At 47.0% G+C, this 65,000-nt stretch overlaps 1 protein-coding gene across 1 annotated transcript; it reads right to left on the bottom strand.

The window, feature by feature from the left end:
* Positions 1-6,427: 6,427 nt before the first annotated feature.
* LOC106591621 (centrosomal protein of 89 kDa) lies at positions 6,428-61,128 on the bottom strand. Its single transcript, XM_045708324.2, has 8 exons — positions 60,985-61,128; positions 37,548-37,598; positions 36,519-36,602; positions 26,291-26,394; positions 17,780-17,935; positions 16,244-16,385; positions 10,126-10,581; positions 6,428-6,481 (listed from the first exon to the last, which is right to left on the bottom strand). Exons 1-8 carry the CDS (start codon positions 61,126-61,128, stop codon positions 6,428-6,430), a joined length of 1,191 nt encoding a protein of 396 aa, XP_045564280.2.
* Positions 61,129-65,000: the final 3,872 nt, after the last annotated feature.

The raw sequence follows: 65,000 nt of genomic DNA, 5'->3' as shown, positions 1-65,000 counted from the left end.
AGACCCAACGCTTCCCCGTCTGAAAGGGAGGAAGACCCAACGCTTCCCCGTCTGAAAGGGAGGCAGACCCAACGCTTCCCCGTCTGAAAGGGAGGAAGACCCAACGCTTCCCCGTCTGAGAGGGAGGCAGACCCAACGCTTCCTCGTCTGAAAGGGAGGAAGACCCACCGCTTCCCCGTCTGAAAGGGAGGAAGACCCACCGCTTCCCCGTCTGAGAGGGAGGAAGACCCAACGCTTCCCCGTCTGAAAGGGAGGAAGACCCAACGCTTCCCCGTCTGAAAGGGAGGAAGACCCACCGCTTCCCCGTCTGAAAGGGAGGAAGACCCACCGCTTCCCCGTCTGAAAGGGAGGCAGACCCACCGCTTCCCCGTCTGAGAGGGAGGAAGACCCGACGCTTCCCCGTCTGAAAGGGAGGCAGACCCACCGCTTCCCCGTTTGAAAGGGAGGAAGACCCGACGCTTCCCCGTCTGAAAGGGAGGAAGACCCACCGCTTCCCCGTCTGAAAGGGAGGAAGACCCAACGCTTCCCCGTCTGAGAGGGAGGAAGACCCAACGCTGCCCCGTCTGAAAGGGAGGAAGACCCAACGCTTCCCCGTCTGAAAGGGAGGCAGACCCAACGCTTCCCCGTCTGAAAGGGAGGAAGACCCAAAGCTTCCCCGTCTGAGAGGGAGGCAGACCCAACGCTTCCCTGTCTGAAAGGGAGGAAGACCCAACGCTTCCACGTCTGAGAGGGAGGAAGACCCAACGCTTCCCCGTCTGAAAGGGAGGACGACCCAACGCTGCCCCGTCTGAAAGGGAGGAAGACCCAACGCTTCCCCGTCTGAAAGGGAGGCAGACCCAACGCTTCCCCGTCTGAAAGGGAGGAAGACCCAACGCTTCCCCGTCTGAAAGGGAGGAAGACCCACCGCTTCCCCGTCTGAAAGGGAGGAAGACCCAACGCTTCCCCGTCTGAAAGGGAGGAAGACCCAACGCTTCCCCGTCTGAAAGGGAGGAAGACCCAACGCTTCCCCGTCTGAGAGGGAGGATGACCCAACGCTTCCCCGTCTGAAAGGGAGGAAGACCCAACGCTTCAACCGTCTGAAAGGGAGGAAGACCCAACGCTTCCCCGTCTGAAAGGGAGGAAGACCCACCGCTTCCCCGTCTGAAAGGGAGGCAGACCCACCGCTTCCCCGTCTGAGAGGGAGGAAGACCCGACGCTTCCCCGTCTGAAAGGGAGGCAGACCCACCGCTTCCCCGTCTGAAAGGGAGGAAGACCCAACGCTTCCCCGTCTGAAAGGGAGGAAGACCCACCGCTTCCCCGTCTGAGAGGGAGGAAGACCCAACGCTTCCCCGTCTGAAAGGGACGAAGACCCAACGCTTCCCCGTCTGAAAGGGAGGCAGACCCAACGCTTCCCCGTCTGAAAGGGAGGAAGACCCAACGCTTCCCCGTCTGAGAGGGAGGCAGACCCAACGCTTCCCCGTCTGAAAGGGAGGAAGACCCACCGCTTCCCCGTCTGAAAGGGAGGAAGACCCACCGCTTCCCCGTCTGAGAGGGAGGAAGACCCAACGCTTCCCCGTCTGAAAGGGAGGAAGACCCAACGCTTCCCCGTCTGAAAGGGAGGAAGACCCACCGCTTCCCCGTCTGAAAGGGATTAAGACCCACCGCTTCCCCGTCTGAAAGGGAGGCAGACCCACCGCTTCCCCGTCTGAGAGGGAGGAAGACCCGACGCTTCCCCGTCTGAAAGGGAGGCAGACCCACCGCTTCCCCGTTTGAAAGGGAGGAAGACCCGACGCTTCCCCGTCTGAAAGGGAGGAAGACCCACCGCTTCCCCGTCTGAAAGGGAGGAAGACCCAACGCTTCCCCGTCTGAGAGGGAGGAAGACCCAACGCTGCCCCGTCTGAAAGGGAGGAAGACCCAACGCTTCCCCGTCTGAAAGGGAGGCAGACCCAACGCTTCCCCGTCTGAAAGGGAGGAAGACCCAACGCTTCCCCGTCTGAGAGGGAGGCAGACCCAACGCTTCCCTGTCTGAAAGGGAGGAAGACCCAACGCTTCCACGTCTGAGAGGGAGGAAGACCCAACGCTTCCCCGTCTGAAAGGGAGGACGACCCAACGCTGCCCCGTCTGAAAGGGAGGAAGACCCAACGCTTCCCCGTCTGAAAGGGAGGCAGACCCAACGCTTCCCCGTCTGAAAGGGAGGAAGACCCAACGCTTCCCCGTCTGAGAGGGAGGCAGACCCAACGCTTCCCTGTCTGAAAGGGAGGAAGACCCAACGCTTCCCCATCTGAAAGGGAGGAAGACCCAACGCTTCCCCCTCTGAAAGGGAGGAAGACCCAACGCTTCCCCCTCTGAAAGGGAGGAAGACCCAACGCTTCCCCGTCTGAAAGGGAGGAAGACCCAACGCTTTCCCGTCTGAAAGGGAGGAAGACCCAACGCTTCCCCGTCTGAAAGGGAGGCAGACCCAACGCTTCCCCGTCTGAAAGGGAGGCATCGTGAGACCCAACGCTTCCCCGTCTGAAAGGGAGGAAGACCCAACGCTTCCCCGTCTGAAAGGGAGGCACCGTGAGACCCAACGCTTCCCCGTCTGAAAGGGAAGAAGACCCAACGCTTCCCCGTCTGAAAGGGAGGCACCGTGAGACCCAACGCTTCCCCGTCTGAGAGGGAGGAAGACCCAACGCTTCCCCCTCTGAAAGGGAGGAAGACCCAACGCTTCCCCGTCTGAAAGGGAGGAAGACCCAACGCTTCCCCGTCTGAAAGGGAGGAAGACCCAACGCTTCCCCGTCTGAAAGGGAGGCACCGTGAGACCCAACGCTTCCCCGTCTGAGAGGGAGGAAGACCCAACGCTTCCCCCTCTGAAAGGGAGGAAGACCCAACGCTTCCCCGTCTGAAAGGGAGGAAGACCCAACGCTTCCCCGTCTGAAAGGGAGGAAGACCCATCGCTTCCCCGTCTGAAAGGGAGGCACCGTGAGACCCAACGCTTCCCCGTCTGAAAGGGAGGCACCGTGAGACCCAACGCTTCCCCGTCTGAGAGGGAGGAAGACCCAACGCTTCCCCGTCTGAAAGGGAGGAAGACCCAACGCTTCCCCGTCTGAAAGGGAGGAAGACCCACCGCTTCCCCGTCTGAAAGGGAGGAAGACCCAACGCTTCCCCGTCTGAGAGGGAGGAAGACCCAACGCTGCCCCGTCTGAAAGGGAGGAAGACCCAACGCTTCCCCGTCTGAAAGGGAGGCAGACCCAACGCTTCCCCGTCTGAAAGGGAGGAAGACCCAACGCTTCCCCGTCTGAGAGGGAGGCAGACCCAACGCTTCCCTGTCTGAAAGGGAGGAAGACCCAACGCTTCCACGTCTGAGAGGGAGGAAGACCCAACGCTTCCCCGTCTGAAAGGGAGGACGACCCAACGCTGCCCCGTCTGAAAGGGAGGAAGACCCAACGCTTCCCCGTCTGAAAGGGAGGCAGACCCAACGCTTCCCCGTCTGAAAGGGAGGAAGACCCAACGCTTCCCCGTCTGAGAGGGAGGCAGACCCAACGCTTCCCTGTCTGAAAGGGAGGAAGACCCAACGCTTCCCCATCTGAAAGGGAGGAAGACCCAACGCTTCCCCCTCTGAAAGGGAGGAAGACCCAACGCTTCCCCCTCTGAAAGGGAGGAAGACCCAACGCTTCCCCGTCTGAAAGGGAGGAAGACCCAACGCTTTCCCGTCTGAAAGGGAGGACGACCCAACGCTTCCCCGTCTGAAAGGGAGGAAGACCCAACGCTTCCCCGTCTGAAAGGGAGGCAGACCCAACGCTTCCCCGTCTGAAAGGGAGGCATCGTGAGACCCAACGCTTCCCCGTCTGAAAGGGAGGAAGACCCAACGCTTCCCCGTCTGAAAGGGAGGCACCGTGAGACCCAACGCTTCCCCGTCTGAAAGGGAAGAAGACCCAACGCTTCCCCGTCTGAAAGGGAGGCACCGTGAGACCCAACGCTTCCCCGTCTGAGAGGGAGGAAGACCCAACGCTTCCCCCTCTGAAAGGGAGGAAGACCCAACGCTTCCCCCTCTGAAAGGGAGGAAGACCCAACGCTTCCCCGTCTGAAAGGGAGGAAGACCCAACGCTTCCCCGTCTGAAAGGGAGGCACCGTGAGACCCAACGCTTCCCCGTCTGAGAGGGAGGAAGACCCAACGCTTCCCCCTCTGAAAGGGAGGAAGACCCAACGCTTCCCCGTCTGAAAGGGAGGAAGACCCAACGCTTCCCCGTCTGAAAGGGAGGAAGACCCAACGCTTCCCCGTCTGAAAGGGAGGCACCGTGAGACCCAACGCTTCCCCGTCTGAAAGGGAGGCACCGTGAGACCCAACGCTTCCCCGTCTGAGAGGGAGGAAGACCCAACGCTTCCCCGTCTGAAAGGGAGGAAGACCCAACGCTTCCCCCTCTGAAAGGGAGGCACCGTGAGACCCAACGCTTCCCCGTCTGAAAGGGAGGAAGACCCAACGCTTCCCCGTCTGAAAGGGAGGAAGACCCAACACTTCCCCGTCTGAAAGGGAGGCACCGTGAGACCCAACGCTTCCCCGTCTGAAAGGGAGGAAGACCCAACGCTTCCCCCTCTGAAAGGGAGGCACCGTGAGACCCAACGCTTCCCCGTCTGAAAGGGAGGAAGACCCAACGCTTCCCCGTCTGAAAGGGAGGAAGACCCAACGCTTCCCCGTCTGAAAGGGAGGAAGACCCAACGCTTCCCCGACTGAAAGGGAGGCACCGTGAGACCCAACGCTTCCCCGTCTGAGAGGGAGGAAGACCTAACGCTTCCCCTTCTGAAAGGGAGGAAGACCCAACGCTTCCCCGTCTGAAAGGGAGGCACTGTGAGACCCAACGCTTCCCCGTGTGAAAGGGAGGCACCGTGAGACCCAAACCGTTGCTGGCAGCAGAACAGTTGCATTGTGAAATCACATGGAATTGAATTATTTTTTTTCCCTTATCGTTATAGCAAAAAAACGATAAAAAAATGTCAGTTAGGGATTTTTTTTTTTAAATGAATAAATGTAAAATTAACATCTTTACAGAAAGACTCACTAAAAGAGGAACTACTTGACGTATTTAAAGCCTTTAAAGTCTGGGGAAAACTCCGGGTCTGGATGGCATACCAGTTGAGGTATTCCAAACCTTTCTGATGTACAATCCTATAAAAAATTGCAGATTATCACATACTCAACAACTAGGACTGATTTCACGGGGTCTGAGGCCCCTTTACACCTCAGTAAGTGATGCTAAATGCATAGCGCATAGAATAAAAAAAAAGGTATTGTCAGATATTATTCACCCTAAATGAGACAGGGTTTTTTTTTTTACATTTACGTCATTTAGCAGACGCTCTTATCCAGAGGGACTTACAAACTGGTGCATTCACCTTATGATATCCAGTGGAACAACCACTTTACAACAGTACATCTATATCTTTATTTTTTTTTGGGGGGGGGGGTAGAAGGATTACTTTATCCTATCCCAGGTATTCCTTAAAGAGGTGGGGTTTCAGGTGTCTCCGGAAGGTGGTGATTGACTCCGCTGTCCTGGCGTCGTGAGGGAGCTTGTTCCACCATTGGGGTGCCAGGGCAGCGAACCGTTTTGACTGGGCTGAGCGGGAACTGTGCTTCCTCAGAGGTAGGGGGGCGAGCAGGCCAGAGGTGGATGAACGCAGTGCCCTTGTTTGGGTGTAGGGCCTGATCAGAGCCTGAAGGTACGGAGGTGCCGTTCCCCTCACAGCTCCATAGACGATACATAAGCGATAATATAAGGCATTATGGGAAAATCGGAGAAACCAGGCGTGGTATTCATAGCTAACTTTGAAAAGGCTTTTGATAAAGTACAACTGGAATGTATATATATATAAAAATGGAATATTTCAATTTTGAGAATCTCTTATATAATGAGTTAAAGTTATGTATAGTAACCCGAGGTGTAAAATAGTAAATAATGACTACTTCTCAGAAAGTTTTAAACTGTCAAGAGGAGTCAAACAAGGTTGTCCACTATCGGCATATCTATTTATTATTGACTGGGCAGAGATGGAAGAGAGAGAGAGACAGAGAGAGAGAGAGAGAGAGAGAGAGAGAGAGGAGAGAGAGAGAGAGAGAGAGAGAGAGAGAGAGAGAGAGAGAGAGAGAGAGAGAGAGAGAGATAGCGAAGGGAAGATAGAGGGGTGGATGAAAGGAGAGAGGAGAGAGAGAAGGGAAGATAGAGGGGTGGATGAGAGGAGAGAGCGAAGGGAAGATAGAGGGGTGGATGAGAGGAGAGAGGAGAGAGAGAAGGGAAGATAGAGGGGTGGATGAGAGGAGAGAGAGAAGGAAAGAGAGGAGAGAGAGAAGGGAAGATAGAGGGGTGGATGAGAGGAGAGAGAGAAGGGAAGATAGGGGGGTGGATGAGAGGAGACTGCTCTCCAGGCCCACTGCAGTCAGCAGACATCACAGCAGTAAACAGCATTGAGAATATCAATGAGAAGAGAACAGGCAGAGTGCAGCACACATATTGAGCTGTTTCACATCCTCAAATAAGAGACAAGGGAGACACAGAGAGTCAGATAGACACAGAGAAAGGTACTGGCCCCTGAGACAGAGACAGAGAGAGGTACTGGCCCCTGAGGCAGAGACAGAGAGAGGTACTGGCCCCTGAGGCAGAGACAGAGAGAGGTACTGGCCCCTGAGGCAGAGACAGAGAGAGGTACTGGCCCCTGAGGCAGAGACAGAGAGAGGTACTGGCCCCTGAGGCAGAGACAGAGAGAGGTACTGGCCCCTGAGACAGAGACAGAGAGAGGTACTGGCCCCTGAGGCAGAGACAGAGAGAGGTACTGGCCCCTGAGGCAGAGACAGAGAGAGGTACTGGCCCCTGAGGCAGAGACAGAGAGAGGTACTGGCCCCTGAGGCAGAGACAGAGAGAGGTACTGGCCCCTGAGGCAGAGACAGAGAGAGGTACTGGCCCCTGAGGCAGAGACAGAGAGAGGTACTGGCCCCTGAGGCAGAGAGAGGTACTGGCCCCTGAGGCAGAGAAAGGTACTGGCCCCTGAGGCAGAGACAGAGAGAGGTACTGGCCCCTGAGGCAGAGACAGAGAGAGGTACTGGCCCCTGAGGCAGAGACAGAGAGAGGTACTGGCCCCTGAGGCAGAGAGAGGTACTGGCCCCTGAGGCAGAGACAGAGAGAGGTACTGGCCCCTGAGGCAGAGAGAGGTACTGGCCCCTGAGGCAGAGACAGAGAGAGGTACTGGCCCCTGAGGCAGAGGCAGAGAGAGGTACTGGCCCCTGAGGCAGAGACAGAGAGAGATACTGGCCCCTGAGGCAGAGAGAGGTACTGGCCCCTGAGGCAGAGACAGAGAGAGGTACTGGCCCCTGAGGCAGAGACAGAGAGAGGTACTGGCCCCTGAGGCAGAGACAGAGAGAGGTACTGGCCCCTGAGACAGAGACAGAGAGAGGTACTGGCCCCTGAGGCAGAGACAGAGAGAGGTACTGGCCCCTGAGGCAGAGACAGAGAGAGATACTGGCCCCTGAGGCAGAGACAGAGAGAGGTACTGGCCCCTGAGGCAGAGACAGAGAGAGGTACTGGCCCCTGAGGCAGAGACAGAGAGAGGTACTGGCCCCTGAGACAGAGACAGAGAGAGGTACTGGCCCCTGAGGCAGAGACAGAGAGAGGTACTGGCCCCTGAGGCAGAGACAGAGAGAGGTACTGGCCCCTGAGGCAGAGACAGAGAGAGGTACTGGCCCCTGAGGCAGAGACAGAGAGAGGTACTGGCCCCTGAGGCAGAGACAGAGAGAGGTACTGGCCCCTGAGGCAGAGACAGAGAGAGGTACTGGCCCCTGAGGCAGAGAGAGGTACTGGCCCCTGAGGCAGAGAAAGGTACTGGCCCCTGAGGCAGAGACAGAGAGAGGTACTGGCCCCTGAGGCAGAGACAGAGAGAGGTACTGGCCCCTGAGGCAGAGACAGAGAGAGGTACTGGCCCCTGAGGCAGAGAGAGGTACTGGCCCCTGAGGCAGAGACAGAGAGAGGTACTGGCCCCTGAGGCAGAGAGAGGTACTGGCCCCTGAGGCAGAGACAGAGAGAGGTACTGGCCCCTGAGGCAGAGGCAGAGAGAGGTACTGGCCCCTGAGGCAGAGACAGAGAGAGATACTGGCCCCTGAGGCAGAGAGAGGTACTGGCCCCTGAGGCAGAGACAGAGAGAGGTACTGGCCCCTGAGGCAGAGACAGAGAGAGGTACTGGCCCCTGAGGCAGAGACAGAGAGAGGTACTGGCCCCTGAGACAGAGACAGAGAGAGGTACTGGCCCCTGAGGCAGAGACAGAGAGAGGTACTGGCCCCTGAGGCAGAGACAGAGAGAGGTACTGGCCCCTGAGGCAGAGACAGAGAAAGGTACTGGCCCCTGAGACAGAGAGAGGTACTGGCCCCTGAGACAGAGAGAGGTACTGGCCCCTGAGACAGAGAGAGGTACTGGCCCCTGAGGCAGAGAGAGGTACTGGCCCCTGAGGCAGAGAGAGGTACTGGCCCCTGAGGCAGAGACAGAGAGAGGTACTGGCCCCTGAGGCAGAGACAGAGAGAGGTACTGGCCCCTGAGGCAGAGACAGAGAGAGGTACTGGCCCCTGAGACAGAGACAGAGAGAGGTACTGGCCCCTGAGGCAGAGACAGAGAGAGGTACTGGCCCCTGAGGCAGAGACAGAGAGAGGTACTGGCCCCTGAGGCAGAGACTATAGTATATAGACTGTAGTTCCCACACAACAGTTAGCTCCACACAACAGTTAGCGACACACAACAGTTAGCTCCCACACAACAGTTAGCGCCCACACAACAGTTAGCTCCCACACAACAGCTAGCTCCCACACAACAGCTAGCTCCCACACGACAGTTAGCGCCACACGACAGTTAGCGCCACACAACAGTTAGCGCCCACACAACAGTTAGCGCCCACACAACAGTTGGCTCCACACAACAGTTAGCTCCCACACAACAGTTAGCTCCACACAACAGTTAGCGCCCACACAACAGTTAGCTCCCACACAACAGTTAGCGCCCACACAACAGTTAGCTCCACACAACAGCTAGCTCCCACACAACAGTTAGCGCCCACACAACAGTTAGCGCCCACACAACAGTTAGCGCCACACAACAGCTAGCTCCCACACAACAGTTAGCGCCCACACAACAGTTAGCGCCCACACAACAGTTAGCTCCACACAACAGTTAGCTCCACACAACAGTTAGCTCCCACACAACGGTTAGCGCCCACACAACAGTTAGCGCCACACAACAGCTAGCTCCCACACAACAGTTAGCTCCCACACAACAGTTAGCGCCACACAACAGTTAGTTCCCACACAACAGTTAGCTCCACACAACAGTTAGTTCCCACACAACAGTTAGCTCCACACAACAGTTAGCGCCACACAACAGTTAGCTCCCACACAACAGTTAGCGCCACACAACAGTTAGCTCCCACACAACAGTTAGCTCCACACAACAGTTAGCGCCCACACAACAGTTAGCTCCCACACAACAGTTAGCGCCCACACAACAGTTAGCTCCACACAACAGCTAGCTCCCACACAACAGTTAGCTCCCACACAACGGTTAGCGCCCACACAACAGTTAGCGCCACACAACAGCTAGCTCCCACACAACAGTTAGCTCCCACACAACAGTTAGCGCCACACAACAGTTAGTTCCCACACAACAGTTAGCTCCACACAACAGTTAGTTCCCACACAACAGTTAGCTCCACACAACAGTTAGCGCCACACAACAGTTAGCTCCCACACAACAGTTAGCTCCCACACAACAGTTAGCGCCACACAACAGTTAGCGCCACACAACAGTTAGCTCCACACATGACTACTACAGGCCAGGCCAGGCCAGGGGTGGAAGAAGGGGAGCTTCACAGACTGGTTTGATCTGTTTGTGAAATGGCAGCTACAATCGTACTTCATGTTTTATCGACCTGTGGTAAACGTTTCATCTGTGAAGCAGAGCGGCAGTCGCCGGTAACCTAGACTACGGTCTGAGGCCCGGAGGTCCGTTGAGAGAACTGACAGGATAATACCACACACACACACACACACACACACACACACACACACACACACACACACACACACACACACACACACACACACACACACACACACACACACACACACACACACACACGTACACCCTCTCCCCTGAGAGCTCTGACAAAAACACTGGACGTGTGGAGCCCTGAGGCGCCCCCCCCCAGCAGGGGCAGCCTGGGTAACGGGTCCCAAGAGCAGGGCTGGTAGTCAGAGATTAGAGTGTGTGAAGGTGGAGGGATGGTTGTCGGGGGGATCGGGGATGGTTGTCGGGCGCTCGGGGATGGTTGTCGGGGGATCGGGGATGGTTGTCGGGGGGATCGGGGATGGTTGTCGGGGGATCGGGGATGGTTGTCGGGGGCTCGGGGATGGTTGTCGGGGGCTCGGGGATGGTTGTCGGGGGCTCGGTGATGGTTGTCGGGGGGATCAGAGTCAGTGTGTCTGGGTGGGTGTTGCCGCTGCCTCACCTTGACCTTCTCCTGAAGCTTTCCGAGCCGCACCATGTCGTCCACAATCCTGCTGATCACACCCTGCTTGTCCTGCTCTAGGGACGAGGCCTGAGGAGGGAGAGAGGAGACAGGGAGGGTTATGGATCTGGGAGAGGAGTGGAGGAGGAGAGGAGAGATGGGGGGAGGGAGGGAGGGTGATGAGGAGGGAGGGAGGGAGAGGAATGAGGAGGGAGGGAGAGCGAGAGAGGGATGAGGAGGGAGGGAGGGAGGGAGGGAGGGAGGGAGGGAGGGAGGGAGGGAGGGAGGGAGGGAGGGGGAAGGGAGGGAGGGAGGTAGGGAGGGAGGGAGGGCGAGGGAGAGCGAGGGAGGGAGGGAGGGAGGGCGAGGGAGAGCGAGGGAGGGAGAGCGAGGGAGGGAGGGAGAGAAGGAGGGAGGGAGGGCGAGAGAGGGATGAGGAGGGAGAGAAGGAGGGAGGGCGAGAGAGGGATGAGGAGGGAGGGAGGGAGGGAGGGAGGGAGGGAGGGAGGGAGAGGGATGAGGAGGGAGAGAAGGAGGGAGGGAGGGCGAGAGAGGGATGAGGAGGGAGAGGGATGAGGATGGAGAGGGATGAGGAGGGAGAGAAGGAGGGAGGGAGGGAGGGAGAGGGATGAGGAGGGAGGGAGGTTCATTAAAGCAGTGGACCAGTAACAAGACAACCACATTATGCTAACCAGCTACCCCCCCCAGTCAGTCTAACAGCCCTTCACAGAGAAGTCAGTCTAACAGCCCTTCACAGAGTAGTCAGTCAGTCTAACAGCCCTTCACAGAGTAGTCAGTCTAACAGCCCTTCACAGAGTAGTCAGTCTAACAGCCCTTCACAGAGTAGTCAGTCTAACAGCCCTTCACAGAGTAGTCAGTCAGTCTAACAGCCCTCCACAGAGTAGTCAGTCTAACAGCCCTTCACAGAGTAGTCAGTCTAACAGCCCTTCACAGAGTAGTCAGTCTAACAGCCCTCCACAGAGTAGTCAGTCTAACAGCCCTTCACAGAGTAGTCAGTCAGTCTAACAGCCCTCCACAGAGTAGTCAGTCTAACAGCCCTTCACAGAGTAGTCAGTCTAACAGCCCTTCACAGAGTAGTCAGTCTAACAGCCCTTCACAGAGTAGTCAGTCTAACAGCCCTTCACAGAGTAGTCAGTCTAACAGCCCTTCACAGAGTAGTCAGTCTAACAGCCCTCCACAGAGTAGTCAGTCTAACAGCCCTTCACAGAGTAGTCAGTCTAACAGCCCTCCACAGAGTAGTCAGTCTAACAGCCCTTCACAGAGTAGTCAGTCAGTCTAACAGCCCTCCACAGAGTAGTCAGTCTAACAGCCCTTCACAGAGTAGTCAGTCTAACAGCCCTTCACAGAGTAGTCAGTCTAACAGCCCTTCACAGAGTAGTCAGTCTAACAGCCCTTCACAGAGTAGTCAGTCTAACAGCCCTTCACAGAGTAGTCAGTCTAACAGCCCTTCACAGAGTAATCAGTCTAACAGCCCTTCACAGAGTAGTCAGTCTAACAGCCCTCCACAGAGTAGTCAGTCTAACAGCCCTTCACAGAGTAGTCAGTCTAACTGCCCTCCACAGAGTAGTCAGTCTAACAGCCCTTCACAGAGTAGTCAGTCAGTCTAACAGCCCTCCACAGAGTAGTCAGTCTAACAGCCCTTCACAGAGTAGTCAGTCTAACAGCCCTCCACAGAGTAGTCAGTCTAACAGCCCTTCACAGAGTAGTCAGTCTAACAGCCCTCCACAGAGTAGTCAGTCTAACAGCCCTTCACAGAGTAGTCAGTCTAACAGCCCTCCACAGAGTAGTCAGTCTAACAGCCCTTCACAGAGTAGTCAGTCTAACAGCCCTCCACAGAGTAGTCAGTCTAACAGCCCTTCACAGAGTAGTCAGTCTAACAGCCCTTCACAGAGTAGTCAGTCTAACAGCCCTTCACAGAGTAGTCAGTCTAACAGCCCTCCACAGAGTAGTCAGTCTAACAGCCCTCCACAGAGTAGTCAGTCTAACAGCCCTTTACAGAGTAGTCAGTCTAACAGCCCTCCACAGAGTAGTCAGTCTAACAGCCCTTCACAGAGTAGTCAGTCTAACAGCCTCCACAGAGTAGTCAGTCTAACAGCCCTTCACAGAGTAGTCAGTCTAACAGCCCTTCACAGAGTAGTCAGTCTAACAGCCCTTCACAGAGTAGTCAGTCTAACAGCCCTTCACAGAGTAGTCAGTCAGTCTAACAGCCCTTCACAGAGTAGTCAGTCTAACAGCCCTTCACAGAGTAGTCAGTCTAACAGCCCTTCACAGAGTAGTCAGTCTAACAGCCCTTCACAGAGTAGTCAGTCTAACAGCCCTTCACAGAGTAGTCAGTCTAACAGCCCTCCACAGAGTAGTCAGTCAGTCTAACAGCCCTTCACAGAGTAGTCAGTCTAACAGCCCTCCACAGAGTAGTCAGTCAGTCTAACAGCCCTCCACAGAGTAGTCAGTCTAACAGCCCTCCACAGAGTAGTCAGTCAGTCTAACAGCCCTCCACAGAGTAGTCAGTCAGTCTAACAGCCCTCCACAGAGTAGTCAGTCTAACAGCCCTCCACAGAGTAGTCAGTCAGTCTAACAGCCCTCCACAGAGTAGTCAGTCAGTCTAACAGCCCTCCACAGAGTAGTCAGTCTAACAGCCCTCCACAGAGTAGTCAGTCAGTCTAACAGCCCTCCACAGAGTAGTCAGTCAGTCTAACAGCCCTCCACAGAGTAGTCAGTCAGTCTAACAGCCCTCCACAGAGTAGTCAGTCAGTCTGTAACAGCCCTCCACAGAGTAGTCAGTCTAACAGCCCTCCACAGAGTAGTCAGTCAGTCATTGAGAGGAAATGGAATCGTGTCTGACTCACACCGTAACTGATGTTACTATCCCCCTATCTGACTACCTAACGCTCAATAACAACATGGACACAAAACCCTTTTTTACAAAGAGGAGCTTTTTGCATCGGAACAAATAATGGTGTTTGAAAGAGAGAGAGAGAGAGAGAGATGACTAACAGAGTCAGAGTAACTTACATCACAGGAACAAAGAGATTGTATTGTTCAGATGTTTCGAAGACACGTGTCGAGGACATGGGATCAATGAACCGTAATGTAACGACGTCGAGTAGAGACTACTACATTAGTTGGATAACACGATAATACAGCTCTTAGGGCCAGTCAGAGTTGGATAATACAGCTCTTAGGGCCAGTCAGAGTTGGATAATACAGCTCTTTGGGCCAGTCAGACCAGTTGGATAATACAGCTCTTAGGGCCAGTCAGAGTTGGATAATACAGCTCTTTGGGCCAGTCAGACCAGTTGGATAATACAGCTCTATGGGCCAGTCAGACCAGTTGGATAATACAGCTCTTTGGGCCAGTCGGACCATTTGGATAATACAGCTCTTTGGGCCAGTCAGACCAGTTGGATAATACAGCTCTTTGGGCCAGTCAGACCAGTTGGATAATACAGCTCTTTGGGCCAGTCAGACCAGTTGGATAATACAGCTCTTTGGGCCAGTCAGACCAGTTGGATAATACAGCTCTATGGGCCAGTCAGACCAGTTGGATAATACAGCTCTATGGGCCAGTCGGACCATTTGGATAATACAGCTCTTTGGGCCAGTCAGACCAGTTGGATAATACAGCTCTTTGGGCCAGTCAGACCAGTTGGATAATACAGCTCTATGGGCCAGTCGGACCAGTTGGATAATACAGCTCTATGGGCCAGTCAGACCAGTTGGATAATACAGCTCTTTGGGCCAGTCAGACCAGTTGGATAATACAGCTCTTTGGGCCAGTCAGACCAGTTGGATAATACAGCTCTTTGGGCCAGTCAGACCAGTTGGATAATACAGCTCTATGGGCCAGTCAGACCAGTTGGATAATACAGCTCTTTGGGCCAGTCAGACCAGTTGGATAATACAGCTCTTTGGGCCAGTCAGACCAGTTGGATAATACAGCTCTATGGGCCAGTCAGACCAGTTGGATAATACAGCTCTATGGGCCAGTCAGACCAGTTGGATAATACAGCTCTTTGGGCCAGTCAGACCAGTTGGATAATACAGCTCTTTGGGCCAGTCAGACCAGTTGGATAATACAGCTCTATGGGCCAGTCGGACCAGTTGGATAATACAGCTCTTTGGGCCAGTCAGACCAGTTGGATAATACAGCTCTTTGGGCCAGTCAGACCAGTTGGATAATACAGCTCTTTGGGCCAGTCAGACCAGTTGGATAATACAGCTCTATGGGCCAGTCAGACCAGTTGGATAATACAGCTCCATGGGCCAGTCAGACCAGTTGGATAATACAGCTCTTTGGGCCAGTCAGACCAGTTGGATAATACAGCTCTTTGGGCCAGTCAGACCAGTTGGATAATACAGCTCTTTGGGCCAGTCGGACCATTTGGATAATACAGCTCTTTGGGCCAGTCAGACCAGTTGGATAATACAGCTCTTTGGGCCAGTCAGACCAGTTGGATAATACAGCTCTTTGGGCCAGTCAGACCAGTTGGATAATACAGCTCTATGGGCCAGTCGGACCAGTTGGATAATACAGCTCTTTGGGCCAGTCAGACCAGTTGGATAATACAGCTCCATGGGCCAGTCAGACCAGTTGGATAATACAGCTCTTTGGGCCAGTCAGACCAGTTGGATAATACAGCTCTTTGGGCCAGTCAGACCAGTTTGGCGTCGAAATAAGGAAGCACAAGCTGAAAAGGGAAAGGGGGGATACCTAGTCAGTTGTTCAACTGCACTCTGCCCTGTCCCATCTGGACAAGAGGAATACCTTTGTGAGAATGCTGTTCATTGACTACAGCTCAGTCTTCAACATCATAGTACCCTCCAAGGTCATCATTAAGACCCCGCCCTGTGCAATTGGGTCCTGGACTTTCTGACGGGCCGCCCCCAGGTGGTGAAGGTAGGAAACAACAATCTCCACCTCGCTGACCCTCAACACTGGGTCCCCACAAGGGTGCGTTCTCAGCCCTCTCCTGTACTCCCTGTTCACCCACGACTGCGTGGCCACGCACGCCTCCAACTCAATCATCAAGTTTGCAGACGACACAACAGTGGTAGGCTTGATTACCAACAACGACGAGACGGCCTACAAGGAGGAGGTGAGGATTCTGGGAGTGTGGTGCCAGGAAAATAACTTCTAACTTCAACGTCAACAAAATAAAGGAGATGATCGTGGACTTCAGGAAACAGCAGAGGGAGCACCCCCTTATCCACATCGACGGGACAATAGTGGAGAACGTGGAAAGTTTTAAGTTCCTCGGCGTACAGATCACAGACAAACTGAAATGTTCCACCCACACAGACAGTGTGGTGAACCTCAGGAGGCTGAAGACATTTGGCTTGTCACCTAAAACCCTCACAAACTTTTACAGATGCACAATCAAGAGCATCCTGTCGGGCTGTATCACCGCCTGGTACGGCAACTGCACCTTCCTACAACAGCAAGACTCTCCAGAGGGTGCTGAGGTCTGCACAACGCATCACCGGGGGCAAACTACCTGCCCTCCAGGACACCTACACCACCCGATGTCACAGGAAGGCCAAAAAATATCATCAAGGACAACAACCACCCGAGCCACTTCCTGTTCACCCCGCTATCATCCAGAAGGCGAGGTCAGTACAGGTGCATCAAAGCTGGGACCGAGAGACTGAAAAACAGCTTCTAATCTCAAGGACAACAAACTGTTAAACAGCCATCACTAATTTGATGTGATGGGATGTGTGTTTATTATACCATGTATACTAGCTCGTCTCTCTCCTGTGTGGTCTTCTCAGCCAGAGCTACGATAGAGGACAGGTAGTGATGGGCTCTCATCTCCTTCTCTATAGAGTCATCAACTTGTCGCTTCAACAGGCCTATACGCCTCTGGGCCTTCCTGAGAGAGAGAGAGAGAGAGAGATACAGAGAGAGAGATACAGGGAGAGAGAGATACAGAGAGAGGAGGGAAGGGGGAGGTAGATACAGAGAGAGAGAGAGAGAGAGAGAGAGAGAGAGAGAGGAGGGAAGGGGGAGGTAGAGAGAGAGCGAGAGAGAGGAGGGAAGGGGTAGATAGAGAGAGAGATACAGAGAGAGATACAGAGAGAGAGAGAGAGAGAGCGGGAGAGAGGAGGGAAGGGAAGGGGGAGGTAGAGAGAGAGCGAGAGAGAGAGAGAGAGAGTGAGAGAGCGGGAGAGAGGAGGGAAGGGAAGGGGGAGGTAGAGAGAGAGCGAGAGAGAGAGAGAGAGAGAGAGAGAGAGAGAGAGAGAGAGAGCGAGAGAGAGAGAGGAGGGAAGGGAAGGGGGAGGTAGAGAGAGAGAGAGAGAGAGAGAGAGAGGCAGTGGGCATTGTGTTGATCACAGGAATACATTTCCAACACCTTGCAGAGAGATTCCCTCATTGAGATTGAGGGCTGTCAGTCCACTGTTCCATTCAGGGAGTTAACAGCTGTTCTCTCAGAGTCTCCAGATACATACAGCAACTACTGTCTGTTACCGCATCCCAACTGGCATCCTATTCCCTATATAGTGCACTACTTTAGACCAGAGCCCTATGGCACCCTATTCCCTATATAGTGCACTATTTTAGACCAGAGCCCTATGGCACCCTATTCCCTATATAGTGCACTACTTTAGACCAGACCCTATGGCATCCTATTCCCTATATAGTGCGCTACTTTAGACCAGACCCTATGGCATCCTATTCCCTAACAAGGTAAATGCCAAAATAAAGGAAACACTTGGGGAAAATGGGGGTTCTGGCTCCGAGGGCATGGTTCAGGGTTCAGGGCCACTCAACCCCTCAGAGGGCATGGTTCAGGGTTCAGGGCCACTCAACCCCTCAGAGGGCATGGTTCAGGGCCACTCAACCCCTCAGAGGGCATGGTTCAGGGCCACTCAACCCCTCAGAGGGCATGGTTCAGGGTTCAGGGCCACTCAACCCCTCAGAGGGCATGGTTTATGTTGGTGTTTCCTTTATTTGGGCAGTTTCCTGTTACCATAAGGGCATGTTACCATACCATTTTGTCAGTTACCATAGGGCTCTGGCCTAAAGTAGTGCACTATATAGAGAATAGGGTGCCATAGGGCTCTGGCCTAAAGTAGTGCACTATATAGAGAATAGGGTGCCATAGGGCTCTGGCCTAAAGTAGTGCACTATATAGAGAATAGGGTGCCATTTGAGACACACCCTCTGTCTATAGTTAGCTGTTAGCATGTCGAGACGCTTCCAGTTCAGCCTCCAGACTCTTGACGTCAGGTTAGGGTCAGGGTTCAAAGGTCAGGGTCTGTGTACCTGTTAGCACGTCGAGACGCCTCCAGATTCCTGATGTCGGCAGCGAGGTTGGTTTTGTCCAACAGCAGACTATTCTTCTCTGTCTGCAGACTAGTCACTTTCTGCTGCAGATCCTCCAGCTCAGCCTGCTGACGGCCTGAATCGGCCTCCAGTTGGCTACGGTCGAGAACACGCACGCACGCACGCACGCACGCACGCACGCACGCACGCACACACACACACACAGACACAGACACAGACACACGCACGCACGCACGCACGCACGCACGCACGCACGCACGCACACACACACACACACACAGACACAGACACAGACACAGACACACGCACGCACACAGACGCACGCACGCACGCACGCACGCACACACACACACACACACAGACACACACACACACAGACACACACACACACACACACAGACACACACTCAAACACACACACACACACACACACACACACACACACACACACAGACACACACACACACACACAGACACACACACACACACACACACACACACTTTATAATTGTAGCTAAAACATGATGCACATCTACAGCTGTTAAATCCCGTTCCTCATCATCTCTGTTAAGTCCCGTTCCTCATCATCTCTGTTAAGTCCCGTTCCTCATCATCTCTGTTAAGTCCTGTTCCTCATCATCTCTGTTAAGTCCCGGTCCTCATCATCTCTGTTAAGTCCCGGTCCTCATTATCTCTGTTAAGTCCCGGTCCTCATCATCTCTGTTAAGTCCCGTTCCTCATCAACAGCTGTTAAGTCCTGTTCCTCATCATCTCTGTTAAGTCCCGGTCCTCATTATCTCTGTTAAGTCCCGGTCCTCATCATCTCTGTTAAGTCCCGGTCCTCATTATCTCTGTTAAGTCCCGGTCCTCATCATCTCTGTTAAGTCCCGGTCCTCATCATCTCTGTTAAGTCCCGTTCCTCATCAACAGCTGTTAAGTCCCGTTCCTCATCATCTCTGTTAAGTCCTGTTCCTCATCATCTCTGTTAAGTCCCGGTCCTCATTATCTCTGTTAAGTCCCGGTCCTCATCATCTCTGTTAAGTCCCGGTCCTCATCATCTCTGTTAAGTCCCGGTCCTCATCATCTCTGTTAAGTCCTGTTCCTCATCATCTCTGTTAAGTCCCGTTCCTCATTATCTCTGTTAAGTCCCGTTCCTCATCAACAGCTGTTAAGTCCCGTTCCTCATCATCTCTGTTAAGTCCTGTTCCTCATCATCTCTGTTAAGTCCCGGTCCTCATTATCTCTGTTAAGTCCCGGTCCTCATCATCTCTGTTAAGTCCCGGTCCTCATCATCTCTGTTAAGTCCCGGTCCTCATCATCTCTGTTAAGTCCTGTTCCTCATTATCTCTGTTAAGTCCCGGTCCTCATCATCTCTGTTAAGTCCCGTTCCTCATCAACAGCTGTTAAGTCCCGTTCCTCATCATCTCTGTTAAGTCCTGTTCCTCATCATCTCTGTTAAGTCCCGGTCCTCATCATCTCTGTTAAGTCCCGGTCCTCATTATCTCTGTTAAGTCCCGGTCCTCATCATCTCTGTTAAGTCCCGGTCCTCATCATCTCTGTTAAGTCCCGGTCCTCATCATCTCTGTTAAGTCCTGTTCCTCATCTACAGCTGTCAAGTCCCGGTCCTCATCATCTCTGTTAAGTCCCGGTCCTCATTATCTCTGTTAAGTCCCGGTCCTCATCATCTCTGTTAAGTCCCGGTCCTCATCATCTCTGTTAAGTCCCGGTCCTCATCATCTCTGTTAAGTCCTGTTCCTCATCATCTCTGTTAAGTCCCGGTCCTCATCATCTCTGTTAAGTCCCGGTCCTCATCATCTCTGTTAAGTCCCGGTCCTCATCATCTCTGTTAAGTCCCGGTCCTCATCATCTCTGTTAAGTCCCGGTCCTCATCATCTCTGTTAAGTCCTGTTCCTCATCATCTCTGTTAAGTCCCGTTCCTCATCAACAGCTGTTAAGTCCTGTTCCTCATCATCTCTGTTACATGATGCTGATCAACAGTGGAAAGTGGTTTTGTTAAAACCTGATGACTGCAGCAGAGACACACGACAGGAGCGGACATTTTGAGGCCGCGTCTAAAGCTACGACCACGTCTGAAGTAAAGCTCTACGAACACTATGAGGGAAAACATACAGCCTGACTTAGAACACAGTTGGGAGTTGGAGATGATTTAAAGGTTTTGAAGGAGTCATTTTTCAAAGAGCAGAAACTAGGACAGGAGTTCTGTCGTCTGCCAGCATCCATCTGCTGTCTGAGTCTGTCAGTATCTATCTGCTGTCTGAGTCTGTCAGTATCTATCTGCTGTCTGAGTCTGTCAGTATCTATCTGCTGTCTGAGTCTGCCAGTATCTATCTGCTGTCTGAGTCGGTTTCTATCTGCTGTCCGAGTCTGTCAGTATCCATCTGCTGTCTGAGTCTGTCAGTATCCATCTGCTGTCTGAGTCTGTCAGTATCTATCTGCTGTCTGAGTCTGTCAGTATCTATCTGCTGTCTGAGTCTGTCAGTATCTATCTGCTGTCTGAGTCTGTCAGTATCTATCTGCTGTCTGAGTCTGTAAGTATCTATCTGCTGTCTGAGTCGGTTTCTATCTGCTGTCCGAGTCTGTCAGTATCCATCTGCTGTCTGAGTCTGCCAGTATCTATCTGCTGTCTGAGTCTGTCAGTATCTATCTGCTGTCTGAGTCTGTCAGTATCTATCTGCTGTCTGAGTCTGCCAGTATCTATCTGCTGTCTGAGTCAGCATCTATCTTCTGTCTGAGTCTGTAAGTATCTATCTGCTGTCTGAGTCTGTAAGTATCTATCTGCTGTCTGAGTCGGTTTCTATCTGCTGTCCGAGTCTGTCAGTATCCATCTGCTGTCTGAGTCTGCCAGTATCTATCTGCTGTCTGAGTCTGTCTGTATCTATCTGCTGTCTGAGTCTGTCAGTATCTATCTGCTGTCTGAGTCTGCCAGTATCTATCTGCTGTCTGAGTCAGCATCTATCTTCTGTCTGAGTCTGTAAGTATCTATCTGCTGTCTGAGTCGGTTTCTATCTGCTGTCCGAGTCTGTCAGTATCTATCTGCTGTCTGAGTCTGTCAGTATCTATCTTCTGTCTGAGTCTGTAAGTATCTATCTGCTGTCTGAGTCTGTCAGTATCTATCTGCTGTCTGAGTCTGTAAGTATCTATCTGCTGTCTGAGTCGGCCAGTATCTATCTGCTGTCTGAGTCAGTATCTATCTGTTGTCACAGTCTGTCAGTATCTATCTGCTGTCTGAGTCTGCCAGTATCTATCTGCTGTCTGAGTCTGTCAGTATCTATCTGCTGTCCGAGTCTGTCAGTATCTATCTGCTGTCCGAGTCTGTCAGTATCTATCTGCTGTCTGAGTCTGTCAGTATCTATCTGCTGTCTGAGTCAGTATCTATCTGCTGTCTGAGTCTGTCAGTATCTATCTGCTGTCTGAGTCTGCCAGTATCTATCTGCTGTCTGAGTCTGTCAGCATCTATCTGCTGTCCGAGTCTGTCAGTATCCATCTGCTGTCTGAGTCTGTCAGTATCTATCTTCTGTCTGAGTCTGTAAGTATCTATCTGCTGTCTGAGTCGGTTTCTATCTGCTGTCCGAGTCTGTCAGTATCTATCTTCTGTCTGAGTCTGTAAGTATCTATCTGCTGTCTGAGTCGGTTTCTATCTGCTGTCCGAGTCTGCCAGTATCTATCTGCTGTCTGAGTCTGTCAGTATCCATCTGCTGTCTGAGTCTGCCAGTATCTATCTGCTGTCTGAGTCTGCCAGTATCTATCTGCTGTCTGAGTCTGTCAGTATCAATCTGCTGTCTGAGTCTGTCAGTATCTATCTGCTGTCTGAGTCTGTCAGTATCTATCTGCTGTCTGAGTCGGTATCTATCTGCTGTCCGAGTCTGCCAGTATCTATCTGCTGTCTGAGTCTGTCAGTATCTATCTGCTGTCTGAGTCTGTCAGTATCTATCTGCTGTCTGAGTCTGTCAGTATCTATCTGCTGCCCGAGTCTGTCAGTATCTATCTTCTGTCTGAGTCTGTAAGTATCTATCTGCTGTCTGAGTCTGTAAGTATCTATCTGCTGTCTGAGTCTGTCAGTATCTATCTGCTGTCTGAGTCTGTCAGTATCTATCTGCTGTCTGAGTCTGTCAGTATCTATCTGCTGTCTGAGTCTGTATCTATCTGCTGTCTGAGTCTGTCAGTATCTATCTGCTGTCTGAGTCTGTCAGTATCTATCTGCTGTCTGAGTCGGTATCTATCTGCTGTCTGAGTCAGTATCTATCTGCTGTCTGAGTCTGTCAGTATCCATCTGCTGTCTGAGTCTGCCAGTATCTATCTGCTGTCTGAGTCTGCCAGTATCTACCTGCTGTCTGAGTCTGTCAGTATCTATCTGCTGTCTGAGTCGGTATCTATCTGCTGTCCGAGTCTGCCAGTATCTATCTGCTGTCTGAGTCTGTCAGTATCTATCTGCTGTCTGAGTCTGTCAGTATCTATCTGCTGTCTGAGTCTGTCAGTATCTATCTGCTGTCCGAGTCTGTCAGTATCTATCTTCTGTCTGAGTCTGTAAGTATCTATCTGCTGTCTGAGTCTGTAAGTATCTATCTGCTGTCTGAGTCTGTCAGTATCTATCTGCTGTCTGAGTCTGTCAGTATCTATCTGCTGTCTGAGTCTGCCAGTATCTATCTGCTGTCTGAGTCTGCCAGTATCTACCTGCTGTCTGAGTCTGTCAGTATCTATCTGCTGTCTGAGTCGGTATCTATCTGCTGTCTGAGTCGGTATCTATCTGCTGTCTGAGTCTGTCAGTATCTATCTGCTGTCTGAGTCTGTCAGTATCTATCTGCTGTCTGAGTCTGTCAGTATCTATCTGCTGTCTGAGTCTGTCAGTATCTATCTTCTGTCTGAGTCTGTAAGTATCTATCTGCTGTCTGAGTCTGTCAGTATCTATCTGCTGTCTGAGTCTGTCAGTATCTATCTGCTGTCTGAGTCTGTCAGTATCTATCTGCTGTCTGAGTCTGTCAGTATCTATCTGCTGTCTGAGTCGGTATCTATCTGCTGTCTGAGTCAGTATCTATCTGCTGTCTGACTCTGTCAGTATCTATCTGCTGTCTGAGTCTGTCAGTATCTATCTGCTGTCTGAGTCTGTCAGTATCTATCTGCTGTCTGAGTCTGTCAGCATCTATCTGCTGTCTGAGTCAGTATCTATCTGCTGTCCGAGTCTGTCAGTATCTATCTTCTGTCTGAGTCTGTAAGTATCTATCTGCTGTCTGAGTCTGTCAGTATCTATCTGCTGTCTGAGTCTGTCAGTATCTATCTGCTGTCTGAGTCTGTCAGTATCTATCTGCTGTCTGAGTCTGTCAGTATCTATCTGCTGTCTGAGTCTGTCAGTATCTATCTGCTGTCTGAGTCGGTATCTATCTGCTGTCTGAGTCAGTATCTATCTGCTGTCTGAGTCTGTCAGTATCTATCTGCTGTCTGAGTCTGTCAGTATCTATCTGCTGTCTGAGTCTGTCAGTATCTATCTGCTGTCTGAGTCTGTCAGCATCTATCTGCTGTCTGAGTCAGTATCTATCTGCTGTCTGAGTCTGTCAGTATCTATCTGCTGTCTGAGTCTGCCAGTATCTATCTGTCAGTATATTTATAACTAGCTACCGTTTGAGTTTGGTGGCGATGGCGTGGTGTTCGTCCCAGCTGACAGCGTGCCTGGAGGTGTTCTGTCTGCAGAGTGTGGAGCTCTCTCCTCGTTACCTCCAGCTCACCTTCCAGCTTCTGCTTCTCTGCCTCAAGCAACATCTGCTGCTTACACACCTTAGAGACTGGAGAGGGAGGGAGGAGAGGGGGGAAGGAGGGGAGAGGGAGGGGAGGTGAGGGAGAGGGAGGGAGGGAGGAGAGGGGGGAAGGAGGGGAGAGGAGGGACGAGAGGAGTGAGGGAGGAGGGGAGAGAGAGGGAGAGGAGGAAGAGAGAGTGAGGGGGGAGGAGGGGAGAGGAGAGGGGGGAAGGAGGGGAGAGAGGAGTGAGGGAGGAGGGAGAGGGAGGGTGGAGAGGGGGGAAGGAGGGGAGATGAGGGACGAGAGGGAGAGGGAGGGAGAGGAGGAAGAGAGAGGGAGGGAGGAGGCGAGAGGGAATGAGGGGAGAGAGGAGTGAGGGAGGAGGGGAGAGGGAGGGAGAGGAGGAAGAGAGAGGGAGGGGGGAGGAGAGGGGGGAAGGAGGGGAGAGAGGAGTGAGGGAGGGAGAGGAGGAAGAGAGAGGGAAGGGGGAGGAGGGGAGATGAGGGACGAGAGGAGAGAGAGGGAGAGGAGGAAGAGAGAGGAGTGAGGGAGGAGGGGAGAGGGAGGAGAGGGGGGAAGGAGGGGTGAGATGAGTGAGGGAGGAGGGAGAGAGAGGGAGAGGGGGAAGAGAGAGAGAGGGGGAGGAGGAAGAGAGAGGGGGGGAGGAGAGGGGGAAGGAGGGGAGAGGAGAGGGGAGATGAAGGACGAGAGGAGTGAGGGAGGAGGGGAGAGAGGGAGAGGAGGAAGAGAGAGGGAGGGGGGAGGAGGGGAAATGAGGGACGAGAGGAGAGAGAGGAAGAGGAGGAACAGTTCATAGAGATAACTTTAAACTCTGAAGACTACCATTTACCTCCAGCGGGGTGACGACTTCTACCATTCACCTCCAGCGGGGTGATTTCTACCATTCACCTCCAGCGGGGTGACGACTTCTACCATTCACCTCCAGCGGGGTGACGACTTCTACCATTCACCTCCAGCGGGGTGACGATTTCTACCATTCACCTCCAGCAGGGTGATTTCTACCATTCACCTCCAGCGGGGTGACGACTTCTACCATTCACCTCCAGCAGGGTGATTTCTACCATTCACCTCCAGCAGGGTGATTTCTACCATTCACCTCCAGCAGGGTGACGACTTCTACCATTCACCTCCAGCAGGGTGATTTCTACCATTCACCTCCAGCAGGGTGATTTCTACCATTCACCTCCAGCAGGGTGATTTCTACCATTCACCTCCAGCGGGGTGATTTCTACCATACTCCTCCAGCAGGGTGATTTCTACCATACTCCTCCAGCAGGGTGATTTCTACCATTCACCTCCAGCAGGGTGATTTCTACCATACTCCTCCAGCAGGGTGATTTCTACCATTCACCTCCAGCAGGGTGATTTCTACCATTCACCTCCAGCGGGGTGACGACTTCTACCATTCACCTCCAGCAGGGTGATTTCTACCATTCACCTCCAGCGGGGTGATTTCTACCATTCACCTCCAGCAGGGTGATTTCTACCATTCACCTCCAGCAGGGTGATTTCTACCATTCACCTCCAGCAGGGTGATTTCTACCATTCACCTCCAGCAGGGTGATTTCTACCATTTTCCTCCAGCGAGGTTTGATACAGCGTTAATATGAAGGTGTAGAATGTAGAAACAGAATGTAACTAGTTTCTGTAGTAGAATCTGAAGGAGGGAGTCTGTCTCCTCCTCACCCTCAGTCAGAGTGAGGGGGGGACGAGGGAGTAGGGGGAGAGAGAGACGAGGGGGGAGGCGAGGGGGGAGGGGGGGAAACGAGGGAGGAGACGAGGGGGGAGGGGGGGAGAGAGACGAGGGGGAGGCGAGGGGGGAGGGGGGGAGACGAGGTAGGAGACGAGGGGGGAGATAGAAAAGCGTCAAGACAGTGTCTCCTCTCTTTCACTCACAGAGAGACAGACAGAGAGACAGACAGTACTCACCACTCCTAGTGGCTGACTCCTCCAGAGAGACAGACAGTACTCACCACTCCTAGTGGCTGACTCCTCCAGAGAGACAGACAGTACTCACCACTCCTAGTGGCTGACTCCTCCAGAGAGACAGACAGTACTCACCACTCCTAGTGGCTGACTCCTCCAGAGAGACAGACAGTACTCACCACTCCTAGTGGCTGACTCCTCCAGAGAGACAGACAGTACTCACCACTCCTAATGGCTGACTCCTCCAGAGAGACAGACAGTACTCACCACTCCTAGTGGCTGACTCCTCCGGAGAGACAGACAGTACTCACCACTCCTAATGGCTGACTCCTCCAGAGAGACAGACAGTACTCACCACTCCTAATGGCTGACTCCTCCAGAGAGACAGACAGTACTCACCACTCCTAATGGCTGACTCCTCCAGAGAGACAGACAGTACTCACCACTCCTAGTGGCTGACTCCTCCAGAGAGACAGACAGTACTCACCACTCCTAGTGGCTGACTCCTCCAGAGAGACAGACAGTACTCACCACTCCTAGTGGCTGACTCCTCCAGAGAGACAGACAGTACTCACCACTCCTAGTGGCTGACTCCTCCAGAGAGACAGACAGTACTCACCACTCCTAGTGGCTGACTCCTCCAGAGAGACAGACAGTACTCACCACTCCTAGTGGCTGACTCCTCCAGAGAGACAGACAGTACTCACCACTCCTAGTGGCTGACTCCTCCAGAGAGACAGACAGTACTCACCACTCCTAGTGGCTGACTCCTCCAGAGAGACAGACAGTACTCACCACTCCTTGTGATTGACTCCTCCTGTCCGTTTCAGGTCCTGGTGTAGTTTCTGGTTCTCCTTCACCACCTCCTCCACATGGCCCCGGAACCTCCTCAACTCCTCCTAGACACAACCAACCAATCAATCAACCAATCAATCAATCAATCAATCAACCAATCAATCAATCAATCAATCAACCAATCAATCAATCAACCAATCAATCAATCAATTATCCTCGATCACAATCACAAACACTACCTGGACAGCTCTCGAAGCTCAGTCTAGCAGCAATCCTAACAGGTGAACAGTAATCTCAGCTATCCTGACAGGTGAACAGTAATCTCAGCTATCCTGACAGGTGAACAGTAATCTCAGCTATCCCGACAGGTGAACAGTAATCTCAGCTATCCTGACAGGTGAACTCTACTCCAGCAGTAATCTCAGCTATCCTGACAGGTGAACAGTAATCTCAGCTATCCTGACAGGTGAACAGTAATCTCAGCTATTTTGACAGGTGAACTCTACTCCAGCAGTAATCTCAGCTATCCTGACAGGTGAACTCTACTCCAGCCGTAATCTCAGCTATCCTAACAGGTGAACACTACTCCAGCCGTAATCTCAGCTATCCTGACAGGTGAACACTACTCCAGCCGTAATCTCAGCTATTCTGACAGGTGAACACTACTCCAGCCGTAACCTCAGCTATCCTAACAGGTGAACACTACTCCAGCCATAATCTCAGCTATCCTGACAGGTGAACAGTAATCTCAGCTATCCTGACAGGTGAACTCTACTCCAGCCATAATCTCAGCTATCCTGACAGGTGAACACTACTCCAGCCGTAATCTCAGCTATCCTGACAGGTGAACTCTACTCCAGCAGTAATCTCAGCTATCCTGACAGGTGAACTCTACTCCAGCCGTAATCTCAGCTATCCTAACAGGTGAACACTACTCCAGCCGTAATCTCAGCTATCCTGACAGGTGAACACTACTCCAGCCGTAATCTCAGCTATTCTGACAGGTGAACACTACTCCAGCCGTAACCTCAGCTATCCTAACAGGTGAACACTACTCCAGCCATAATCTCAGCTATCCTGACAGGTGAACAGTAATCTCAGCTATCCTGACAGGTGAACTCTACTCCAGCCGTAATCTCAGCTATCCTAACAGGTGAACACTACTCCAGCCATAATCTCAGCTATCCTGACAGGTGAACAGTAATCTCAGCTATCCTGACAGGTGAACACTACTCCAACCGTAATCTCAGCTATCCTGACAGGTGAACAGTAATCTCAGCTATCCTGACAGGTGAACAGTAATCTCAGCTATCCTGACAAGTGAACAAGTTCTCTCACGTCACCCCGCTCCTCCGCTCTCTCCACTGGCTTCCAGTTGAAGCTCGCATCTGCTACAAGACCATGGTGCTTGCCTACGGAGCTGTGAGGGGAACGGCACCTCCGTACCTTCAGGCTCTGATCAGGCCCTACACCCAAACAAGGGCACTGCGTTCATCCACCTCTGGCCTGCTGGCCTCCCTACCTCTGAGGAAGCACAGTTCCCGCTCAGCCCAGTCAAAACTGTTCGCTGCTCTGGCACCCCAATGGTGGAACAAGCTCCCTCACGACGCCAGGACAGCAGAGTCAATCACCACCTTCCGGAGACACCTGAAACCCCACCTCTTTAAGGAATACCTAGGATAGGATAAAGTAATCCTTCTACCCCCCCCCCCCCCCCCTTAAAAGATTTAGATGCACTATTGTCAAGTGGTTGTTCCACTGGATATCATAAGGTGAATGCACCGATTTGTAAGTCGCTCTGGATAAGAGCATCTGCTAAATGACTTAAATGTAAATGTAAATGTAAACACTACTCCAGCCGTAATCTCAGCTATCCTGACAGGTGAACACTACTCCAGCCGTAATCTCAGCTATCCTAACAGGTGAACAGTAATCTCAGCTATCCTAACAGGTGAACAGTAATCTCAGCTATCTTGACAGGTGAACACTACTCCAGCCGTAATCTCAGCTATCCTAACAGGTGAACTCTACTCCAGCCATAATCTCAGCTATCCTGACAGGTGAACAGTAATCTCAGCTATCCTGACAGGTGAACTCTACTCCAGCCGTAATCTCAGCTATCCTGACAGGTGAACACTACTCCAGCCGTAATCTCAGCTATCCTGACAGGTGAACTCTACTCCAGCAGTAATCTCAGCTATCCTGACAGGTGAACACTACTCCAGCCGTAATCTCAGCTATCCTAACAGGTGAACACTACTCCAGCCGTAATCTCAGCTATCCTGACAGGTGAACAGTAATCTCAGCTATCCTGACAGGTGAACTCTACTCCAGCCGTAATCTCAGCTATCCTAACAGGTGATAGTAATCTCAGCTATCCTAACAGGTGATAGTAATCTCAGCTATCCTAACAGGTGAACTCTACTCCAGCAGTAATCTCAGCTATCCTAACAGGTGATAGTAATCTCAGCTATCCTAACAGGTGATAGTAATCTCAGCTATCCTAACAGGTGATAGTAATCTCAGCTATCCTAACAGGTGATAGTAATCTCAGCTATCCTAACAGGTGAACTCTACTCCAGCATTAATCTCAGCTATCCTAACAGGTGATAGTAATCTCAGCTATCCTAACAGGTGATAGTAATCTCAGCTATCCTAACAGGTGAACTCTACTCCAGCATTAATCTCAGATATCCTAACAGGTGAACTCTACTCCAGCATTAATCTCAGCTATCCTAACAGGTGATAGTAATCTCAGCTATCCTAACAGGTGAACTCTACTCCAGCATTAATCTCAGCTATCCTAACAGGTGATAGTAATCTCAGCTATCCTAACAGGTGATAGTAATCTCAGCTATCCTAACAGGTGATAGTAATCTCAGCTATCCTAACAGGTGATAGTAATCTCAGCTATCCTAACAGGTGAACTCTACTCCAGCATTAATCTCAGCTATCCTAACAGGTGATAGTAATCTCAGCTATCCTAACAGGTGATAGTAATCTCAGCTATCCTAACAGGTGAACTCTACTCCAGCATTAATCTCAGCTATCCTAACAGGTGATAGTAATCTCAGCTATCCTAACAGGTGATAGTAATCTCAGCTATCCTAACAGGTGATAGTAATCTCAGCTATCCTAACAGGTGATAGTAATCTCAGCTATCCTAACAGGTGAACAGTAATCTCAGCTATCCTAACTGGTGATAGTAATCTCAGCTATCCTAACAGGTGATAGTAATCTCAGCTATCCTAACAGGTGATAGTAATCTCAGCTATCCTAACAGGTGATAGTAATCTCAGCTATCCTAACAGGTGAACAGTAATCTCAGCTATCCTAACAGGTGATAGTAATCTCAGCTATCCTAACAGGTGAACAGTAATCTCAGCTATCCTAACAGGTGATAGTAATCTCAGCTATCCTAACAGGTGATAGTAATCTCAGCTATCCTAACAGGTGAACAGTAATCTCAGCTATCCTAACAGGTGATAGTAATCTCAGCTATCCTAACAGGTGATAGTAATCTCAGCTATCCTAACAGGTGACAGTAATCTCAGCTATCCTAACAGGTGATAGTAATCTCAGCTATCCTAACAGGTGAACAGTAATCTCAGCTATCCTAACAGGTGATAGTAATCTCAGCTATCCTAACAGGTGATAGTAATCTCAGCTATCCTAACAGGTGATAGTAATCTCAGCTATCCTAACAGGTGAACAGTAATCTCAGCTATCCTAACAGGTGACAGTAATCTCAGCTATCCTAACAGGTGATTGTAATCTCAGCTATCCTAACAGGTGATAGTAATCTCAGCTATCCTAACAGGTGAACTCTACTCCAGCATTAATCTCAGCTATCCTAACAGGTGATAGCAATCTCAGCTATCCTAACAGGTGATAGTAATCTCAGCTATCCTAACAGGTGATAGTAATCTCAGCTATCCTAACAGGTGAACTCTACTCCAGCCGTAATCTCAGCTAAGAGGGATGTGATTCGTTGACGGTTTCTCTATCTGCCTCTATCTGAATTTGACACCATCTTCTTCAACAAACAGAGTATCCACATACATCCACAATAACTGCTGAGTAAAACCTGTCTTTTCTGCATATCCACTTTACTATGGCCTGTATCAGGACAGTCCATCTGTTCAAATACAGGACAGCTTCTACAGACACACAGTATAAAAGACAGAGATGGAGAACGCGGCAGTCTGGTATTTCATACATACCGCTGATACATTTAGAGTCTGGGAGGAGGAGGAGGAAGAGGAGGAGGAGGGGAGCTGTTGGGGAGGAAGAGGAGGAGGAGGAGGGCTGGGGGAGGAGGAGGAGGAAGAGGAGGGCTGGGGGAGGAAGAGGAGGAGGAGGAGGGCTGGGGGAGGAAGAGGTGGAGGAGGGCTGCTGGGAGAGGAAGAGGAGGAGGAGGGGAGCTGCTGGAGGAGGAAGAGGAGGAGGGGAGCTGCTGGGGGAGGAAGAGGAGGAGGAGGAGGGCTGGGGGAAGAAGAGGAGGAGGAGAGCTGCTGGGGGAGGAAGAGGAGGAGGAGGAGGGCTGGGGGAGGAAGAGGAGGAGGAGGGCTGCTGGGAGAGGAAGAGGAGGAGGAGGGGAGCTGCTGGAGGAGGAAGAGGAGGAGGAGGAGGGCTGGGGGAAGAAGAGGAGGAGGAGAGCTGCTGGGGGAGGAAGAGGAGGAGGAGGGGAGCTGCTGGAGGAGGAAGAGGAGGAGGAGGAGGGCTGGGGGAAGAAGAGGAGGAGGAGAGCTGCTGGGGGAGGAAGAGGAGGAGGAGGGGAGCTGCTGGAGGAGGAAGAGGAGGAGGGGAGCTGCTGGGGGAGGAAGAGGAGGAGGAGGGGAGCTGCTGGGGGAGGAAGAGGAGGAGGGGAGCTGCTGGGGGAGGAAGAGGAGGAGGAGGGGAGCTGCTGGAGGAGGAAGAGGAGGAGGAGGGGAGCTGCTGGGGGAGGAAGAGGAGGAGGGGAGCTGCTGGGGGAGGAAGAGGAGGAGGAGGGGAGCTGCTGGGGGAGGAAGAGGAGGAGGAGGGGAGCTGCTGGAGGAGGTAGAGGAGGAGGAGGGGAGCTGCTGGGGGAGGAAGAGGAGGAGGGGAGCTGCTGGGGGAGGAAGAGGAGGAGGAGGAGGGCTGGGGGAGGAAGAGGAGGAGGGTAGCTGCTGGGGGAGGAAGAGGAGGAGGAGGGGAGGAGGAAGAGGAGAGCTGCTGGGGGAGGAAGAGGAGAGGAAATGGGAGAAGAGGAGGGAGGGAGAAGGAGAGAGGTAGAGCAGGGGTAAGGGAGGTAGAGAGAGGAGGTAGAGCAGGGGTAAGAGAGGTAGAGAGAAAGGAGGTAGAGCAGGGGTAAGGGAGGTAGAGAGAAGGAGGTAGAGCAGGGGTAAGGGAGGTAGAGAGAAGGAGGTAGAGCAGGGGTAAGGGAGGTAGAGAGAGGAGGTAGATCAGGGGTAAGGGAGGTAGAGAGAGGAGGTAGAGCAGGGGTAAGGGAGGTAGAGAGAAGGAGGTAGAGCAGGGGTAAGGGAGGTAGAGAGAGGAGGTAGAGCAGGGGTAAGGGAGGTAGAGAGAGGAGGTAGAGCAGGGGTAAGGGAGGTAGAGAGAAGGAGGTAGAGCAGGGGTAAGGGAGGTAGAGAGAGGAGGTAGAGCAGGGGTAAGGGAGGTAGAGAGAAGGAGGTAGAGCAGGGGTAAGGGAGGTAGAGAGAGGAGGTAGAGCAGGGGTAAGGGAGGTAGAGAGAAGGAGGTAGAGCAGGGGTAAGGGAGGTAGAGAGAGGAGGTAGAGCAGGGGTAAGGGAGGTAGAGAGAGGAGGTAGAGCAGGGGTAAGGGAGGTAGAGAGAAGGAGGTAGAGCAGGGGTAAGGGAGGTAGAGAGAGGAGGTAGATCAGGGGTAAGGGAGGTAGAGAGAGGAGGTAGAGCAGGGGTAAGGGAGGTAGAGAGAAGGAGGTAGAGCAGGGGTAAGGGAGGTAGAGAGAGGAGGTAGAGCAGGGGTAAGAGAGGTAGAGAGAGGAGGTAGAGCAGGGGTAAGGGAGGTAGAGAGAGGAGGTAGAGCAGGGGTAAGGGAGGTAGAGAGAGGAGGTAGAGCAGGGGTAAGAGAGGTAGAGAGAGGAGGTAGAGCAGGGGTAAGGGAGGTAGAGAGAAGGAGGTAGAGCAGGGGTAAGACAGGAAATCCTAAAATGCATATGATTATGTTTCATTCCTTTCAGCTCCAAGTGGAGAAACAGCCTCATTTAGTGTGGTTTATTCTCCAAGATGACTGTCCCCCTGAAATGTCCCTGTAGAGCTGAAGACTTTACCATCTCAAAGATGACTGTCCCCCTGAAATGTCCCCTGTAGAGCTGAGGACTTTACCATGTCAAAGATGACTGTCCCCCTGAAATGTCCCTGTAGAGCTGAGGACTTTACCATGTCAAAGATGACTGTCCCCCTGAAATGTCCCTGTAGAGCTGAGGACTTTACCATGTCAAAGATGACTGTCCCCCTGAAATGTCCCTGTAGAGCTGAGGACTTTACCATCTCAAAGATGACTGTCCCCCTGAAATGTCCCTGTAGAGCTGAGGACTTTACCATGTCAAAGATGACTGTCCCCCTGAAATGTCCCCTGTAGAGCTGAGGACTTTACCATCTCAAAGATGACTGTCCCCCTGAAATGTCCCTGTAGAGCTGAAGACTTTACCATGTCAAAGATGACTGTCCCCCTGAAATGTCCCTGTAGAGCTGAGGACTTTACCATGTCAAAGATGACTGTCCCCCTGAAATGTCCCTGTAGAGCTGAGGACTTTACCATGTCAAAGATGACTGTCCCCCTGAAATGTCCCCTGTAGAGCTGAAGACTTTACCATCTCAAAGATGACTGTCCCCCTGAAATGTCCCCTGTAGAGCTGAAGACTTTACCATGTCAAAGATGACTGTCCCCCTGAAATGTCCCCTGTAGAGCTGAGGACTTTACCATGTCAAAGATGACTGTCCCCCTGAAATGTCCCCTGTAGAGCTGAGGACTTTACCATGTCAAAGATGACTGTCCCCCTGAAATGTCCCTGTAGAGCTGAAGACTTTACCATGTCAAAGATGACTGTCCCCCTGAAATGTCCCCTGTAGAGCTGAGGACTTTACCATGTCAAAGATGACTGTCCCCCTGAAATGTCCCCTGTAGAGCTGAGGACTTTACCATGTCAAAGATGACTGTCCCCCTGAAATGTCCCTGTAGAGCTGAGGACTTTACCATCTCAAAGATGACTGTCCCCCTGAAATGTCCCCTGTAGAGCTGAGGACTTTACCATCTCAAAGATGACTGTCCCCCTGAAATGTTCCCTGTAGAGCTGAAGACTTTACCATCTCAAAGATGACTGTCCCCCTGAAATGTCCCCTGTAGAGCTGAGGACTTTACCATCTCAAAGATGACTGTCCCCCTGAAATGTCCCCTGTAGAGCTGGGGACTTTACCATCTCAAAGATGACTGTCCCCCTGAAATGTCCCCTGTAGAGCTGAGGACTTTACCATCTCAAAGATGACTGTCCCCCTGAAATGTCCCCTGTAGAGCTGAGGACTTTACCATCTCAAAGATGACTGTCCCCCTGAAATGTTCCCTGTAGAGCTGAAGACTTTACCATCTCAAAGATGACTGTCCCCCTGAAATGTCCCCTGTAGAGCTGAGGACTTTACCATCTCAAAGATGACTGTCCCCCTGAAATGTCCCCTGTAGAGCTGAGGACTTTACCATCTCAAAGAATACTGTCCCCCTGAAATGTCCCCTGTAGAGCTGAGGACTTTACCATCTCAAAGATGACTGTCCCCCTGAAATGTCCCCTGTAGAGCTGAAGACTTTACCATCTCAAAGATGACTGTCCCCCTGAAATGTCCCCTGTAGAGCTGAAGACTTTACCATGTCAAAGATGACTGTCCCCCTGAAATGTCCCCTGTAGAGCTGAGGACTTTACCATCTCAAAGATGACTGTCCCCCTGAAATGTTCCCTGTAGAGCTGAAGACTTTACCATCTCAAAGATGACTGTCCCCCTGAAATGTCCCCTGTAGAGCTGAGGACTTTACCATCTCAAAGATGACTGTCCCCCTGAAATGTCCCCTGTAGAGCTGAGGACTTTACCATCTCAAAGATGACTGTCCCCCTGAAATGTCCCCTGTAGAGCTGAAGACTTTACCATGTCAAAGATGACTGTCCCCCTGAAATGTCCCTGTAGAGCTGAAGACTTTACCATGTCAAAGATGACTGTCCCCCTGAAATGTCCCTGTAGAGCTGAAGACTTTACCATCTCAAAGATGACTGTCCCCCTGAAATGTCCCCTGAAGAGCTGAGGACTTTACCATGTCAAAGATGACTGTCCCCCTGAAATGTCCCCTGTAGAGCTGAAGACTTTACCATCTCAAAGATGACTGTCCCCCTGAAATGTCCCCTGTAGAGCTGAAGACTTTACCATGTCAAAGATGACTGTCCCCCTGAAATGTCCCCTGTAGAGCTGAAGACTTTACCATGTCAAAGATGACTGTCCCCCTGAAATGTCCCCTGTAGAGCTGAAGACTTTACCATGTCAAAGAAGAAGGATTCTGCTGTAGGAGAAACAGGTCTTTCAGGTCTGAGATTCCAGTCTGTGCTAGCTAAAACAGTCCCGTAGCTTAGCATCTGCTTCATCTGACCACTTTTTTTTTTAATAGACCGAGTCACTGGTGCTTCCTGCTTTAAATTTAGCTTGTAAGCAGGAATCAAGAGGATAGAATTATGCTCAGATTTACCCTCCAAATGGACGGCAAATCACTTAGTTTGGGACACTAACTAAGTGAAAAATGGCCAGCCAAGAGGAGTTGTATTTTTCTCTTCTCTCCAAATACGTTTGACAGTTTAGCGGGACAAAGTTGAACCCATCTCAACCAGGTCCTGGGTAGACCAGGCCTCTATATCAGTTTAGTGGGACATAGTTGAACCCATCTCAACCAGAGCCTGGGTAGACCAGGCCTCTATATCAGTTTAGTGGGACATAGTTGAACCCATCTCAACCAGGTCCTGGGTAGACCAGGCCTCTATATCAGTTTAGTGGGACATAGTTGAACCCATCTCAACCAGAGCCTGGGTAGACCAGGCCTCTATATCAGTTTAGTGGGACATAGTTGAACCCATCTCAACCAGGTCCTGGGTAGACCAGGCCTCTATATCAGTTTAGTGGGACATAGTTGAACCCATCTCAACCAGAGCCTGGGTAGACCAGGCCTCTATATCAGTTTAGTGGGACATAGTTGAACCCATCTCAACCAGGTCCTGGGTAGACCAGGCCTCTATATCAGTTTAGTGGGACATAGTTGAACCCATCTCAACCAGAGCCTGGGTAGACCAGGCCTCTATATCAGTTTAGTGGGACATAGTTGAACCCATCTCTACCAGGTCCTGGGTAGACCAGGCATGTCTCTCTATATCAGTTTAGTGGGACATAGTTGAACCCATCTCTACCAGGTCCTGGGTAGACCAGGCCTCTATATCAGTTTAGTGGGACATAGTTGAACCCATCTCTACCAGGTCCTGGGTAGACCAGGCATCTCTCTCTATGTCAGTTTAGTGGGACATAGTTGAACCCATCTCTACCAGAGCCTGGGTAGACCAGGCATCTCTCTCTATATCAGTTTAGTGGGACATAGTTGAACCCATCTCAACCAGGTCCTGGGTAGACCAGGCCTCTCTCTCTATATCAGTTTAGTGGGCCATAGTTGAACCCATCTCTACCAGGTCCTGGGTAGACCAGGCATCTCTCTCTATATCAGTTTAGTGGGACATAGTTGAACCCATCTCTACCAGAGCCTGGGTAGACCAGGCCTCTCTCTCTATATCAGTTTAGTGGGACATAGTTGAACCCATCTCAACCAGGTCCTGGGTAGACCAGGCCTCTCTCTCTATATCAGTTTAGTGGGCCATAGTTGAACCCATCTCTACCAGAGCCTGGGTAGACCAGGCCTCTCTCTCTCGATCAGTTTAGCGGGACATAGTTGAACCCATCTCTACCAGGTCCTGGGTAGACCAGGCCTCTCTCTCTATGTCCTTAACTCACTTTCATTGGATGTCTTCAACCCTACACTTTAATATACTGGCTGAGCGTGATGTGTTTTCATTGGCTCTTAACTCTCTTTGTGTTTCCTCTTTTAAATAGACCATAACACATTTGAAAAAGCATAAAGATATTAACAAGAGGATAACAGGGTGACACACACACACACACACAAAAAACACACACACACACACACACACACTCTTACCTCCGAGGCCTGCAGAAGAGCATCTTTCTCAGCGAGCTGGTCTTCATAAGCCAGCAACAACGGAGATAAATACTTCATGTCCAACTGAAAGACAGAATGGATCAAAACAGACAATAAGGGTTTAGACGTCCGACCCAGCGCTGGTTTCCAGGACACAGATTCAGACTCATCGTGGACCGGAAAGCAAACTCAATGTTGAATCTCAATCTGTGTCCGGGATACCACAAAACTTTAAATCAAACATTATAACGCAAAGCTAATTACTAAAGACTTTCAGAGGATCTCACAGGAAACATGAAACAGATATATAGAGATGAGAAACACAGAGAGAGAGAGAGAACACCCGCTGTAGTGAGTACATCAGATATCGTTTGTTCACAGCAACTTGCTACAACAAAGTGGGCAAAAAAACGTTGTTTCAAAGTTTTCATCGCGTCGACGTAACGAGTTATCGTGGAAACGGTCTCAACTGCACGTCTCGTCTCCTTGATCCGAATGCCCCGTCTTCAGTCAGCTGTAGTACAACACAACGTTCTAAACCTAGCTAGTTTTATCTGATCTCGTCTCGTCTCGTCTCGTCGTCTCTGAACTGGGATTTAAGGATTGCTAAGGATAGCAAATCGGTTCGCAAAATTACATTCAGAGGTGCTAAGCTTTTGGTGTGTCTGAGCCCTAAGGATCGCCAGGGATCGCTAAGGATCGCTGAGGGTCGCTAAGGATTGCTAGGGATCGCTAGGGATCGCTGAGGGTCGCTAAGGATCGCTAGGGATCGCTAGGGATCGCTGAGGGTCGCTAAGGATCGCTAGGGATCGCTAGGGATCACTAGGGATCGCTGAGGGTCGCTAAGGATCGCTAGGGATCGCTAAGGATCGCTAGGGATCGCTAGGGATCGCTGAGGGTCGCTGATCGACGCTGAGGGTCGCTAGGGATCGCTGAGGGTCGCTGAGGATCGGGCTCATAATTCACTGGTATAGATAGCAGAAGACAGTTTCTAGAGGAGGAATCCATGGGAATGTCCAAGTGACTGACCAGCCAGGGAGGAGCAGATCCTTTAAGTGGCAGGCCATGGGTCCTGGAGCTCTGCAAGACATGGAGAGAAAACATTACTACATAACTACAGTACATCTATACATCCAGAACCACATTAAAACAGTACGTCTATACATCCAGAACCACAGAACTACAGTACATCTATACATCCAGAACCACAGCACATCTGTACATCCAGAACTACAGTACATCTATACATCCAGAACTACAGTACATCGATACACCCAGAACCACAGTAATACAGTACATCTATACATCCAGAACCACAGTATATCTATACATCCAGAACCACAGTACATCTATACATCCAGAACCACAGTACTACAGTACATCTATACATCCAGAACCACAGTACTACAGTACATCTATACATCCAGAACCACAGTACTACAGTACATCTATACAGAACCACAGTACTACAGTACATCTATACAGAACCACAGCACATCTATACATCCAGAACCACAGTACTACAGTACATCTATACAGAACCACAGTACCACAGTACATCTATACAGAACCACAGTACTACAGTACATCTATACATCCAGAACCACAGGACATCTATACATCCAGAACCACAGTACATCTATACATCCAGAACTACAGTACTACAGCACGTCTATACAGAACCACAGTACATCTATACACCCAGAACCACAGTACTACAGTACATCTATACATCCAGAACCACAGTACATCTATACATCCAGAACCACAGTACTACAGTACTACAGTAATCTATACACCCAGAACCAGAGAATGAAAGAGAAGACAGAAGGAGAGTGGGACACCCCCTCCAGGGGTGGACGTCCCAGCATTTGGTGGACATAATTATAACTAAAGGTCAGTCAGAGACTAGAGGAGCAGAACAGAGACAAGACTTCCAGGTTCACTCCCAAATGGCTCCCTATTCCCTATATAGTGCACTACTTTAGACCAGAGCCCTATGGCACCCTATTCCCTATATATAGTGCACTACTTTAGACCAGAGCCCTATGGCACCCTATTCCCATAAGTAGTGCACTACTGTTGACCAGATGTTTAGGTATAGTTAGGGTAGGTATAGTTAGGGTAGTTATAGTTAGGGTAGGTATAGTTATAGTTAGGGTAGTTATAGTTATAGATAGGGTAGTTATAGTTATAGCTAGGGTAGTTATAGTTATGGTAGAGTAGGTATAGTTAGGGTAGTTATAGTTAGGGTAGTTATAGTTAGGGTAGATAGAGTTAGGGTAGGTATAGTTAGGGTAGTTATAGTTAGGGTAGGGTAGGTATAGTTAGGGTAGTTGTAGTTAGTGTAGGTATAGTTATAGTTAGGGTAGGTATTGTATAGGGTAGGTATAGTTAGGGTAGGTATAGTTAGGGTAGTTATAGTTACGGTAGTTATAGTTAGGGTAGTTATAGTTAGGGAAGGTATAGTTAGGGTAGGTATAGTTAGGGTAGGGGAGGTATAGTTAGGGTAGGTATAGTTAGGGTAGGTATAGTTAGGGTAGGTATAGTTAGGGTAGTTATAGTTAGGGTAGTTAGAGTAAGGGTAGGTATAGTTAGGGTAGGTATAGTTAGGGTAGTTATAGTTAGGGTAGGTATAGTTATAGTTAGGGTAGTTATAGTTAGGGTAGGTATAGTTAGGGTAGTTATAGTTAGGGTAGTTATAGTTAGGGTAGGGTAGGAATAGTTAGGGTAGTTATAGTAAGGGTAGGTATAGTTAGGGTAGTTATAGTTAGGGTAGGTATAGTTATAGTTAGGGTAGTTATAGTTAGGGTAGGTGTGGTTAGGGTAGTTATAGTTAGGGTAGTTATAGTTAGGGTAGTTATAGTTAGGGTAGGTATAGTTATAGTTATAGTTAGGGTAGTTATAGTTAGGGTAGGTATAGTTAGGGTAGGTATAGTTATAGTTAGGGTAGTTATAGTTAGGGTAGGTATAGTTAGGGTAGTTATAGTTAGGGTAGGTATAGTTATAGTTATAGTTAGGGTAGTTATAGTTAGGGTAGGTATAGTTAGGGTAGTTATAGTTAGGGTAGATATAGTTATAGTTAGGGTAGTTATAGTTATAGTTAGGGTATGTATAGTTATAGTTAGGGTAGGTATAGTTAGGGTAGTTATAGTTAGGGTAGGTATAGTTAGGGTAGTTATAGTTAGCGTAGGTATAGTTAGGGTAGGTGTAGTTATAGTTAGGGTATGTATAGTTATAGTTAGGGTAGGTATAGTTAGGGTAGTTATAGTTAGGGTAGGTATAGTTAGGGTAGTTATAGTTAGGGTAGGTATAGTTAGGGTAGGTATAGTTATAATTAGGGTAGGTATAGTTAGGGTATGTATAGTTATAGTTAGGGTAGGTATAGTTAGGGTAGTTATAGTTAGGGTAGGTATAGTTAGGGTAGTTATAGTTAGGGTAGGTATGGTTAGGGTAGGTATAGTTATAGTTAGGGTAGGTAGAGTTATAGTTAGGGTAGTTATAGTTAAGGTAGGTATTGTTAGGGTAGGTATAGTTAGGGTAGTTATGGTTAGGGTAGGTATAGTTAGGGTAGTTATAGTTAGGGTAGTTATAGTTAGGGTAGGTATAGTTAGGGTAGTTATAGTTCGGGTAGTTATAGTTAGGGTAGTTATAGTTAGGGTAGTTATAGTTAGGGTAGATATATTTATAGTTAGGGTAGCATAGTTAGGGTAGTTATAGTTAGGGTAGTTATAGTTAGGGTAGGTATAGTTAGGGTAGGTATAGTTATAGTTAGGGTAGGTAGAGTTATAGTTAGGGTAGTTATAGTTAGGGTAGGTATAGTTAGGGTAGTTATAGTTAGGGTATGTATAGTTAGGGTAGTTATAGTTAGGGTAGGTATAGTTAGCTTAGGTATAGTTAGGGTAGTTATAGTTAGGGTAGTTATAGTTAGGGTAGTTATAGTTAGGGTAGGTATAGTTAGGGTAGTTATAGTTAGGGTAGTTATAGTTAGGGTAGGTATAGTTAGGGTAGGTATAGTTATAGTTAGGGTAGGTATAGTTAGGGTAGGTATAGTTGAGGGATCGCTGAGGGTCGCTAGGGATCGCTGAGGGTCGCTGAGGATCGGGCTCATAATTCACTGGTATAGATAGCAGAAGACAGTTTCTAGAGGAGGAATCCATGGGAATGTCCGAGTGACTGACCAGCCAGGAGGAGCAGATCCTTTAAGTGGCAGGCTATGGGTGCTGGAGCTCTGCAAGACATGGAGAGAAAACATTACTACATAACTACAGTACATCTATACATCCAGAACCACATTAAAACAGTACATCTATACATCCAGAACTACAGTACATCTATACATCCAGAACCACAATAAAACAGTACGTCTATACATCCAGAACCACAGTACTACAGTACGTCTATACATCCAGAACCACAGCACATTTATACATCCAGAACCACAGTACATCTATACATCCAGAACTACAGTACATCTATACATCCAGAACTACAGTACATCTATACATCCAGAACCACAGTACTACAGTACATCTATACATCCAGAACCACAGCACATCTATACATCCAGAACTACAGTACTACAGTACGTCTATACATCCAGAACCACAATACTACAGTACATCTATACATCCAGAACCACAGCACATCTATACACCCAGAACCACAGTACTACAGTACATCTATACATCCAGAACCACAGTACATCTATACATCCAGAACTACAGTACATCTATACATCCAGAACCACAGTACATCTATACACCCAGAACCACAGTACATCTACACATCCAGAACCACAGTACTACAGTACTACAGTAATCTATACACCCAGAACCAGAGAATGAAAGAGAAGACAGAAGGAGAGTGGGACACCCCCTCCAGGGGTGGACGTCCCAGCATTTGGTGGACATAATTATAACTAAAGGTCAGTCAGAGACTAGAGGAGCAGAACAGAGACAAGACTTCCAGGTTCACTCCCAAATGGCTCCCTATTCCCTATATAGTGCACTACTTTAGACCAGAGCCCTATGGCACCCTATTCCCTATATATAGTGCACTACTTTAGACCAGAGCCCTATGGCACCCTATTCCCTATATATATAGTGCACTACTTTAGACCAGAGCCCTATGGAACCCTATTCCCTATATAGTGCACTACTTTAGACCAGAGCCCTATGGCACCTTATTCCCTAAGTAGTGCACTACTGTTGACCAGATGTTTAGGTATAGTTAGGGTAGGGTAGGTATAGTTAGGGTAGGTATAGTTAGGGTAGTTATAGTTAGGGTAGGTATAGTTAGGGTAGGTATAGTTAGGGTAGTTATAGTTAGGGTAGTTATAGTTAGGGTAGGTATAGTTAGGGAAGTTATAGTTAGGGTAGGTATAGTTAGGGTAGTTGTAGTTATAGTTAGGGTAGGTATAGTTATAGTTAGGGTAGTTGTAGTTAGGGTAGGTATAGTTATGGTAGGGTAGGTAGGGTTAGGGTAGGTATAGTTATAGTTAGGGTAGTTATAGTTAGGGTAGGTATAGTTAGGGTAGGTATAGTTAGGGTAGTTATAGTTAGGGTAGTTATAGTTAGGGTAGGTATAGTTATAGTTAGGGTAGGTATAGTTATAGTTAGGGTAGGTATAGTTAGGGTAGGTATAGTTAGGGTAGTTATAGTAAGGGTAGGTATAGTTAGGGTAGGTATAGTTAGGGTAGGTATAGTTATAGTTATAGTTAGGGTAGTTATAGTTAGGGTAGGTATAGTTAGGGTAGTTATAGTTAGGGTAGATATAGTTATAGTTAGGGTAGTTATAGTTAGGGTAGTTATAGTTAGGGTAGGTATAGTTAGGGTAGTTATAGTTAGGGTAGATATAGTTATAGTTAGGGTATGTATAGTTATAGTTAGGGTAGGTATAGTTAGGGTAGTTATAGTTAGGGTAGGTATAGTTAGGGTAGTTACAGTTAGGGTAGTTATAGTTAGGGTAGGTATAGTTAGGGTAGGTATAGTTAGGGTAGGTATAGTTATAGTTAGGGTAGGTTTAGTTAGGGTAGTTATAGTTAGGGTAGTTAAATTTAGGGTAGATATAGTTATAGTTAGGGTAGGTATAGTTAGGGTAGTTATAGTTAGGGTAGGTATAGTTAGGGTAGGTATAGTTAGGGTAGGTATAGTTATAGTTAGGGTAGTTATAGTTAGGGTAGTTATAGTTAGGGTAGGTATAGTTATAGTTAGGGTAGGGTAGGGTAGGTAGAGTTAGGGTAGTTATAGTTAGGGTAGTTATAGTTAGGGTAGGTATAGTTAGGGTAGTTATAGTTAGGGTAGTTATAGTTAGGGTAGGTATAGTTATAGTTAGGGTAGGGTAGGTAGAGTTATAGTTAGGGTAGTTATAGTTAGGGTAGTTATAGTTATAGTTAGGGTAGTTATAGTTAGGGTAGGTATAGTTAGGGTAGTTATAGTTAGGGTAGGTATAGTTAGGGTAGGTATAGTTAGGGTAGTTATAGTTAGGGTAGTTATAGTTAGGGTAGTTATAGTTAGGGTAGGGTAATGTAGAGTTATAGTTAGGGTAGTTAAGGTTAGGGTAGGTATAGTTAGGGTAGTTATAGTTAGGGTAGTTGTAGTTAGGGTAGGTATAGTTAGGGTAGGTATAGTTATAGTTAGGGTAGGTCTAGTTAGGGTAGGTATAGTTATAGTTAGGGTAGTTATAGTTATAGTTAGGGTAGGTATAGTTGAGGGATCGCTGAGGGTCGCTAGGGATCGCTGAGGGTTGCTAGGGATCGCTAGGGATCGCTGAGGGTCGCTGAGGATCGGGCTCATAATTCACTGGTATAGATAGCAGAAGACAGTTTCTAGAGGAGGAATCCATGGGAATGTCCAAGTGACTGACCAGCCAGGGAGGAGCAGATCCTTTAAGTGGCAGGCTATGGGTCCTGGAGCTCTGCAAGACATGGAGAGAAAACATTACTACATAACTACAGTACATCTATACATCCAGAACCACATTAAAACAGTACATCTATACATCCAGAACCACAGTACTACAGTACATCTATACATCCAGAACCACATTAAAACAGTACATCTATACATCCAGAACCACAGTACATCTATACATCCAGAACCACAGCACATCTATACATCCATAACTACAGTACATCTATACATCCATAACTACAGTACATCTATACATCCAGAACTACAGTACTACAGCACATCTATACATCCAGAACTACAGTACTACAGCACATCTATACATCCAGAACTACAGTACATCTATTCATCCAGAACTACAGTACTACAGTACATCTATACATCCAGAACCACAGCACATTTATACATACAGAACTACAGTACATCTATACATCCAGAACCACAGTACATCTATACACCCAGAACCAGAGAATGAAAGAGAAGACAGAAGGAGAGTGGGACACCCCCTCCAGGGGTGGACGTCCCAGCATTTGGTGGACATAATTATAACTAAAGGTCAGTCAGAGAATAGAGGAGCAGAACAGAGACAAGACTTCCAGGTTCACTCCCAAATGGCTCCCTATTCCCTATATAGTGCACTACTTTAGACCAGAGCCCTATGGCACCCTATTCCCTATATATAGTGCACTACTTGAGACCAGAGCCCTATGGCACCCTATTCCCTATATAAAGCACTACTTTTTAACCTTTCACAGCCCTAAGCGTGTCAGGTAGTTATAGTAATGGTAGTTATAGTTAGGGTAGTTATAGTAATGGTAGGTATAGTTAGGGTAGTTATAGGTATAGTTAGGGTAGTTATAGTTAGGGTAGGTATAGTTAGGGTAGTTATAGTTAGGGTAGGTATAGTTAAGGTAGTTATAGTTAGGGTAGTTATAGGTATAGTTAGGGTAGTTATAGTTATAGTTAGGGTAGGTATAGTTATGGTAGTTATAGTTAGGGTAGTTATAGTTAGGGTAGTTATAGTTAGGGTAGTTATAGTTATAGTTAGGGTAGTTATAGTTAGGGTAGTTATAGTTAGGGTAGTTATAGTTATAGTTATAGTTAGGGTAGTTATAGTTATAGTTAGGGTAGTAATAGTTAGGGTAGTTATAGGTATAGTTAGGGTAGTTATAGTTAGGGTAGTTATAGTTAGGGTGGTTATTGTTAGGGTAGTTATAGTTAGGATAGTTATAGTTAGGGTAGTTATAGTTATAGTTATAGTTAGGGTAGTTATAGGTATAGTTAGAGTAGTTATAGTAAGGGTAGTTATAGTTAGGGTAGTTATAGTTATAGTTAGGGTAGTTATAGTTAGGGTAGTTTTAGGTATAGTTAGGGTAGTTATAGTTAGGGTAGTTATAGTTATAGTTAGGGTAGTTATAGTTATAGTTAGGGTAGGTATAGTTAGGGTAGGTATAGTTAGGGTAGTTATAGGTATAGTTAGGGTAGTTATAGTTATAGTTAGGGTAGTTATAGTTATAGGTATAGTTAGGGTAGTTATAGTTAGGGTAGTTATAGTTATAGTTAGGGTAGTTATAGTTATAGTTAGGGTAGGTATAGTTAGGGTAGTTATAGGTATAGTTAGGGTAGTTATAGTTATAGTTAGGGTAGTTATAGTTATAGGTATAGTTAGGGTAGTTATAGTTAGGGTAGTTATAGTTATAGTTAGGGTAGTTATAGTTATAGTTAGGGTAGTTATAGTTATAGTTAGGGTAGTTATAGTTAGGGTAGTTATAGTTATAGTTAGGGTAGTTATAGTTAGGGTAGTTTTAGGTATAGTTAGGGTAGTTATAGTTAGGGTAGTTATAGTTATAGTTAGGGTAGTTATAGTTATAGTTAGGGTAGGTATAGTTAGGGTAGGTATAGTTAGGGTAGTTATAGGTATAGTTAGGGTAGTTATAGTTATAGTTAGGGTAGTTATAGTTATAGGTATAGTTAGGGTAGTAATAGTTAGGGTAGTTATAGTTATAGTTAGGGTAGTTATAGTTATAGTTAGGGTAGGTATAGTTAGGGTAGTTATAGGTATAGTTAGGGTAGTTATAGTTATAGTTAGGGTAGTTATAGTTATAGGTATAGTTAGGGTAGTTATAGTTAGGGTAGTTATAGTTATAGTTAGGGTAGTTATAATTAGGGTAGTTATAGGTATAGTTAGGGTAGGTATAGTTATAGTTAGGGTAGGTATAGTTAGGGTAGTTATAGTTAGGGTAGTTATAGTTAGGGTAGTTATAGTTAGGGTAGTTATAGTTATAGTTATAGTTAGGGTAGTTATAGTTAGGGTAGGTATAGTTATAGTTAGGGTAGGTATAGTTAGGGTAGTTATAGTTATAGTTAGGGTAGTTATAATTAGGGTAGGTATAGCTAGGGTAGTTATAGTTAGGGTAGTTATAGATAGGGTAGTTATAGTTAGGGTAGGTATAGTTTGGGTAGTAATAGTTAGGGTACTTATAGTTAGGGTAGTTCTGGTTAGGGTAGGTATAGTTATAGTTAGGGTAGTTATAGTTAGGGTAGTTATAGGTAAAGTTAGGGTAGTTATAGTTAGGGTAGGTATGGCTAGGGTAGTTATAGTTAGGGTAGTTATAGTTAGGGTAGTTATAGTTAGGGTAGTTATAGTTATAGTTAGGGTAGTTATAGTTATAGTTATAGTTAGGGTAGTTATAGTTAGGGTAGTTATAGGTATAGTTAGGGTAGTTATAGTTAGGGTAGTTATAGTTAGGGTGGTTATTGTTAGGGTAGTTATAGTTAGGATAGTTATAGTTAGGGTAGTTATAGTTATAGTTATAGTTAGGGTAGTTATAGGTATAGTTAGGGTAGTTATAGTAAGGGTAGTTATAGTTAGGGTAGTTATAGTTATAGTTAGGGTAGTTATAGTTAGGGTAGTTTTAGGTATAGTTAGGGTAGTTATAGTTAGGGTAGTTTTAGGTATAGTTAGGGTAGTTATAGTTAGGGTAGTTATAGTTATAGTTATAGTTAGGGTAGTTATAGTTATAGTTAGGGTAGGTATAGTTAGGGTAGTTATAGGTATAGTTAGGGTAGTTATAGTTATATTTGGGTAGTTATAGTTATAGGTATAGTTAGGGTAGTTATGGTTAGGGTAGTTATAGTTATAGTTATAGTTAGGGTAGTTATAGTTATAGTTAGGGTAGTTATAGTTATAGTTAGGGTAGTTATAGTTAGGGTAGTTATAGGTATAGTTAGGGTAGGTAAGTTATAGTTAGGGTAGGTATAGTTAGGGTAGTTATAGTTAGGGTAGTTATAGTTAGGGTAGTTATAGTTAGGGTAGTTATAGTTATAGTTATAGTTAGGGTAGGTATAGTTATAGTTAGGGTAGGTATAGTTAGGGTAGTTATAGTTATAGTTAGGGTAGTTAAAATTAGGGTAGGTATAGCTAGGGTAGTTATAGTTAGGGTAGTTATAGATAGGGTAGTTATAGTTAGGGTAGGTATAGTTATAGTTAGGGTAGGTATAGTTTGGGTAGTTATAGTTAGGGTAGTTATAGTTAGGGTAGTTATGGTTAGGGTAGGTATAGTTATAGTTAGGGTTGTTATAGTTAGGGTAGTTATAGGTAAAGTTAGGGTAGTTATAGTTAGGGTAGATATGGCTAGGGTAGTTATAGTTAGGGTAGTTGTAGTTAGGGTAGGTAGAGTTAGGGTACTTAAAGTTAGGGTAGTTATGGTTAGGGTAGGTATAGTTATAGTTAGGGTAGTTATAGTTAGGGTAGTTATAGGTAAAGTTAGGGTAGTTATAGTTAGGGTAGGTATGGTTAGGGTAGTTATAGTTAGGGTAGTTATAGTTAGGGTAGGTAGAGTTAGGGTAATTATAGTTAGGGTAGGTATAGTTAGTGTAGGTATAGTTAGGGTAGGTATAGTTAGGGTAGTTATAGTTAGAGTAGTTATAGTTAGGGTAGTTATAGTTAGGGTAGGTATAGTTAGGATAGTTATAGTTAGGGTAGGTATAGTTAGGATAGTTATAGTTAGGGTAGGTATAGTTAGGCTAGTTATAGATAGGGTAGTTATAGTAAGGGTAGGTATAGTTATAGTTAGGGTAGGTATAGTTAGGGTAGTTATAGTTAGGGTAGTTATAGTTAGGGTAGGTCTGGCTACGGTAGGTATAGTTAGGGTAGGTAGGGGTAGGGTAGGTATAGTTAGGATAGTTATAGTTAGGGTAGGTATAGTTAGGGTAGTTATAGTTAGGGTAGGTATTGTTAGGGTAGTTATAGTTAGGGTAGGTATAGTTAGGGTAGGTATAGTTAGGGTAGGTATAGTTATAGTTAGGGTAGTTATAGTTAGGGTAGTTATAGTTAGGGTAGGTATAGTTATAGTTAGGGTAGTTATAGTTAGGGTAGTTATAGTTAGGGTAGGTAGGGTTAGGGTAGTTATAGTTAGGGTAGTTATAGTTATAGTTATAGTTAGGGTAGTTATAGTTAGGGTAGTTATAGTTATAGTTAGGGTAGGTATAGTTAGGGTAGTTATATTTAGGGTAGTTATAGTTAGGGTAGGTATAGTTAGGGTAGTTATAGTTAGGGTAGTTATAGTTATAGTTAGGGTAATTATAGTTAGGGTAGTTATAGTTAGGGTCGTTAGAGTTAGGGTAGTTATAGTTATAGTTACGGTAGTTATGGTTAGGGTAGTTATAGTTAGGGTATGTAGAGTTAGGGTAGTTATAGTTAGGGTAGGTATAGTTAGGGTAGTTATAGTTAGGGTAGGTATAGTTAGGGTGGGTATAGTTAGGGTAGTTATAGTTAGGGTAGTTATAGTTAGGGTCGTTAATGTTAGGGTAGTTATAGTTATAGTTAGGGTAGTTATGGTTAGGGTAGTTATAGTTAGAGTAGGTATAGTTAGGGTAGTTATAGTTAGGGTAGGTATAGTTAGGGTAGGTATAGTTAGGGTAGTTATATTTAGGGTAGGTATAGTTATAGTTAGGGTAGTTATAGTTAGGGTAGGTATAGTTAGGGTAGGTATAGTTAGGGTAGGTATAGTTATAGTTAGGGTCGTTAGAGTTAGGGTAGTTATAGTTATAGTTAGGGTAGTTATGGTTAGGGTAGTTATAGTTAGGGTAGGTATAGTTAGGGTAGGTATAGTTATAGTTAGGGTAGTTATAGTTAGGGTAGGTATAGTTAGGGTAGATATAGTTAGGGTAGTTATAGTTAGGGTAGTTATAGTTAGGGTAGTTATAGTTAGGGTCGTTAATGTTAGGGTAGTTATAGTTATAGTTAGGGTAGTTATGGTTAGGGTAGTTATAGTTAGAGTAGGTATAGTTAGGGTAGTTATAGTTAGGGTAGGTATAGTTAGGGTAGGTATAGTTAGGGTAGTTATATTTAGGGTAGGTATAGTTATAGTTAGGGTAGTTATAGTTAGGGTAGGTATAGTTAGGGTAGGTATAGTTAGGGTAGGTATAGTTATAGTTAGGGTAGTTATAGTTAGGGTAGTTATAGTTAGGGTAGTTATAGTTAGGGTCGTTAGAGTTAGGGTAGTTATAGTTATAGTTAGGGTAGTTATGGTTAGGGTAGTTATAGTTAGGGTAGGTATAGTTAGGGTAGTTATAGTTAGGGTAGGTATAGTTATAGTTAGGGTAGTTATAGTTAGGGTAGGTAGAGTTAGGGTAGGTATAGTTAGTGTAGTTATAGTTAGGGTAGGTATAGTTAGGGTAGTTATAGTTAGGGTAGTTATAGTTAGGGTAGTTATAGTTAGGGTAGGTATAGTTAGGGTAGGTATAGTTAGAGTAGTTATAGTTATAGTTAGGGTAGTTGTAGTTATAGTTAGGGTAGGTATAGTTATAGTTAGGGTAGTTATAGTTAGGGTTGTTATAGTTAGGGTAGGTAAGGTTATAGTTAGGGTAGTTAAGTTAGGGTAGTTATAGTTAGGGTAGGTAGGGTTAGGGTAGTTATAGTTAGGGTAGTTATAGTTATAGTTATAGTTAGGGTAGTTATAGTTAGGGTAGTTATAGTTATAGTTAGGGTAGTTATAGTTATAGTTAGGGTAGGTATAGTTAGGGTAGTTATAGTTAGGGTAGTTATAGTTAGGGTAGGTATAGTTAGGGTAGTTATAGTTATAGTTATAGTTAGGGTAGTTATACTTAGGGTAGTTATAGTTATAGTTAGGGTAGTTATAATTAGGGTAGGTATAGCTAGGGTAGTTATAGTTAGGGTAGTTATAGAAAGGGTAGTTATAGTTAGGGTAGGTATAGTTATAGTTAGGGTAGGTATAGTTTGGTTAGATATAGTTAGGGTACTTATAGTTAGGGTAGTTATGGTTAGGGTAGGTATAGTTATAGTTAGGGTAGTTATAGTTAGGGTAGTTATAGGTAAAGTTAGGGTAGTTATAGTTAGGGTAGGTATGGCTAGGCTAGTTAAAGTTAGGGTAGTTATAGTAAGGGTAGGTATAGTTATAGGTAGGGTAGGTATAGTTAGGGTAGTTATAGTTAGGGTAGTTATAGTTAGGGTAGGTATTGCTAGGGTAGGTATAGTTAGGGTAGGTAGGGTTAGGGTAGGTATAGTTAGGATAGTTATAGTTAGGGTAGGTATAGTTAGGGTAGTTATAGTTAGGGTAGGTATTGTTAGGGTAGTTATAGTTAGGGTAGGTATAGTTAGGGTAGGTATAGTTAGGGTAGGTATAGTTATAGGTAGGGTAGTTATAGTTAGGGTAGTTAAGGTTAGGGTAGGTATAGTTAGGGTAGATATAGTTAGGGTAGGTATAGTTAGGGTAGTTATAGTTAGGGTAGGTATAGTTAGGGTAGTTATAGTTAGGGTAGGTATAGTTAGGGTAGTTATAGTTAGGGTAGGTATAGTTAGGGTAGGTATAGTTAGGGTAGATATAGTTATAGTTAGGGTAGTTATAGTTAGGGTAGTTATAGTTAGGGTAGGTATAGTTATAGTTAGGGTAGTTATAGTTAGGGTAGTTATAGTTAGGGTAGGTAGGGTTAGGGTAGTTATAGTTAGGGTAGTTATAGTTATAGTTATAGTTAGGGTAGTTATAGTTATAGTTAGGGTAGTTATAGTTATAGTCAGGGTAGGTATAGTTAGGGTAGTTATAGTTAGGGTAGTTATAGTTATAGTTAGGGAAATTATAGTTAGGGTAGTTATAGTTAGGGTAGTTATAGTTAGGGTCGTTAGAGTTAGGGTAGTTATAGTTATAGTTACGGTAGTTATTGTTAGGGTAGTTATAGTTAGGGTAGGTATAGTTAGGGTAGTTATAGTTAGGGTAGTTATAGTTATAGTTAGGGTAGTTATAATTAGGGTAGGTATAGCTAGGGTAGTTATAGTTAGGGTAGTTATAGATAGGGTAGTTATAGTTAGGGTAGGTATAGTTATAGTTAGGGTAGGTATAGTTTGGGTAGTTATAGTTAGGGTACTTATAGTTAGGGTAGTTATGGTTAGGGTAGGTATAGTTATAGTTAGGGTAGTTATAGTTAGGGTAGTTATAGGTAAAGTTAGGGTAGTTATAGTTAGGGTAGGTATGGCTAGGCTAGTTATAGTTAGGGTAGTTATAGTAAGGGTAGGTATAGTTATAGGTAGGGTAGGTATACTTAGGGTAGTTATAGTTAGGGTAGTTATAGTAAGGGTAGGTATAGTTATAGGTAGGGTAGGTATAGTTAGGGTAGTTATAGTTAGGGTAGTTATAGTTAGGGTAGGTATTGCTAGGGTAGGTATAGTTAGGGTAGGTAGGGTTAGGGTAGGTATAGTTAGGATAGTTATAGTTAGGGTAGGTATAGTTAGGGTAGTTATAGTTAGGGTAGGTATTGTTAGGGTAGTTATAGTTAGGGTAGGTATAGTTAGGGTAGGTATAGTTAGGGTAGGTATAGTTATAGGTAGGGTAGTTATAGTTAGGGTAGTTAAGGTTAGGGTAGGTATAGTTAGGGTAGGTATAGTTAGGGTAGTTATAGTTAGGGTAGGTATAGTTAGGGTAGGTATAGTTAGGGTAGATATAGTTATAGTTAGGGTAGTTATAGTTAGGGTAGTTATAGTTAGGGTAGGTATAGTTATAGTTAGGGTAGTTATAGTTAGGGTAGTTATAGTTAGGGTAGGTAGGGTTAGGGTAGTTATAGTTAGGGTAGTTATAGTTATAGTTAGGGTAGTTATAGTTAGGGTAGGTATAGTTAGGGTAGGTATAGTAAGGGTAGTTATAGTTAGGGTAGTTATAGTTAGGGTAGGTATAATTAGGGTAGTTATAGTTAGGGTAGTTATAGTTAGGGTCGTTAGAGTTAGGGTAGTTATAGTTATAGTTACGGTAGTTATTGTTAGGGTAGGTATAGTTAGGGTAGTTATAGTTAGGGTAGGTATAGTTAGGGTAGTTATAGTTAGGGTAGGTATAGTTAGGGTAGTTATAGTTAGGGTAGGTTTGGTTAGGGTGGGTATAGTTAGGGTAGTTATAGTTAGGGTAGTTATAGTTAGGGTAGGTATAGTTAGGGTAGGTTTAGTTAGGGTAGTTATATTTAGGGTAGGTATAGTTATAGTTAGGGTAGTTATAGTTAGGGTAGTTATAGTTAGGGTAGGTATAGTTAGGGTAGGTATAGTTATAGTTAGGGTAGTTATAGTGATAGTTAGGGTAGGTATAGTTAGGGTAGGTATAGTTATAGTTAGGGTAGTTATAGTTAGGGTAGGTATAGTTAGGGTAGTTATAGTTAGGGTAGGTATAGTTAGGGTAGGTATAGTTAGGGTAGTTATATTTAGGGTAGGTATAGTTATAGTTAGGGTAGGTATAGTTAGGGTAGGTATAGTTAGGGTAGTTATAGTTAGGTCGGTCGTCCAGACTAGAATATCTGGGCAGTAACTTAGGCAGATGTTAACAACGCACACACACTCATGAAATATATCATTACATTCCCCCCCAAATGAGCGGCGTTGTGGCACTAACTGATGGTTGTATGGGGGAGTTGTTTATGGCTCTATCACTTTCTATGTGCCGAAGAAAATGAAACAAAATGAATGAAAGCATACACAAAACAAAATATAGTTAGTTATTAATCATCTAATTGGACTGTATTCTATCTACGTCCATGGTCTTGGCAAAATAATGACCCTATCATGGCATTGTCTAATGACATATTTAGGGCTTTCCTAATTTGCGGGGTGGCGCTTAGGGTACTATCCTAAGTTGACAACTATATGATAAGTCTACGGCTGTAAGGCACTAGTTTTGGGCAGTCTAAAGGATGACCTATGGACTTCTGGTTAGAAAACTGGTGAGTGCTGTAGAGTCACAGGCCTAGAAGTAAACGTTCAACTTTACTAAGGCTGGTATTTTGCTTGGACCCTTAAGTGATCCTAGCATAAATCCTAATTGGATGTTCCGTTGTGCATGTGCGTTTATGCTTCCACAATCGCGCATGTCAAGGGAAGAAAACCAAGTATCCTGGCAGATTACAACTTGTTCAGAATGAGTCTGACGTAGTCAGGTAATTTTCAGGTCAATGCCTGGAGGTCAGTCAGAATTGGTGTCAAGGGAGTCTGTAGTAGTTTTCTACAAGTCACGGTGTCTTCCACTATTGTAGTGGCGGTAGGTATGAAGTCTATTTCATAGCTATGTTATCCACGGAGGAGCTAACCTCACGACGGAAGTACTCTAAGTATTAGACCAGTCGTACGTGGTGTGATCATGGTTCATGACTTCTAATAATTCTCTCCTGAACGGAGGGTTCTATTTATTAGTGGCATGTGTTAACCATTGGAAGAGTGCAATGGAGATTCCCTTCCCCGTGTTGCACTCTGAGTGACTCCTATGTCGCTATTATCAATAGCAATTTAACTTGTGAGGTTACTAATCCTCTTACTGAGTGTTGCTGGACGGACTGTGGTATTGGTACTGGTATTCAAGGGGTCCAGTTGTCCTACAGATTTATTCTGAAATATTATCTACCGGAACACATGATTGGAGCATATTACTAGTTGTATTGTAGTTGAACCTACACATGGCAAGGAATGATTATTGTTGCCATTTGTTTTGGAGGTGGACAAGTCCATTGGACTTCCTTTACGACCAGTGTGGTACACCTCAGTACTATCTTAGACGTGTTCTAAGATAATCCCCGTCTAGGGGCCTGTCTGCTCCTCACTGTTCTCATAGGAGAGTTTACAACTAGATTTGATTTATGCTCTGGCGGCCTCGTACGGTGTTGTCCGTAGTCTCGACCCCCCCACCGGCCTCGATGAGGCTCATCATGGGTCTGGGCTACTATTCCCCCCCTTTGTGTCTCGGGACCCCCCCACCAGCGGGTGGTGTTGGTGTCCGAGGCGCAAACGAAAAGGTCGGACCCTATGTACGAGTTGTCAGTGGCCGCGTTATTATGAGAATGGCTGTAACCTTTCAACCAAATCTCCTGGTGTTTGTGCTTCAACACCCTCAGTGGCTGTCGAGGTCTGTCAGTCATCACCGCGTCCGCGTGTGGCAACCTCTTCAGTACCTGCAAACTGAGACGAGGATATCGGTCTGTGATATCGCAAAGTGTTTCACCAGTGGGAGTCATCGGGTCAGTTGCTGGACTGACGCCATTAGTGTCATTGTAAGGGGTGACAGTCCCCAACAAAGCAGAAGGTGTATCATCGGAAGCAGAGTGTACTCTGCGCATCAATGTTTTTCTTACTGAGACGGCCGCAGTGCTTGCGGAAGTGTCCGAAGAGCAAGAGAAGTTCATCTCAACTACCGTATTGCACAACTGCAAGGAGGAGGGAAGTTGCTCATTCACAGAGACAGCTGGCTCGAAATCATGAAAAGAATGGTCAATCAGATTGGCTGATGGAATGTGTCGAGATATCGTAATATCTCCTTGGATCGGATTCTTCACCAAGAGGTTTCTAAACGTCTTTTCCCAAAGGGGTGCTTTTGACAGATACCCCTCGTGAAGGACTGCGTTGCAGCTAGCGTTAGGGGAAGACAGTGTGGTCAGTGGAGAAGGCACTGTGGCCTGTGACCATACCTGGTTGGTTTTCCAATCCATCAATGGGAGTAACCGATCCATCAAGTCTGCTCCAAGTAGCAGGGGTACAGTTTCGAGGCTGGTAACATACACAGGGTGAACGAGCGATACGTCCTGGAAGTGTAGTTTCAGCATGACTCTCAATGTGAGAGGCGAGGTAGTCTGAGTGACGCCTCGAAGTGTAGTGTCGCATCGTTCCACTTTTAACCAATGTTTAGTTGGCTTCAAAGCCCTTTTTAGATCATCAAACAATGTTTGAGAGATGAGTGATATTGTCGCACCCGAATCAATTAGCGCATGACAAGTTAAGCAGTCCTCCAGGACTGTTTCCAGGTATGGCCGTTTAGATTCGTGGTTAGTGGACATATTCCCCACAAAGTGGAGTGGTCGTTCGCAACGACGTGATGTGCCATGTCTGTTCAAGATGGAAGCAGATTGACTTTTCCGATTTTGAGTGAGCTTGGCTTTAACGAAGCGTTTAACCTTTTTCTTCTTAACTTTTGTATCAGAGTCTACAGACAAAGCCCTGGGGCTTGTTGCTTGATCAAGCGGGCCCTGGATAGGGTCTTGAATGAGAGCGGGAGAAATTTGAACTTTAACGGGTGGGTGTTAATTCCTGCGGACCTGGTGTCCGGTAATTCCCCGTCGAGGCCTTGTGACTTATCTTTTACCCTTTTCTCAAATTGTTCTCGCTTAAGTTCTTCCCGTAGTGGGACTTCTGGAGAACATTGGTCTACGTTTTGATCGTCCTTCAACCCTTTGTTACCCTTGTGCTCTGACACTTTTTGTGGGTTGGGTGCAGGAACGTAGCGAACGGGTCGATTGTAGCGGTAGTCATGTTGATGGCTACGTACTTTACAGTTATTTCGACCGCGGAGGTTATTGGAATCATGGTTTCGTGGTAGAAACTGTTGTGGTGCGTCATCTCTCGACGCTCCAATACCTGATAATGCACCCTCTAACTGGAGTGAGTGCTCCTGGTCAAACTTCAAAACCGAGTGGTCAGGGCTCTTAGTGTTGCGAGCTTTTGATGCCTCAAAAGCTGTGCTTGCAAGCTCTCTGAGTTGTAAGATAGGCAAGCCAACGTGGGCTGCAGGGCCCAAGTAGGTAATGAAGGTGGGATACATGTTCAACAGAAACATTTGTTTGAATGGTAACAGCTCTTCCATTCCTGTTTCCGTGAATAGGCCAAAGTAAGCTGAACGAAGCCTATGATAGAAAGCTTGTGGGTGTTCGTTCCGAGCTTGTTTGACCGTGTTAGCCAGTGAGCTATCGTGTTTGCGAGTCGCAGAACCACTGAATTCTAATTTGAAAGCTGTGGCAAGTTTAGCGTAGTCATTTAGCACGTGTTGCTGTTGTAGGCGAATGAACCTCGTCACGTGTCTATTCGACGTTCGCTTCAATAGGTAAACCCTGTCAGAACCCGTAGCGTTCAGGTAGCCACCCAACGCGTCCTCTATGTCAGCTAGGAACGTCTCAGTATCGTTTGGCTGACCTGGAACGGGGTCAAAGGTGGGGAAATTCTTGACGAGTTTGTCAAGGTATTCCGCGCCAAGCGGGCGGAGAGGGTTGGCTTCATCCTGTGGAGAAATTGGGGCAAGAGGAGAAGCCAAGCTTTGGCTTTGTTGGCCAAGAGGCTCCATATTACTCAGTGCCAAATGGCCAAGAGGAGAAGACTGAGGGACACATGATGGAGGCAATGTCTGAAACCTATCGTCTTCACTCCTTTGAGTACCGGACTCCGGTTGCTTGGATGGGTAGTCAGGCTGTAGAGCGTGACCATTCTGGACTTCCTCCAGATGGTACCTAAGGGTGGTCTTCTGCTGCATTGCAGAGTCCACTTGAGCGCTTAGAGTACCAATTTTGGACACGTGAGTGTCACACCTGCTCCTTTCGGTCTCAAACTTATCTGTCATGGTTTGCAGATAGAGGTCTCGAGTACGGACCGAGAGATTCAGTGATGAGATTTCCTTTGCTTGCTTAGAAATCAATATTTCCATCCTCATCACCTGAGTTCTCTCATCATTCATTTTGTCAGCGACTTCAATAAGTTCTGCTGATTTGTCATCCAACTTTGTCATTGTGTTCATCAACTGATCGTCTTTGGTCTGCAGAATTTGGAGTAGAACATTGTAGAACATTGTTACCTTGAGTAATGTTCAACAAAACTGCCTGCATGTTATCAAATTGCGCGTTCCTGTTTGTAGATAACTCGACAGATTTATCTAGTTTGGCGTGGACTACCTCGTATTTAGTTTTGGCTAAATCGAGTTGTTCCTGCAGATGACGATTTTGTTGGAGAGTTTGTGCTCGTTCCTCGTCATAAGTATTTGCAATTACTTTTAATTGTTCCGATTTCAAACGCAGTTCCTCGACTAGCAGAATGTTTTCATTTCCTGCTTTTGTCAATAGTTGCTCAGTTCTCTCCACCTGTGCCCTCATGTTAGCCATGTCTTGCACGTGCTTCAGCTGTGCACTGTGGTATTGGACCGATGCCAACCTTTGATGGCGATACATAAGTGCTAAAGTGGAGAGAACAGTCACAAAGCCTGTATTTGATGGTTGATTTTGGAGAGCGTTCGCAATTTCGGCTGTTGTTTTTCTAATGGCATAATTAGGGTTGGTATCACTGCTGAGGTCAGAGATCAATCCTTTTATGGGTGGAGGTTCACTAATTAGCGGAGGAGTGGTGACCACCTCCTTTGGTAGCTTGCACATTATTAGAAAAATTTAGAGGAAAAATGTTCCTATTTTTTTTCAATGTTTGGGTTTGGAATTCATTGGAAGCTGCAAAGACAAGTTTAATCTATTTATAGATGTTGACGAACCATCAGTACTGTACCAGTAATGTGGAAGTTGGACGTGAATAAATTTGCAAAAGCAAATTGAATTAATTAATCAATGCCAATGATTAATCCTACCTGGGTAGGCTATCTGGATATTAAACTTGAATTAACCTGAGGTTGCTTCATCCAGGTTAATATGGGAAGTTTAAAAGTGTCTCATTTGATTGCAAGAACATTAAGGTATGTTCAACAATTTAACTTATTAAATTGAATGAGATGATAATCCATACAATCTCCATTGATTGGATATCATAAGTGTAAACAGTAGATCAAATGTTGGGAACACTCCCCACTATGGTACACTTCTTCCTTGGGCCGAAGCCACATGGGATTCCCGCGGGGGCGGGACTTCTGTCAGTACTGGATTACTGAATGGGTTTTGCAAAAACCAAATTTTACTGATTGATCAATTTTAATGATAAATCAAACCTGTATAGGCTATATGGGATTTAAACTTTAATTAACCTGAGAGGTTTATTCATCTAGGTTAATGTGGAAAAAAGATTACAATGTCTCATTTAGAAAACTCATCAATTTGGATATTATTTAAACTTGAGAATGTAAATCTGGCAATTTCACTTATTAGTTCAATTGAATAAGACATCGATATCCGTCTGGATATCACGAGTAACGACTTGAGTGTCACCTGACTAATTATTCTTGAAGGAAAGTACTGGTGACTCTTCAAAGGTCCCTGCTGGCACACGCTGAAATTCAACTCAAGTCGGATGAATTACCATGTGGCACAAACAAAATGGCTGTTTTCCCTTTTTTTGTTTTTTGTTAGCTTAGCATCTCGAGCAAGCTAATGCTACTTTATGCCTGAAAAATGCTCAACATAGGATTCCCTTGGCAAGGGAAAGGTTTTACTTATAACGTATTATGTTCAAACCCTTTTCGGCGATATTTGACAATGTTTTAACCGGAACTCGCGGGAAACACCGTGGTCTACTCGCATCGAAACGCGAGAGACAGAGAGATACTTATCGCTGGTCAAGCTAATCTCTCCTAAATTTCAATCGGCTGGCTCTTTGTCCTCGCTCGAGAAATTAATAATGACCTAGCCAACACGCGTCTGAAACGCGAGAGGCAGAAATACTTAGCGTTTGGCCAAACGCGCTATTTCTCAGATAGCTTTATCAGCCATCATACATACATGTATAGTTTATGCTACCCACTGACTACGTCAGAGCACAACACGGAGGCTATTCTCCGGAACACACACGCACCAATAATTCCAGTCTACAATTCCCATAATGTATATAATCAACTTGGTATATTATGTAATCTGCTTTTCAATTTTATATATGCTGAATCAAAATAAAAGCTTCATCCTATTTTAGATTCCTCACAGAGGGCTCCATATGTCGTGTCTTTGGCTATGCCGGATTAAGTGATATGACATGCTAACTTATAAAATTATTTCTCTGTAATTAATATTACCTGATTAAGCTAATCATGTAAATGTAATTAACTAGAAAGTCGGGGCACCACGGAAGAACGTTTATAGAGCTGTTATCTTCCGAATAAACTCTTAAAATACTTAGTAATATTTTACCTCGATAGCAGTCAATATTAACCCTTGTCTTATTTTCAGTCTCATAATGAAAGTTGTAAATTCTTGGCTATCTTCACGAACCCTGGCTAACAAGTTGAATCTGCAATACAAAATTGGGTTTAATTATTTATTTACTAAATACCTAACTAATCACACAGAATTACAAATACACAGAATACAATGTCGTCATACAGAAAACGTCCCGGTAGACGGAACAGATATGACGGCTGGTTACACAAAGGAAAGGGGGTTGGGCTTGAATGAAAGAGCGGGAAGATTTAGGAACACAGAAACAGCAGCTATGCTATCGTAAATACAGTATCTTATGCATTCTAAATTACCGCCCATTTGGAAAAGGAAAATGCAATAAATATTTACTCTGAGCTGCGCTTCGGTAGGTTGGTCGTAGATGCTGGCCGGGTTGGCCAACAGATCTCCCTGTTTTCGGAAGAATGTCAATGGTGGTCGATTGGATACGTGGTGGTATCTTCGTCTGGTTGTTAGACTGGATCCGTCGTCCGTCCTTTCCTAGCCCACGTTACAGCGGCCGCTGCTAACTCAACGGCTAGGAAGTAGCACTTCTGTAGTGAATAAGCTCAAAGTTCATACCATTCGCCACCATAGCTCACGCCGAGGTTGGCTTAGTTGACATGTGTGTCCTTCTAACGTAGAGGCTGCAGACCTCCCGTACTGGAACAACCTGGTTATCTTTTCGTCAAAGGATTATATAGTGGAGAGGGGGAGGGAGGTGTTTCATCGTTTATAACCCCTGTCTCTTCACAGGGTTGGGTTACTGATCGAGCAGGGCACTTTCCTTATGAAAACCCAAATCTCTCATTCGGAAGCTAAAATTACATTTCATCTCCTAACAAACATTTTCAATATCAAACATTTCAATTGCATAACAATTCCATGTGACTCTGATAACTAGAGGGTGTATACTTTCTCAGATACAGTTTATGTCGTCCTGTCATCAGTCATAATGTCTCAGATGACAACCGAACTGACATACATACTCATTACGTTCCCAAGCATATTTCCAACTGGTTTTATTAACAAAATATGTGGTACCTTTCCCCATTTGTTTGATGTTCCCAGACTCTCTATATTTAACGCAGGCTATTCAGGTCCTTCAGTAGATTCAGAGAGAGAGGGGAAGGGAGAAAGGTATTTATGGGGGGGGGTCATAAACCTTACCTAGAGGCCAACGTCATGACAACTGCATCCAGTTTATTGAGTAGGGTATTGGAGACAATTTTGTAAATGACATCGCCGAAGTCAAGGATCAGTAGGATGGTCAGTTTTACGAGGGTATGTTTGGCAGCATGAGTGAAGGATGCTTTGTTGCAAAATAGGAAGCCAATTCTAGATTTAACTTTGGATTGGAGATGTTTGATGTGAGTCTGGAAGGAGAGTAGATCCTGCCACATACGTCTCGTGTCTGAGCCGTTGAATTAGTAGTTATAGTTAGGGTAGGTATAGTTAGGGTAGGTATAGTTAGGGTAGGTATAGTTAGGGTAGTTATAGTTAGGGTAGGTATAGTTAGGGTAGGTATAGTTAGGGTAGTTATTGTTACGGTAGGTATAGTTAGGGTAGTTATAGTTAGGGTAGGTATAGTTAGGGTAGGTATAGTTAGGGTAGGTATAGTTAGGGTAGTTATAGTTATAGTTAGGGTAGGTATAGTTATAGTTAGGGTAGTTATAGTTATAGTTAGGGTAGGTATAGTTATAGTTAGGGTAGGTATCTTTAGGGTAGTTATAGTTATAGTTAGGGTAGGTATAGTTAGGGTAGGTATAGTTAGGGTAGTTATAGTTAGGGTAGTTATAGTTAGGGTAGGTATAGTTAGGGTAGGTATAGTTATAGTTAGGGTAGTTATAGTTAGGGTAGGTATAGTTAGGGTAGTTATAGTTAGGGTAGTTATAGTTAGTTATAGTCTCTCACGGCCCCCAGTCTCTCACGGCCCCCAGTCTCTCACGGCCCCCAGTCTCTCCCCTCCTGTCTCTCCCCTCCTGTCTCTCACGGCCCCCAGTCTCTCACGGCCCCCAGTCTCTCCCCTCCTGTCTCTCCCCTCCTGTCTCTCACGGCCCCCAGTCTCTCACGGCCCCCAGTCTCTCACGGCCCCAGGGTTTTTCCTCTCCTTGTCCCCCCCCCCTTCCACCCCACCTTAGGTCCTCTCCCCTCTTGCCCCCTCACCCCCCAGTATCCACCCCACCTGCTGTAGGGACAGGGGCCTTGCTGAGGTCCCGCTCCAGACTCTGGACCCTCTGGTGGCTCTGTTCTGTACACCTCTGATCCAGCAGCCTCCTGTCTGCCCCCAGGGCCTGGTTCTGCTCTGTTAAAGACCGAACCATCTCCTTCTGCACGTCCAAAACCTCTCTGTAGCCACTGCTGGCCTCTGAGTGTGGCGAGGTGTATGGCACAGCACAGCAAGACACAAACACACACAGACAGATACACACAGGCAGAGAAACACAGACAGAGAAACACAGACAGAGACACACAGACAGAGACACACAGACAGAGACACACAGACAGAGAAACAGAAAGCAAAGAGGAAAAGGAAAGAAATAGAAGAGTTGATGAGAACATAAACACTGCGAGGAAAGGTCCCGTGTGTCTGCTTTCTCTGTCCTGATCATGTTGAGGGAGAGTGTGTCTGGTTTCTCCGTCCTAAAAATGTTGAGGGAGCGTGTGTCTGGTTTCTTTGTCCTGATAATGTTGAGGGAGTGTGTGTCTGGTTTCTCCGTCCTGATAATGTTGAAGGAACATGTGTTTTGTTTCTTTGCCCTGATAATGTTGAGGGAACGTGTGTCTGGTTTCTCTGTCCTGATAATGTTGAGGGAGCGTGTGTCTGGTTTCTCTGTCCTGATAATGTTGGGGGAGCGTGTGTCTGGTTTCTCTGTCCTGATAATGTTGAGGGAACGTGTGTCTGGTTTCTCCGTCCTGATACTGTTTAGGGAACGTGTGTCTGGTTTCTCCGTCCTGATAATGTTGAGAGAGCGTGCGCCTGAGCATAAAAGTAACTGGCCTGCAGCACAGAAATGTACTAAAGTGTTTTTCTAACATCCATTGTGAATGATAAAATATTACAACTGTAGTTCCTCACAGTAAGCTGATAGCCTGTTACCTTCAGCTGAATGGTGAATGGGAGGCGCACTTCGGGGGGGGGGGGGGGGGTTTACCTGGCTCGTCGCACTCTAGCGGCCCCTTGTGGCGGTCCGGGCGCCTGCAGGCTGATTCCTGTCATCAGTTGAGCGGTGTTTCCTCAGAACACATTGGTGCGGGTTAAACGGGCGGGTGTTAAGAAGCGTGGTTTTGCGGGTCATGTTTCGGAGGAGGCATGACTCCACCTTCGCTTCTCCCCATTTAATGTTTAACTCCAGCAGCGACCGGCCGGCTGAGGGGCAGCAGGAGAAATCCAGCTCAAAACAGGCTCTGTATGCTGTGTTTCGCTGCATCAGCAAGACAGAACAGCCGTCTCCTGTAACACAAGGGGTGGCGGCCTGTGTCTATTTGTAAATAACAGCTGGTGCGCAAAATCAAATATTAAGGAAGTCTCGAGGACTTACCCCTACACATTGACTCTGTACCGTAATACCCTGTATATAGCCTCCACATTGACTCTGTACCGTAACACCCTGTATATAGCCTCCACATTGACTCTGTACCGGTACCCCCTGTATATAGCCTCCACATTGACTCTGTACCGGTACCCCCTGTATATAGCCTCCACATTGACTCTGTACCGGTACCCCCTGTATATAGCCTCCACATTGACTCTGTATCGGTACCCCCTGTATATAGCCTCCACATTGACTCTGTACCGTAACACCCTGTGTATAGTCTCCACATTGACTCTGTACCGGTACCCCCTGTATATAGCCTCCACATTGACTCTGTACCGGTACCCCCTGTATATAGCCTCCACATTGACTCTGTACCGGTACCCCCTGTATATAGCCTCCACATTGACTCTGTACCGTAACACCCTGTATATAGCCTCCACATTGACTCTGTACCGGTACCCCCTGTATATAGCCTCCACATTGACTCTGTACCGGTACCCCCTGTATATAGCCTCCACATTGACTCTGTACCGGTACCCCCTGTATATAGCCTCCACATTGACTCTGTACTGGTACCCCCTGTATATAGCCTCCACATTGACTCTATACCGTAACACCCTGTATATAGCCTCCACATTGACTCTGTACCGGTACCCCCTGTATATAGCCTCCACATTGACTCTGTACCGGTACCCCCTGTATATAGCCTCCACATTGACTCTATACCGTAACACCCTGTATATAGCCTCCACATTGACTCTGTACCGTAACACCCTGTATATAGCCTCCACATTGACTCTGTACCGTAACACCCTGTATATAGCCTCCACATTGATTCTGTACCGTAATACCCCCTGTATATAGCCTCATATTTATTATTTTATTTTTGCTCTTTTATATTTTACTTTAGTTTATTTAGTATTTTTATAAATATAAATATTTTTCTTAAATCTGCATTGTTGGTTAAGAACTTGTCAGTCAGCATTTCACTGTATTCGACGCATGTGACAAATAAAATCACTTGATAGTTGTGTTGGATAAATAAGATACAGAATGACTAACAAGAACACACACAGGACAATTTAAATCCACTATATTATGCAAATTAACCTATAGACCAATAAGCATGATGGTCAAATGTATTCTTACGTTGACTGGTATTTCCATCAATCAATAAACATCATTATTTTGCAATGGGATTATTTTTCTGCTTTTTCTGGAGGGGGAGGCAAAAGTCTGCAATTTCTTGCTAATGGAAACCCTGGTGTGTGTGTGTGTGTGTGTGTGTGTGTGTGTGTGTGTGTGTGTGTGTGTGTGTGTCGGTCAGAGAGAGAATTAGAGAGGGTACAGAGAGCAGTATCCAAATTGTTCAACCCTATCTCTGGTCTAAAGTAGTGCACTATATAGGGAATAGGGTGCCATAGGGCTCTGGTCTAAAGTAGTGCACTATGTAAGGAATAGGGTGCCATAGGGCTCTGGTCTAAAGTAGTGCACTATATAGGGAATAGGGTGGCATAGGGCTCTGGTCTAAAGTTGTGCACTATATAGGGAATAGGGTGCCATAGGGCCCTGGTCTAAAGTAGTGCACTATATAGGGAATAGGGTGCCATAGGGCTCTGGTCTAAAGTAGTGCACTATATAGGGAATGATTTGGGATGCACCCCAATCTCAAGGGAAAAAATGACAGCAGAAAGATAAAGAGCTTTACCTCAGCTTCCTCTGGAATACAGAGCTTTACCTCAGCTTCCTCTGGAAAACAGCTTCCTCTGTAATACAGAGCTTTACCTCAGCTTCCTCTGTAATTCAGAGCTTTACCTCAGCTTCCTCTGTAATACAGAGCTTTACCTCAGCTTCCTCTGTAATACAGAGCTTTACCTCAGCTTCCTCTGGAAAACAGCTTCCTCTGTAATACAGAGCTTTACCTCAGCTTCCTCTGTAATACAGAGCTTTACCTCAGCTTCCTCTGTAATACAGAGCTTTACCTCAGCTTCCTCTGTAATACAGAGCTTTACCTCAGCTTCCTCTGGAAAACAGCTTCCTCTGTAATACAGAGCTTTACCTCAGCTTCCTCTGTAATACAGAGCTTTACCTCAGCTTCCTCTGTAATACAGAGCTTTACCTCAGCTTCCTCTGGAAAACAGCTTCCTCTGTAATACAGAGCTTTACCTCAGCTTCCTCTGTAATACAGAGCTTTACCTCAGCTTCCTCTGTAATACAGAGCTTTACCTCAGCTTCCTCTGGAAAACAGCTTCCTCTGTAATACAGAGCTTTACCTCAGCTTCCTCTGTAATACAGAGCTTTACCTCAGCTTCCTCTGTAATACAGAGCTTTACCTCAGCTTCCTCTGTAATACAGAGCTTTACCTCAGCTTCCTCTGGAAAACAGCTTCCTCTGTAATACAGAGCTTTACCTCAGCTTCCTCTGTAATACAGAGCTTTACCTCAGCTTCCTCTGTAATACAGAGCTTTACCTCAGCTTCCTCTGGAAAACAGCTTCCTCTGTAATACAGAGCTTTACCTCAGCTTCCTCTGTAATACAGAGCTTTACCTCAGCTTCCTCTGTAATACAGAGCTTTACCTCAGCTTCCTCTGGAAAACAGCTTCCTCTGTAATACAGAGCTTTACCTCAGCTTCCTCTGTAATACAGAGCTTTACCTC

The sequence above is a fragment of the Salmo salar genome, chromosome 26 (genome assembly GCF_965601325.2).
Source record: "Salmo salar chromosome 26, fSalSal1, whole genome shotgun sequence".
Classification (NCBI taxonomy): Eukaryota; Metazoa; Chordata; class Actinopteri; order Salmoniformes; family Salmonidae; genus Salmo; species Salmo salar.
The sequence above is the reverse complement of the archived record's forward strand: the minus strand, read 5'-3'. Positions and strand labels throughout refer to the sequence as shown.

What these genes read in the sequence shown, in the direction of transcription:
- LOC106591621 (XM_045708324.2), bottom strand. Translation starts at nt 61,128, where the DNA reads ATGGTTCGGTCTTTAACAGAGCAGAACCAGGCCCTGGGGGCAGACAGG. An exon ending in CTGTCCCTACAGCAGGTGGG is followed by an intron (nt 37,599 to 60,984) that starts GTGGATACTGGG and finishes CATGTCTTGCAG; the next exon opens with AGCTCCAGGACCCATGGCCT. An exon ending in GGAGTCAATCACAAGGAGTG is followed by an intron (nt 17,936 to 26,290) that starts GTGAGTACTGTC and finishes TCTCGACCGTAG; the next exon opens with CCAACTGGAGGCCGATTCAG.